The sequence below is a fragment of the Adiantum capillus-veneris genome, chromosome 9 (assembly GCF_014529385.1).
Source record: "Adiantum capillus-veneris isolate H3 chromosome 9, ASM1452938v2, whole genome shotgun sequence".
NCBI lineage: Eukaryota > Viridiplantae > Streptophyta > Polypodiopsida > Polypodiales > Pteridaceae > Adiantum > Adiantum capillus-veneris.
Window position 1 is genome coordinate 92,761,449 of NC_140939.1, and position 72,089 is coordinate 92,833,537.

The 72,089-nt window shown below is 39.5% G+C and overlaps 2 protein-coding genes across 2 annotated transcripts; one reads left to right on the top strand and one right to left on the bottom strand.

Annotated features, from left to right (window-relative positions):
• Positions 1-46,482: 46,482 nt before the first annotated feature.
• On the bottom strand, positions 46,483-48,222 carry LOC147450814 (uncharacterized). Its single transcript, XM_086519842.1, has 2 exons — positions 47,977-48,222; positions 46,483-47,377 (listed from the first exon to the last, which is right to left on the bottom strand). The coding sequence occupies exons 1-2, from the start codon at positions 48,170-48,172 to the stop codon at positions 46,935-46,937; spliced, it is 639 nt and encodes a 212-aa protein (XP_086375968.1). The 5' UTR covers positions 48,173-48,222; the 3' UTR covers positions 46,483-46,934.
• A 120-nt stretch (positions 48,223-48,342) lies between these two features.
• LOC147450815 (uncharacterized) lies at positions 48,343-52,611 on the top strand. Its single transcript, XM_086519844.1, has 3 exons — positions 48,343-48,667; positions 50,108-50,172; positions 52,075-52,611. Exons 1-3 carry the CDS (start codon positions 48,638-48,640, stop codon positions 52,364-52,366), a joined length of 387 nt encoding a protein of 128 aa, XP_086375970.1. The 5' UTR covers positions 48,343-48,637; the 3' UTR covers positions 52,367-52,611.
• Positions 52,612-72,089: the final 19,478 nt, after the last annotated feature.

Consider the following 72,089-nt stretch of genomic DNA (forward strand, 5'->3'; position numbering starts at 1 on the left):
ATAGATCTAACAAGTACAACCTAGAGAAATATCAAGAAACATTTTGTATCATCCCATGTACTTTTCACATTATTATATGATGATGACATTTGGTCGTTTGCCCACCCAACTTATGTAGTTTTTATCATTGTGGATGTAATTATAGACATTGATAATTAAGTCATGGACACAAGCTTCTAGATTGTAATTCTCACCTCTAATGTGAGTTTGTATCAATTGCTTGAAAGATCCATTTTAAAGTATGTAGTTATATCACGTGAGCTCATCAAAACGGTTTTTTAATTTCAAGAAAGTTACAAAATTACATTGATAGAAGGGGTTTTAAAAATTACTTTTGGAAAACAATTTTACGGACTTTGAAGTAGGAGGGGTCATTTAATTCATGAAAATATGTATGTGAAGAGGGCTTAGTTATATGCTGCTTGAATGCACATGGTATAGAGGGTTTTCTAATCATGGAGGCCTCAGGATCAGTTGTATGCCACTTTTGGCCATAGAAGAATTCCTTAAACTTTGACCCAAGTATAAAGGTCACTTTTGTAAAAAAAATTTAAATAAGATTTATTAATGAGAAAACAATATTTAGCATACGATACCTGTATCTATGTATTCACAACTCTATTTGCCTCTTACTCCTTTATTATTTGTTGCATTTCAATTCTGATTGCTTCTACACTTTGCTTGGTGTAGGCTCTTTAAATTCACGCAAGTATCTCATGCTATTTCATAAGTTTGTTGACAAGATTATAAGATAATTAATGCCATATCGTCTAGAGATTTAGATATCAGATTGACAAATCGTCATTTGCATAAGCTATCTCTCTTCATTCCAAAATTGTAAGGTCTCCAAACAATGGTTTTGACTATCAAAATTAGAGATAGATCGGTCCAATATCTTGATTTGTAACCTCATATTTTTTGGATGACCTAAAACCCTAGAGATGGCCATCCTAGTCCTCTTAGTTGTTCATGTGAATTTGTTTAAATTTGGACACTATTTGGCAATTGAATTGGTAGAGATTAACTAGAGGTCCAACACTAGCCATTGGTGATTTAGGAATCACTTGAGTGAGAGCTTAGATTGTTGTTTGCATTGATATTGTTTTCCAAGATGTGACACATCCTTGTTGCCTCCATGCCCTACTCATTGTCAAAATAATTTGTGTTCGACACATGTAAGCTACCAAAACAATACCAAGGTGATGGCTATAAGAAATCAAAGAGAGAGAATATGTAGGGCATAAGGAACACACTTTGGAGATGAATCTATAGATTGCACCCTTAAATAAATAAGTAAGTACATATTCTTGAAAAAAAAGGACTCTATATGTGCTCAATTGCGGCACACACTAGAGGTAAATAAAACATCCATAAGAATGTAGGATCGATGTTCTCCATAGCCGCAATAATTCAAAACCCAATTTAAAGATGCAACAAGACATCTAGAGAGAGAGAGAGAGAGAGAGAGAGCAAACCTAACCCAAAACACAAACTATCTTATGACCTTCTTTGTTCTTTGCCCCTGCTCACCATCAAGCACAAAAAACACCATCTTGTTGTCTTAGTCAGCTTTCTATCCCAAAACCAAGGAGAAAAATAGCCACCAAAAATAGATCTTCTTCCCTCTGACCACACACTAGAGAGATCTTTGAGACAAAAGCCTCCCTTTCTGCACCAAAGAGCTTCCAAAGCACATGAAAAGGCCCTCTTAATGTTGTTCTCTCCTCCTTCTCAACAACAAACAAGAGAGAGAGAGAGAGAGAGAGAGAGAGAGAGAGAGAGAGAGATAAATAAAACTTCTCTGTCATTCTTCTTCACCTTCCTCTTCTTCATTAAATAATCATGAGAGAGAAAAGGAGAGAGGTTTTTGAGAGATACCCCCCCTTCTCCCACTTCTTCTTCTTCTTCTTTGACACCACATACAAGAGCATGCCAGAGTTCCCTTTTCTATCGTTCTTCTTCACCTTCCTCTTCTTCATTGAATACTCATGAGAGAGAAAAGGAGAGAGGTCTTTGAGAGAAAACCCTCCCTTCTCCCCCTTCTTCTTCTTCTTTGACACCACATACGAGAGCATGCCACAGTGCCCTTTCCTTCAAGATCTTTTTTTTTTGGCATGCTAAAGGCCTTAGTACCCATATGGTGAAGGCCATTCAGACGGCAAGGGGCCTCAAAAGTCTTGAAGAGGAAAAAAACAATGTCCTTTTAAAAGCTATTTTCTTGAAGGCGCATTCACTTCTTTGGCATACTAAAAAAGACTATAAAGAACAAATGATTAAAAAGTGGATTCATAGGAGTTTGATCCCATGATGTCAAGTTTGTTTTTCCCCCAAAGTCACAATAATGAGTGGATGTATTGTCTTTTTCAAGAAAAAAAGTACATAGCAGCCTTAAGATCTGAGAGAGAGAGAGAGAGAGAGAGAGAGAGAGAGAGAGAGAGAGAGAGAGAGAGAGAGAGAGAGAGAGAGAGAGAGAGAGAGAGAGAGAGAGAGAGAGAGAGAGAGAGAGAGAGAGAGAGAGAAAACAACGGATTCTCCATGCCATGAGTCATATTGTGGGCAATCCAACTTCCATCAATGTGATGATGTCAACTTGTATTGCCACCATGAAGCCCCATGAAGCCAATTGGAGTGTGTAGGAATATTGATTTTCTTCAATTGAAGAGATAAGTAGTCATGCAGCCTATAGTGTGCAGCACTATGACCTACCATGAGTTTGTTGGGCAAGACAACTTCCATCAATTTAATGATGCTAGCTCATATTTCCATGAAGCCCATTGGATTGCATAGGACTTTTGATTTACTTCAACTCAAGACAGGTCGTCATGCAGCTTGTAGCGTGCAATGTGACCTGTGGGCAAGCAACATTGCCACTCAACATATGATTATGGGCATTAACTGGCCAGTAGCTGAGGTAGGATAACTTTCATGAAGAATTAGAAGAGGGAGAAGGCTGTTGAAAATAACTGCTTATTGTGACATAACATCATGTCCTGTTAGAGGGGTTGGAGGCTCTTCAACTTCCCTTTGTCTACTATTCACCTCGGCCAAAGGCCCGCCTCCAAATCCCACTTTGGATGGTGCTTCCTTGACCACGTGGCAGGCTTGAATCCTCTTCTCCATAATAGAGTAAATAGATGCCCATGCAACTTTTTCTTCCCCCAAAATTAGCATTCCTTTCGTTTTAAACAGAAGTTTGGCTCCTTATTATCCTCCCTTGTCATGCATGTTGGGTGACTCAATAGATGGCCCAAAGCCCCTTGCCCATTTAAGCAGTGCCCAAAGCCATTCCAAATCATGCCCAAAAATGTATATATTGTCAAGAGCTCTAATGTTTCTTGATGTTTTCAAAATGCCCAAAGCTCATTGCTCAAAGCTTGAATGGGTGCCTAAAAGCTGTTGTCAATGTCCAAAGGCCCAAAACTTATGTTCCATACAATGTTATAAGAAAAACCCTCATCCTAAGCATACACAAGTCCGTTTAAGTCAATCCCAAGTGGAAAGCTTAGCACTATTTCCATGCACAAAATCATCTCCATCACAATCCTTGGCCATGTTTAGCAAACGCATTGATTGCCACTTTGCATCAAATCTACCAAAATGCACTTTTGCTCTCTAATTCCTAGTTTTCCATCCGTGCCCGCATTTGCAACATGACACCGAGTCTACTACATCCCTTATATTGACATTTAATGCGAGGTTCTTGTTGATCTTATAATAATAAGATTTGAACTTGTTGGGAAACCATTAACATTTGAAATTGTTGATGGGGATTATATGGAACCCTAACAGGCATCATACAAACCTACAAGAGGATCCTTGATCTTGGTTGCACCATGTTAGTCAATATAACCCAGATGTTAGTCACTTGCTTGGAGACATTTCACAGTAGAGCAAGCCTGTGAACCTTAGATTTCCTTGCTCAAGGGCAGGAAGGGTTTATGCTACAATTTTTTTGGGAAACCAATATATTCAATTCTCTATGGGTTTAGGCGAGGATAATGTTCTTACCATCCTCCTACATGAAGACTTTTGAGAAGGCTTTTTATACAAGATTCCTCACATTACCGATAGGACTTATCAGGTCAATAGTGAAGACCATCAATGCTAGATTTGATGCATACTTGGCCATGAATTACAAAACCCCATCACCAAAGCATGTACCTTTGAAAGACGAGAAGCTAAGTATCAAATACCAGGAGGCTTTGGAGCAAGCCCGTAGCTCTGGCCACTACCTCGCCATTTGAGCACTTGTCAATGGACGACATGACCTAGGAGGAGGAATGTTAGCTACAACTTGACAAGCATAGCCTAGCAAAATATCACGAGGAATTTTGTAACATCCCATGTACATTTCACATTATTTTATGATGCCAACATTTAGTCGTTTGCCAACTTGATCTTTGTATTTTTTTTATCATTGCGGTTATTATTATGAGCCATTAATAATTTAGTCTAGGCTACAAGCTTCCATTAATAATTAAGTAAGGGATACAAGCTTCCATATTGTAATTCTCACATGTAATGTAAGTTTGTATCAATTGTAAGCCACTTTTGGCCACGCACCAAATTCTTAAACTTTGACCCAAGTATAAAGATCACTTTTGTAACCATTTTGAATAAATTTTATCACTGAGAAAATTGAGTATATGATGCACGTGTATGTGTATCTAAAAATCTATATGTTCCTTACTCCCTTGTCAGATGTTTCATTTTGATTCAAAATGCGTCTACACACGTTGACAAGTGAAGGCTTTCCAGATTCACGTAAGTCTCTCACACTATTTCTAATTTTTGTGATGAGCTCCTACAAGCTTTTTGATATTGTACCTTCAAACTGCGGTATCAAATTGATGAAGCATTAGTTGGATAGGATATCTCTGAGTTGTTAGGTGTCTCAAACAATGAGTTTGACATGTCAAAATTAGGGGTAGAGTCCAATATGGTGATTTGTGACCGCACGCTACTTGGATGGCTTGAGACCATAGGATTGCTCTCTTGCCAAGACTTGCTATATGGAGTCAATAGACCATGTAATCTTGGTAGAATAGTGAGATGGTTCATCATTCTATTGAAATTTGACTTTATTGGAGTAGTAAAGAAGGGTACCATGCATATTAGAGCCAATGACCTATTTTAAGCTACATTGTGTTAAGCACCAAAAGGGGTAGACGATCTACGAGATACTTGTCTTTCTCTATAGAGATTATACCAGGATGGTCTAAAGACATAGTGACTCTCATGACCATAACTCAATTTGATACAAAGATTCCTACTCCCTTAAGCTCTAAAATCATTGAGCAATTGGCAATATACAAGTTTCTTGGAGAAAGGTTGTATACAAAGAGTCCTGGTGGAATTATGAATTTATGAACAGAACCTAAGGAACATAGTTTCAATTTGAGCCAAGCTCACTAGACAATAACATATCTGCACTTTGCAAATACTTAGACCATTAAGAGGCTCAAATGGTTGGGTGCCTATTGGCTATCCATGAAAATAGATGTCCATAAATATGTCAAAAAATGTGAACAATATTGAGAGGTATATCCATTATCTTTTGCCACTCTATTCAAATTATGGTTGTTTCAAAATGGGGACAATAGTTAGTGGAATACTTTTGAGAAATATCTTTAGTGAAACAATGCGTAAGTGTAGAGAAAGAGCTATTGAGACATTTGGGGGGGGGGGGGGGGGGGGGGGGGGGGGGGGGGGGGGCTAGTCTTTGACATAGCGAGAGCAAACGAGAGAGATTTGGATCTTCTCTATCATAGCTTCGCCGTCAACTCCCCTCCCAAGTCCCATTCTAGAGCAGGTTTGCTCTAACGGCCATCCAGTGGCACCCTCAGCTTTTCTGATCTCGACACAGCAGGAGACAGACAACCAAGAGCGGCATCGGCTCTCCTCTAGCCCCCATCTATAGTGGTCTAGCTCCAACATATTCTCCACAGCATTTTGATTTTGACAGTACTCTCCATTTTCCCGCTTCAATGGCACCGACGCATAGTGGCTTTGGCGCACCATTCTGGAGTAGTCTTTCTCGTGAGTGCAGCTCTTGGACGATAATCTTGTTCACACACAATTTGTTGATTGTGCTTTGTGCTTTGTTTTTTATCAGCATGCTTTTCCAACCAATGAGGTAGTGTGCCAGTTTTCAGGAAGTTTTCTCATAGGTTGCACATTATTTGCACTACAGATTATGCAGCATAGGTATTGTGCACATGTATGATTGTGGGGCATTCCAGAGAGTGGTTTTAGCATGGTTTTCTGCAGCCTATGCTATGTATGCATTTGCGGATACAACTTAAGCTAGGTACAGCTCAAAGATAGCAGCAGGTTCACATGTTTACAACGTTTTTGGATAGGTACAAGACCATAGAGCCACTCATTCAAGAGTGAGCCACTTTGCCAGGTTTTTGAAAGTACATGTATACCATTTGTGGATCTGTCAACTGAGACACTGAGTGTATGTCTATTATGTATGCGGTATTGGTAAGATTTTCTGAGTTTTCACTTAGTTTCCTAGGGAAAACTCTGTCGGATTTTCCTCAGATTCTCTTCATGTTCTATGTGTATCTGCAGTTTTACTCTATGATTGTTTATTGGTCGAGTTTGACTCCCACTTTGATAGGTTTTGTCAAATTGGACACATTTCTTATTCTTGTATCCACTCTCGCAAGAGTGAGGATTGTGTATGCTCATGTGGCTATAGACTTTGCTAGTCACAAATTTCACAAGTTTTTTTTGCAGATTTTTACAGGCAGTTTCTCTTGTGGGATGCGTTTTGAGCTAGTTTACTCATTACTTGTGTATATGGTTATGAGCTTTATGCTCAATTGAGTTGTTTGTCCCAGATTGTATGTTTGAAGATATAGCAGATTGTGGAGTTGATTTGATGCATATGTGAGCATCGTTTTTGATGCAATTGATCATGGGTTTCATGATTGTGTAGTGGTTGAGTTATCTCCCACTTTGTTGCCAATTTGGCATGGTTTATGGTAGAGATTATACTCAAGGTTTTGTTCATTTTATAGGAGAGACACTGCCAATTTTTCTTGCCATAGTTTGGTTTCTTCACATCCACTTATGGTTGCAGACATGTGTGAAAGTTTAGAGTCTACAGTGATGACTTATGAGAGATGATAGTCATATACATAAAGCTCATAACCATATGCACAAGTAATGAGTAAACTAGCTCAAAACGCATCCCACAAGAGAAACTGCCTGTAAAAATCTGCAAAAAAACTTGTGAAATTTGTGACTAGCAAAGTCTATAGCCACACGAGCATACACAATCCTCACTCTTGCGAGAGTGGATACAAGAATAAGAAATGTGTCCAATTTGACAAAACCTATCAAAGTGGGAGTCAAACTCGACCAATAAACAATCATAGAGTAACACTGCAGATACACATAGAACATGAAGAGAATCTGAGGAAAATCCGACAGAGTTTTCCCTAGGAAACTAAGTGAAAACTCAGAAAATCTTACCAATACCGCATACATAATAGACATACACTCAGTGTCTCAGTTGACAGATCCACAAACAGTATACATGTACTTTCAAAAACCTGGCAAAGTGGCTCACTCTTGAATGAGTGGCTCTATGGTCTTGTACCTATCCAAAAATGTTGTAAACATGTGAACTTGCTGCTATCTTTGAGCTGTACCTAGCTTAAGTTGTATCCGCAAATGCATACATAGCATAGGCTGTAGAAAACCATGCTAAAACCACTCTCTGGAATGCCCCACAATCATACATGTGCACAATACCTGTGCCGCATAATCTGTAGTGCAAATAATGTGCAACCTATGAGAAAACTTCCTGAAAACTGGCACACTACCTCATTGGTTGGAAAAGCATGCTGATAAAAAACAAAGCACAAAGCACAATCAACCAACTGTGTGTGAACAAGATTATCGTCCAAGAGCTGCACTCACGAGAAAGACTACTCCAGAATGGTGCGCCAAAGCCACTATGCGTCGGTGCCATTGAAGCGGGAAAATGGAGAGTACTGTCAAAATCAAAATGCTGTGGAGAATATGTTGGAGCCAGACCACTATAGATGGGGGCTAGAGGAGAGCCGATGCCGCTCTTGGTCGTCTGTCTCCTACTGTGTCGAGATCAGAAAAGCTGAGGGTGCCACTGGATGGCCGTTAGAGCAAACCTGCTCTAGAATGGGACTTGGGAGGGGAGTTGACAGCGTATAAATTGTGTATATCGCATGCGTTCAAGGATTATTTGTAAAACTCCTTATTTGTGATTTTTTTAATAAATAAAATACACCCTTTTCCTATTCGATTTGTAAATTTTTTTCCCAATTCCATTTTATGGTACCCTTATGTATGTGAAAATGAAACCCCTTCGGCTGCACCACATGATAGTCACATAATTCTTAAGTGACCCCCCAGGATTGAGACCAAGGCTTCAAACTATGCTCTTATTGGAAAAGAGTTGTTTAAGTAAGGTAAAGATCAACAACTTTGCTTATGCACTAGTGAGAACGAAAATAATCCTATCTTAGAGAAAGCATACGTTGGATTAGTGGGAGGATATTTTTCTATCTTTGCCACAACTAGATTTATTATGATGGTTGGAATTTAGTGGCCTACTCTATTTTTTATGCAAAAGAGTTAAATCTTTTTGATACTTGCCAAAGGGAAAATGTTCCACAAAGACAAGATAGTATGCCATTCAAGTCTATTATAGGGGCTTGAGCATTTTTAAAGTGGAACATTGATTTTGTGGGACCCAATCAATTGGCAACATATAGGAGCAAGGCTTAATATATTATTATAGCCACATACTAGGCCACAAAGTGGGTTAAAGAAAAGATCACTAGAAAGATTGATGCACAAAAAAACAACCTAATTCTTGTATGAGTATGCATTTACCTAAGTTACATGATGATAGATTATTTACTTTTTAGACATGAAAAAATTCCATAAAATATGTTCAACCACATTATTCGAACGTATTATATTGTGACACATCACTTTTTTAGATATTTCATAAAAAGATAAAAGAAAGTAAAAAAAGTCCTAAATTTTTTATTAGTTAAGCATCTCTCACCTTCTCTAAATTGCAAGGTTAATCCAATTAGCAAAATGAATAGACCTTAAATTTAAAAAAAAATCATTAAACCAATTAAAAAAATTCATCAGGCTGCTTAAAGTCTCTCTCTCTCTCTCTCTCTCTCTCTCTCTCTCACACACACACACACACACACACACACACACACAATCATTTATTCAAGTTGTTTTGAAGTGATAGTGTTGCATAGTTTTGCAAATTGTAGTTATTTGTTTTTGTCCAATCCCTCGTCAATGGTGAGCTTGCGTCCTTTCCCTCTTCAAATTGAAGCACAATCTTAACAACATGGATAAAAAACATAGAGATCACAACCGAGGAGGGGAAAATTCACTAAGAAGAAGCATCTAGAGGAGACTTATGCTCAATATGTGGAGAGAAAGATGGAAGAAAATCTTTATAGTTCCTACATCATTCGTTTGTCATTTTGACGAGCAGATTGGTCCTGCATCAACTCATAAATGAAAGTTATGGAGTTGGATGAAGAAAAAACAACAAGAGAACGAGGAGATTATGAAACAAGAGTTTGCTTTTGCCCTAAAAACCCTAAAAACATGCTTTTTGAGGTTTTTTGCGTGTTGCAAAGACCTCTAAAAATCTATTCAATAGATGAGAATTTGGATATGCAACATAAGTCAAAGTTGATCCTCTCAACAAGCCCTACACATTGGCGTGATTGGATTTTTATTTTGATAACATTTGAAAATTAGGGTTTTCAACAGCAAAGTAGGATTTCTGCAAAATCTTAGCATGTGTACAATTAATGTTTTTGGAAGATCTTATTAATTGTGTGAAAAATAATAGATAATAAGAGCGAGGAAGATGCATCTCAAAGCATTTGGGAGCGACGGCGTCTTATGAATGAATCTTATAATTTTTTGATTGATGGTAAGAACTATGCATTTAGTTTTGTTTTTATGAAATTATTATGCATGCATGATGACATGGTATGGCTGATGGCATGCTTCCATCATACTATGGCAATGGAAAGCAATCTGATGCCACTTGTTATTAATGTGGTCAAAAAGGCCATAAGAATCTAGATTGCAAGCACTTTAAGAAAGAGCAAGAAAAGAAGAAGAATGTGAGTGACAACAAGAAAAAGAATGACAAGGTAGATGTATCTAATAGTTCTAAGAACAAGGAGAAGATCAATGTAACCTCCAATGTGATGATTGAGGAACTCACTGACATATATCATTTTTTGTGGGCCACTATGTCTCCTATGGATGCCCATGTTTATCATGCACAAGACATGTGGATCACCAAGGGTGATGTCATTGATGCTTTATTGTCTATGAGTGATGGCTTGTCACAGACCTAGATAGTGGACTCAAGTACCTCTTTTCATGTGACTCCATCTTGGGAGTGTTTTACCACTTTTGATGCAGGCAGTTATAGTAAGGTTTATTTTGGAAATAATCATGATTTCACGATTGATGGAATATGAACTATTCATTTGGTCCTTGATAATGGGCAAGAACTTGTTTTGCATGATGTCAGATATGTTTGTGGCATCAAGAAGAGTATGCTCTTTGTTGGACATCTTGATATGCATGGTTATAACACCATTTTTAGTGGTGGTACTCGGAAGCTCACAGAAGGTGCTATGAAATTTTTTGTTACCATATACATGTGGTAGTGATGTGTGGGAACACATTAGGACCGCTGGGGCATTTTTTTCCCTCTTTAGGAGGTTCTTTCCCCTGTGCATTTAATATACAGCCATCACTCTAGGGCTATCTATTTTTCCATTGCACACTAAGTAATACACTCTCTATTGTGTGCCTTGAGCTTCCTTCGTCTTCTCTAAGCTGTGTGCGTTCTCTGCAACCCTAATTCCAAAAATTGGTATCAAAGCAGGTTGCGTCCTCCTGGGCTCAGCCGCTAGAAGCTCCAGCACTCGCCTGCTCACTTTCTTCGATTTTTGTGAGCTTTGGTGAGCGTTCGCACGTCGACAAAAAATTCGGGTGAGCTCATAGAGCTCAGTCTGCTCATATTTTTGATTCGGGCTCATTACGGCCTCCATTTTCACTACAGGTAGTACTACACAGGCTATTTCATCATTTTGTGAAGAATTTTTGTGAGTGCCATTGTTTGCGGGTCGCCGCGACGGACGTTCATAGCATAGCCTTCAGGCATCAACATAAATATCAATACCAGGGAAGCGACTCGAATGAGGCATGGAAACTCACTAGGGTGTCAATCCTAATGAAGTGAACTCGAAGAGATGCAACTACTAACTCTACAAGCAAATCAAACGCACTAAAGCCAAGTAATCTACCTATGTCCTTCTACACAACTCTCAGTCATCACGCCTATTTACCATGCAAATCATATCGGATTCGCACCAAACCTGAAGGAAAGCTACAGGGGACTATCATGAGCATATCCTATCACAATCACAGCATTCTGAGGAGGTACATGGATAGCGGTTGTTCGTCCCAAAGTATGCAAAAACAGTAAACAGATCACCCTAAAGGGTCGTTTTTGGGTCCCTAAAGCCTCTCCAAGGGTCAAAACAACATAAAATACGCATATAAACACTCAAAATAGCGATTTAAAGCCTAAAGAGATGCATTTGAAACCTTCACCGAATCTTGAATGCTTACACTTGAATGAAAGAGCAGAGTAAGAGGAACACAATGCAAGAAACAAAACTGAATTTGGATTACCGTAGCCACAAAAGCGATGATTACAAGTTGGAGCAAAGAGGTAGCTCTCTGTGCGTAACACAGTAGTCACTTATCTTCAAAAAATAATCTCCCCTTCACACTAACCTTAGTGTATTATATACCTAGGGCTCTCTAAAGTGGCCGGCGGCCAACCTATCATGGACCTTTACATACATCACTAGAAAAAATACATCTTTGACTTAGACTTGACATAGACGATTGTCATTAGGCTTTTACAAGGTTTGATGTATTAAACATCAGAAAAATAATGTAACCACATCAAAACTTTGGCCGACTGACCCAACGGGTGCCTTGGCTAGGTGGGTACTTGTATGTTGTTATCAGCTCCAAACACTCCCCCCTTCCTAGCTCGTGTCGTCCCTTGACACGACCATTTGTAGTTTGGTCTTCTTGTTGATGATACTCCACCCTTCCTTGATTGAGTTATATCTGGCATGTTTTGCTTGGTCAAATGGGGTTCCCATTTGCCTTTGATTGATGAACATGTGTTCTTTGTGATTTGGATGTTGTGGACGAGGCATTTGTGCATGTTGTTGCACATCCTGCTTTACCTTTCCATTTGTGCACTTGGTCGATGATACCTGCTTCTTTGGATACTTTGCCTCTTGGTGCAGTTGACTTTTTATTGGAGCACGTATCTCAAAATGTTTGAGACTTTGACATGTGTGCATTGGCATCTCCAATTTGATTTTCTTTGCCACTTTGTCAATAGAGCTTTGTTGGTATCTTTGAAGATAAGAGCTGCTCTTATCGAAGCGTAGTTGAGAATAATGTGGCCCCACTTTATCTCTTTGAAGATCGTGTAACAAATTCTTTATTGGTTTCATTTAATGGAAGGAATATATACAATAGAATAGTGATGGGTGTTTCTAAATTAGGGTCTAGAACCTGATTGACCAAAGGAAAAAACCCAGTGGAAAAAAATGCCTTTGGTATATGCTCTTATTGGGGTTGAACACTTGGAAGTTGAGTACATGTTCATGCAAGGTGAGTACTTGGGAGAAATAAAGTAAGAGTGCGTAATGCAAGTGCCAATTATGGGACACTCTATATGCACACAAGAGTTCTTTCAAGAAAGTCATGCGGTGTGAAAAATGAGTTGTTGGGTGCTTCAAGGAACAAATGTAGCACATGTGATATCCGAGGACATCTCAATAGCTTCCACATTTCCAAGAAGGGTTTTTGATGTTGAAGGTTCTCCACTCATTACTCACTATGCATAGTGCGTGAGTGTCTTTTGGACTCTCCTCTTCACTTTACTAAACTTAAAATACTTAGACTTGGACTCTTATGCTCACCTATACCAGCATGAGCGACACAACATAAATATGCTCAACTCCACCTTGAGCAGTACCTAGAATAGCTAAGAATATTAGACCACAGAGAATATTACTTGAAGCTTTGGGACTAATGCCTTGCTCATGTAGTGGCTCAGCTGCCCGACTCTTGACTTTTATGCCATGTATTTTTAATGGAAACTTGGACTTACCTGTTCATGGCCTAAAACCCAACGCCATAAGTTCTTGATATTAAGGCCTCTATCATTGCTTTGGTCTTTGGATGCCACCATCTTTTCAAGTAAGTTGGCATACTTTGACTCCTCTAGCTTCTTTTGTTGCATGGGATGTTCCGTAAGGAGGCTGCATTGTTGTACCTTTACTTTTTCTTATTTGTGAGGAGCCTGGGTTTTCAACAGTGGTTTTGGGACCCACTTTGTTCTTGCTTCATGAGTTGCTCCCTTGACTTGATGGACACTAGGCTTTTGTATCCATACTTGGCTATTACCATTGTAAAAGCCTTGCTTTTGTAGTAGAAGAGGAGGGATCCATTTTGAGGTTGTTTCTCCCCTTGTTGTGCTTAGTCTCCATTGGCTCTTTGTTGTTGTTGATTGTCTTTGTGTGGGGTCCTTTGCGACTTGGTTGGTCTTAGTGGCTCTAGGTTGAGCAACTACTTTGGGTAACCATATTTGGGTGTTACCTTCATAGAATCCTTGTGCTTAAAGTAGCTTGACGGGAACCATTCTATTCTTTGTCTTCATTTGGCCTTGTTGGGTAGCTTGATAAATCTCTGACTTACCCATATTTGTTGTATTGTTTTCTTCTTTGAAGCTCTTTTCTTTTGCTTCTTCTTTCTCCTAGTTGAGTTGGTTGTCTTGCGTTGAATGCTCGGCTTGTTCTTCGTGGGGTTTCTTTGTAAGGGTGAGAAGTTCCATGCCGTTACCTTGGGCTTTTTGGCCCAAACATCATTTGAGGCCACCCACCTTGTCACCTTTTGTTGTTGAGATTGCTCTTGAGAGTGTACCCAAATTGAATCTTTGACTTTAATGTGTTCCTCGGATACCAACACCTACCTGACCTTTTTTTGCTTCTTTTGGAGGCTTTGTTGCGATGGAGATTTAGGTTGGAAAACCTTTTGTTTAGGGAACCATTGCATTGTTGAAGCTTTGGTTCTTGACGTAGAGGCTTTGCTCGAGCTTTGATGTGGGCTTGTCGAAGGTAAAACTGACTTGCGAGGATGATTTTCTTCAATGTTTAGTTTGGCCTTACCTTTCTCTGCTGCTGCAGACGGTTGTGTCTTTTTTGTCGATGTCTCTTGGACAATCTTTGTTTTTGTTGTTGTTGTTGCCCGAAGAAGATATTCTTCGAACTCTTTGTTAGGACTAGACTTTCTTTGATGTGATGTGAGTCAACTATGTTGAAGTTGTCTTTGAACTCCCCATGACTCAACTTGAGTATTGCCTCCGCTATGCCAAAACTTGGGATTGGTGTTTTGGCACTGGTGTATACTCTTTCCTCCACTTCTTTAATTGTCGGCTTTCCCATCATTATCCAAGTGCCATATGAAATTATATTCTTAGTAGCATAAGGATCGAACATGTAACCTTGAGCCCTGTTTTTCCGCATAAATTGAATTTGATCAATGTGGGATATTTTTCATCTTTGGCTTCTTCCTCTGATCTTGATTTTGTAGAACATCTGTTGATGTGGAGCTTTGCACATCTGATTCTTCTTGTACTTTCAACTCTGCATCATTGGGAGTTAGTTTCTTTGGAGTAGATGTTGACTCTTTAAGTATGTCAATGATGACATCTCCACCTGGTTGTATTGCTCTCCTAGTTTGTGTCTGTGAAGCATCTTCCTTGACATAGCTATTTGTCCCTCTATTTTCATTCTCACCATTCTCATTAGCATGTCTCATCACTTTCAACATAAAACATGAAACTAGGTCGTAGCCTTCTTCATCACAAAACTTGGTTGGAGTTACCTCATTTACAGAAACATCCAATGTTGCCAGTATTTGAGTCCATCCAAATGGCTCAAATAATTGCTCTGGAAAGGGTTCCACTATGTAAGCTTCATCGTCCATTGATCGTTCTAGGATGCAATCCTCCTTCACTAAGCTTCCACACTTCGAAGCACCACACATCCAAAGTTCTTGTTTGGTTTGTAGCCACGTAGGTATCTCTTTCCCATTGACTATAGTAGAGTCAATTTCTTCTAAAGGAGTTCTATTCACATCTCTATAGCTATGGTCTTTTATGCTTATTTTTGTGGTGATCCTTTTATGTCTCAAGTAGATATAGTCATAGCCCCAATCTTGAACCATCTTAAGTTGACGCATGAAAGGTCTTCCTAAAATGATATCAAAATTGTTCCCTTTTCCAAAATCTACTATTGCAAATGTATGTTCATATTCAATTCCACAAGAAGTCACAATAATTTGCTCTAGGATACAGGTTTTTGCGTGTATCCATTTGCAAGTTGCAGCTTCATTCTAGTTTTCCTAAGCGTTGGTCTACCCCATTTTTCCCAAATGTCTTTTGTGGCTATGGCTACTCTAGCCCCACTATCAAGTATAGCCAATGTTTTAACTCCTTTGTATTCCACAGGTAAGGTGGTGTTTCCTTCTTCTCCTTCGCAATATTCCCCCACCTTGTTTATTGGCACAGGTTTAGCGTTTGCACTTTCTTGTTGAGTTTTGTTTGATTGTTCATTTGAGGGTAGATCTTGAAGAGGTATCTCTAATCCCATCTTCCCCAAATTGTTTCCTACTTCATCCCATACATGTGGTCTAATCTTCAGCAGTTCAGATAGAGTAATGGTGCACTGTATTGGAGCTGACATCAACTCTTGCATACTCTTTGTATCCATCATCTTGGATATGGCTTTCCTCTGAGATGGCACCACTCTAGTCTCTGAGTCTGCCTCATGTTGTCCTATGTATGAGGGTAAGGTCTTCAAGGACTCTGGTTTGCTTTCAATTGAAACTTCCGTCCCTGCATCTCCATTTAGAGATTGAATGTCTCCCTGATAGACTTCATGCCCTGTATTGACCTCAGTTATGGGTGCAGATTGGAAAGTCGCACTTCCATATTTTTCACTTCGAATTGCTTCCCACAATTCATTTGGCCATGGCTCATCTATCTCTGGGATAGGTGCCATAAATTGTGATCTTGACCTTGCATCATTAGTGGTGTTGGCCACTACATGATCATCTAGTTGAATTTCTAGGTTGTTGGTTTCTTGTGTTGCAATCTTTGCTTGCACATTCTTTTGTGATTCTAGCTCAATGTTTCTTTGAGTTAATGATTCAACAACCTTTGCCTTAGGCATTTCAAATCCAACACTTTTTGGTTTTGTTTCTGGAGTTGGAATTGGTGCTTCAGGCTCCATCATTGCATGTGCAATTTTTACCAATTCCTTACACATTTTCAACCTCTCAGTCTCTACCTCAGCATGAGGATATTTCATCCCTCGTTGCTCTAGGGTTTGGTTGGGTTTCATTTTAGCCTCATATGCTTCCAGTGCAGTATCTAATGTCTCTAGGACTTTGTCTGCAAACACAGATCCTCCGGAAGACGCCTTCCTTGGTTTCTTATCGCTCACCACCGTTTTGTTTTCCCATTCTTGTTTTAACTGCTCCTTTGTCTCTTGTAATTCTGTTTGTAGTGCACTTTGATTTGTAATTGTTTTTGCTTTAATTCTGTCTCTTTTGGCTTTCCAAGATTTTCTCCCAGTCCTCACTAACACACTAGTTGTTTCCCCTTGTTTGGGTTGTTGATCTTTCTCCTCATTAGCTTGGTCCTCAACATTTTATTTTGCTTGGGCTCTAGTCACTACCTTCACATGAATTTTGGGTTCTGCCTTTGATCCACTTGGAGAAGGTAACACTCCCACAACATTCAATGTTGTTTTCCCCTGTTTGTTTGGGTGTTTTGGACAATTAGGAACAACGTGTGTAATGGCACATGCCAAACAATATCCAATGATCTCTACACAAGAACAATTCTTGGCCCAATGATTACCTCCACACTTGTAGCATGGTCCATCTTGTTGAGTCACTGGTGGCACAATTGATGGTTGTTCTTGCTTAGCCAGAATGGTCTCTGGTCTACGCTCTTGATTGGCTATGAACATCAGAGTCTCATAGGTTCTTGCCCTAGCCTAAGTTGTGATACCTCAGCTCTTTGTAAAGCCCTTGATACAACCCTATTTGGAAACAATGGATGATTTGGTAATGGCATTTGTTTTTCTATTTGATGTCCAAATAGTGTCGCCCTCGTGTAGGTTTGATTATAGTAGCACTCACTCATCTCATGATTGGTCCATTTTTGCTCAATGGCACACCATTTTATTTGTTGTGCTACTTGCACTGCTAGCTCATCTAGGTTGGTCATTAATTGAGACATAACCACTTGCCTTGTGTTGGTTTCACTAGATGCTAAAGGAGCATTATCCAGAGTGATCTTTGTATCACCAATTTCCTCGCCATAGGCTTTACAACTGTCAACTAGGTATAACGCTTCTCTCGTGACATCCTTTTAAGTGCAAATATTTCTTGAGAGTTTCATTTTTCAAACCCTCTATGAAGAGAATTGATAATCTTTCATCATGTGGTAACTCGCCTTCCGGACATCTCTCTATATATTGTTTGAAGTGTAGCGATGCTTCCTTCACTCTCTCATCTTCTTTTTGCTTGAATGCATAGATTTCGGACACTGTGTTATGCTTGATTCCCCTTTTAGAGAACTCCACAACAAATTCTTGCAATAGTTGTTCAACGTTTGAGAAGGCATTTTTGTCCAACTGTTGGAACCAATTCAATGCTATTCCTTCCAAGGTTAAGCCAAATCCCTCATACTGTGTATGAAAATAAAATACTTGTTCGGCTCTTAACACTTGTTTGAACAAGGATGCATGTACGTATGGATCCCTTAATCCATCATACTTCTTCTTGACACATTTGACCAATTGATATGGTCTCATTGGTTCTTGTTCAACCATGTATCTTAGCCTGTTGGGGTCTCTCACACAGCCATTCCTCATTCCTTCTTCTCTTCTTGGAGCAAATCCTGATGGAATCCCCTTTGAGACATGTTTTGGAAATGTTGATGGATTTGTAAGTCTAATTGGTGGTCTCTTGGTTCCATTCAATGAGATAGGAGCTACACTCCCATGAATAGCTATTTTGGATGTTTGAAGTCCATTTGATTCCATAGTTTCAATGTTAGCTTCTTGTAAATCAGTCTCAAAAAACCATGGTAAGCTTACACTCGGTTGAAAGTAGTAAGCAGAGATTGGAGTACCCATGTATGTATATCTTTCTAGATCAATTGGGTTGATAAGTTTTTATTCTCGTCCATACTTATCTACCATTAGAACTTGCACTCCCTGGTCATCTGTGTATGTGAAGGCATAGAGGTTCTTGTAGTCTGTCAACTCTTCGATGATGGAATTTAAACATCTATAGAAGTTGTTTTGATCCCCAATAGGTAAACTATAATGGCCATCATAAGTGTAATCCGTTAGAACTCTCGTGGCTTCATTGGTTTTGATGAACCTCACGTTGGGTTTGTTGATTAGAGGATGCTTCTCCTCTAAGTCTCCAGCAATTTCCACTTTTGCTCTTCCAAAATCTCGCATTTTAGTTGATTGGTTTGGCTTCCAGTGAGCTACATGATCACTTGGCAAATATCCATGAGCCATGCCTTGAGGTTTGGCTTGATATGATTGATAAGCCTCATGGTCTTGTCTCAACCCTCTTGTTATAGGTGTTGTAGTATTTCTGGTTGTTTGTGTAGGTGGCATAGCTCTGAGTTGAGTGGGAAACCCTAATGATAGATGAGTTGTCATGTTTAAGCCTCATTCAATACTCTCAAGATGGTCCTTGATAAGAACACCTTGGCTTAGTGCACACAATCCCTTTTTGCCCCTGGTCAAGTCTCTAAAAAGTCAGGAATTTGAGACTTTTTTGGTCTCTGGAAATTGGTTATGGGTACCCTAAAAGTTTGAAATTAGGAAACCTAGAAAAAATTAAAATCTCTAAAACCAAAACTTGCTATTGCCCGCAAGCTTTCTTCGTAGCTATACCTGACTCAATTTGGAGTTGTGTGTCAAAAGTTAAAGCAGTTTTAGTGAACTGCACTTGAAACAGTACTCAAAACAGCTTCAGGATCAGGACACAAAGAGATTTTGTTCTTGTATTTTGGCTTCCAGAGGGTATTTTTCACTCAAACTTGAGATTTGGGATGTACTCAAGTAGATCTACAAACTTATGAAGTCAAATACCCTCACTATGTAGAGGTACACAGATCGCGATCGTTGACCCCATGTCACAAATTTGGAAGATTTTTGCACAGTAGCTAGCCCTTGATGTCTTGATACCAAGTGTCTTTGTATTTTTGAATTTGGAGATGTTTTGACCAATGAAAACCTAAATCCATGTGGTTTTTCGGTTATTGGCCTAATTGTGTAACTGGGACTTTTGACCACTTTCTTTTGCTTTTTTGACCTTGCTCCTTTTGGAAAATATGGTGCACTAGATGTCAGCTACCTACTCATAAATTTTCAATCCAAAATGTCACTGGGGTACACCGATCGCGATCGTAGTTCCAGCTCCTTTTTGCATGAAATTTTAGGAGTTGATAGACATGGGTATGATTAGTCTATTCCCAAACCCATTTTGCATTTGGATCACAAAAACTTGAATTTTCTCAAAATTTTGGTTTGAAGGATCAGTGTTTGCCCTATTTGACAACTGTCTTTTAATTTTTTGACCCTAGTTCTTTTGAGAAAGTTGTTTGTCTAGTTATCAACTACCTACTCACCAAGTCTTAACTCAAAATGTCACTAGGGTACACCTTAAGACTACCTGCCAGACACTTTTGTATTTGGACTCAAAAAAGTCAAGAATTTACAGTTTCTTCGTCTGAAGTGCCTAATTTTCCAATTTTATCAGGTTTGATTGATTTTGATGTTTGGTTTGGGATTTGAGAGATACCTAGGCTTGTCCTATGCACAGGCTATCCCTCTGCATGGTTTCTTCCCAGTTTTGATGTGTTTTGGTCTACTGAAAGTCAATTTCTATGTCACTTTAGCAGTTTTTGACTTGGATCTGTATTCATTGGTTTTGACCAGTTTTTTGTGGTTTTTGACCCTAGGTCCTTTAGAATTTTATGTTTGTATACCCTTGAAGAGTCTACTCATCAAATCTGATACAAATCTGAGGTCTAGGTACACCGATCGCGATCGTAGTTCTGAGCCCAAATTCAACCAAATTTGGCATGCTTGTAGACACTGATGTTTTAAGGCTATCCCCCAAGTCTTTTTGCATTTGGATAAGAAAAAGTCAAGATTTTACAGTTTCTGGGTCTGTCAGGCTAGTTTTACCCAAGTGGCCTGATTTCCTTGATTTTTGATGTTTTTGGGTGTGGTTGCTTTATACAAACTTGTTTAGAATCTTATTAGGAAGGCACATGTCAAATCTTGTACAATTCTGACACTGAGGTACACCGATCGCGATCGTAGTACCAGAGCCAAATCTGATGAAATTTTACAGGCTCTCTCTGACAAGTATTTCCCAGTGTTTTGTGCTACCACTTTGTGATTTGAATCAATTTCAGCTCTGTTGGTCAGATTTTCTAATTTCAGAGTCTTATGGCCCTTTTGCCAAAGTTATGGTTTTCTGATGTTTTTGACTCTATCTTTTGCCCCAAATCTGACTGGAATGTGATTTACTTATCCTACTCCTAAGTACAGAAATGAAAGAACATAAGAAAATGAATCAAACAAAACAAACATGATAAAAAACGGATGATGGATCAGTACTCAATCAATACAAAGAAATTTGAAGAGAAAAAATGCTTAAAGCAACCTCACTCACAACTCCCTATACCTCTCAAGAGTAGATCTAGCCAGTCCACAAAGCCTAGACTCCACTAAGCACTAAACCCCTATCTAGATGCTTCACTGAAATGTAAATGGAATGGAAATTATCTTTTGGAACAATAAGAAAACTTTGAATACGCACTCGGTCACTCATCACCTAAGATTCATTCCCCGGCAACGACGCCAATGTTTGCGGGTCGCCGCGACGGACGTCCATAGCATAGCCTTCAGGCATCAACATAAATATCAATACCAGGGAAGAGACTCGGATGAGGCATGGAAACTCACTAGGGTGTCAATCCTAATGAAGTGAACTCGAAGAGATGCAACTACTTACTCTACAAGCAAATCAAATGCACTAAAGCCAAGTAATCTGCCTATGTCCTTCTACACAGCTCTACAGTCATCACGCCTGTTTACCATGCAAATCATATTGGATTCGCACGAAACTTGAAGGGAAGCTACAGGGGACTATCAAGAGCATATCCTATCACTGTCACACCATTCTGGGGAGGTACATGGATCGCGATCGTTCGTTCCAAAGTACGCAAAAACAGTAAACGGATGACTGTAAAGGGTCGTTTTTGGGTCCCTAAAGCCTCTCCTAGGGTCAAAACAACATAAAATACACATATAAATACTCAAAACAACGATTTAAGGCCTAAACGGATGCGTTTGAAACCTTCACCGAATCTTGAATGCTTACACTTGAATGAAAGAGTAGAGTAAGAGGAACACAATGCAAGAAACAAAACTGAATTTGGATTACCGTAGCCACAGAAGTGATGATTACAAGTTGGAGCAAAGAGGTAGCTCTCTGTGCGTACCGCAATAGTCACTTATCTTCAAAAAATAATCTCCCCTTCACACTAACCTTAGTGTATTATATACCTAGGGCTCTCTAAAGTGGCCGGCGGCCCAACCAACTTCTCATGGACCTTTACATACATCACTGGAAAAAAATACATCTTTGACTTAGACTTGACATAGACGATTGTCATTAGGCTTTTACAGGGTTTGATGTATTAAACATCGGAAAAATAATGTGACCACATCAAAACTTTGGCCGGCTGACCCAACGGGCGCCTTGGCTAGGTGGGCACTTGTATGTTGTTATCAGCTCCAAACAACCATTTTTTGCATAACAGGTGCCTTACAGTCTTCTACGGTTTGTGCTATATAGCACTTGTTGTTCCCGCTTCATTTCTCATCTTTTTGGACAATTTTCACATCAGGTGCAACATCAGATTGGATGGGGACAATTACCCTATGTCCGCTTACATGATGCAACATGTTCTTGTGTCAAAGGGTGTGTGAAATATTGTGCAGGGCATTGATGTACATCGTGGTTTTGAGGATGCAGGCGATGTTGAGGATGTGGCAAGTCTTGTTGCAAGGATTACTGCTATTAGAGTTGTTATGCGTACAACAGAACAATCTCGTTGGGATGTACATGATGCACAGGCTCATGCATTGATTGTGTTGTCTGTGAAGCGCACCATTGTTCCTCACATTCGTTCAACATCTGGTGCAACATTTACCATGGTTGACAACAAAACAAATGTCTTCAAGATGTTTGTTGTTGAGGACAGGTTGGATGGGGACAATTACCCTATGTGGGCTTATATGATGCAACACGTTCTTGTGTCAAAGGGCGTCTGGAATATTGTGCAGGGAATTGATGTACGTCCTGGTTCTGAGGATGTAGGCGATGTTGAGGATGTTGCAGGTCTTGCTGCAAGGATTGCTGCTATTAGAGTTGTTTTGCCTACGACAGAACCAGCTCGTTGGGATGTAAAGGATGCACAGGCTCATGCATTTATTGTGTTGTGTGTAAAGCGCACCATTGTTCCTCACATCCGTTCAGCAAAATCTACAAAACAGGCTTGGGATATTTTGGCTGGTCTTTATGCAAGTTGCAATGAGGCTAAAATTGCTTTGCTACGTAAAGAGCTGGAGTCAAAGATTATGCATGAGGAAGATGATATGGACACTTTCCTTGCTGGTGTCAAGGATATCAATGAGAAACTTATTTTTGCATGTGTAGTCATCTCAAGCAGTTCCCTTGTGCAGACTGTTCTTGATGCCTTACCAGGTTCTTACCAAACTTTTGCTAGTACTTGGAGACTTATGACCCAAGGAAATCCTGAAGTTGTCAAGTTTGATGCATTATGCACATTGTTGTTGCAAGAGTCACTTTCCACAAAAAATAGGACTAGACAATGTGCAGTTGAATAGGCTTTTGTTGCTTCTCAAAGAGAGGGTGATAATAGCAATGCAGCCACTTCTTATGGTTCTGCTGCGAGCAAGTGGCAAAACTTCTGTTCCCAATGCTTCTGCTGGCAGCACTTCGTATGTCAATTCTGGTGATAAGGGCAAAAAGAAGATGCATTGCCATTATTGTAAAGCAAATGATCACTTGATCAAGCAGTGTCCTAAGTTGAAGGCCAAAGAGGCTAAGAAAAAAGAGGGTGGTTCCACTGCAAATGCTGGTTCCACTACAAATGCAGCCATTGTTGAGTCTTTTGTGAAACAAGACTGTAATGCTGATGTTGATGCAGAATGGGCTTTTAGTGCAGAGTGCACTTACAATCCTATTGTCCATGATGCATGCATGTCAGTTGATGCAAATTCACATGTGTGGTATTTCGACAGTGGTGCTACAAAGCACATTACCTTACATGGTGAATTGTTCACTCTCTTGAGTCTGTCCCTCATGGGAATTCAGCCACTTGTGCCAACGATGCCTATTATCCGGTTCAGGGAGTTGGAAAGATTGTTCTTACTGCTGCAAATGGCAGTTCTTTCACACTTGTTGATGCGCTTTATGTACCTGAAAACAAGGAGAATCTTTTGTCTGTATCTGCACTTGCTAGACTTGGACTTGTAGTCAAATTTGTGGATGACAGATGTACATTTCATGATCTCAGTTTTGGTGATGAAATTGTTGCATCTCGGCTTTTGTGCCATGGGCTGTATAATCTCACTTTGTATGACAAGTGTGGACAAAATTTTGCAAATGCAGTTGCATATTCAAGGGCTATTTTAAATGCAAAACTTTTGCATGCACGTTTTGGTCATTTGAATTTTGCCAGTTTGCTGCGTTTGCAAAAATATGATATGGTTGCTTCTTTGCCATCCCTTGAAGCACCTGTCAAACATGTTTGTGAAGGCTGTATTTTGGGTAAGATGCAACGTTTAAAGTTTCCAAAGGATGGTTCAGTTAGGGCCACATACAGGTTGCAGCTTGTGCATAATGATGTTTGTGGGCCCATGCAAACTCCATCCTTGGGCAATTACCTTTACTTCGTGACTTTCATTGATGATTACTCCAGGAATGCATGGGTATTTCCGCTTAAAGCAAAGTCCAACGTTTTTATGTGCTTCAAACAATTTCTGGATATGGATGAAAATGTATCAAAATGTACTTTGGGCACCCTCCGTTCCGATCAAGGGGGGGAGTATATGTCTCATGAATTTAATGCACTTCTGGCTAGTCATGGGATAAAACACCAATGTAAAGTGCCTTACACACCTCAACAAAATGGTGTTGCTGAGAGGAAAAATAGGTCACTTACAAAAATGGCACGATGTATGGTCAAAAGACAAGCTTTGTCGCATTCTTTTTGGCTTGAGTCCATCATGTGTGCCGCTTATGTACTAAATAGGTGTCCTACGAAAGCTTTGCAATCTATTACTCCATATGAAGCATGGCATGATAGAAAGCCTTCTATTGAGCACATGCATGTTTTTGTCTATATGGCATATGCTTTGGTGCCACAGACACAACGCAAAAAATTGTATGATAAGACTGTCAAATGTTTTTTTGTTGGTTATAGTTGCTGAAAGCAAAGGTTACAAGTTGTATCATCCGCAAACAAAGTTTATTCTGGTTTCACTGGATGTAGTGTTTGTGGAAGATTCTGTTCAGCCCTTGTTGTCATGTACTAGAGACAATAATGTAAGCTCACAGGACATTTATGACACTTTGTTGCCTCTTTTCAGTGGTGGAAATAAGAATGTAAATTCCAATGAGGCAAATGTACAACCTATGGGGGTTTCAAAAAATGTTATAAATCAGCCTATTACTGATGCAGATGTACATGATGTACTTGATGAGGAACGGGTTGAAAATGAGCAGGCTAGAGGTATGCCAAAATGGCTGGTGCATACATTGTGTGACAGTAAATTGGATGCACCTTTGTCTAGTCGTACTCATTCAGGATCTCTCCATGGATCTTATGCATCAGATTGTTATGCTTTGGCTGTGTCTAGCTTACATGATGTTCAAGAACCTCTGTCTTTTGATGAAAAAAAAAATAGAAAATTGGATGGCTACCATGCAATCAGAACATGCTGCACTTATAGAAAATGACACATGGACTTTATGTGATTTTCCTCCTGGTAAAAAGGCCATTGGTACGAAGTGGGTTTACAAGTTGAAATGCAAGCCGGATGGTGAGATTGATCGCCATAAGGCTCGATTTGTTGCAAAGGGTTATACACAAAAAAAAGGCAAAGATTATGAAGAGACTTTTGCTCCCACTTGTCGTATGACTATTGTGCGTTTCCTATGTGCATTGGCAGCTCATTTTTGGTCGAGATGTACATAAATCAGACATTGTTACTGCTTTCTTGAATGGTGACATATTTGAGGAAGTTTATGTAACGCAGCCTCGCGGTCTTTTCATAAAAGGGCAAGAGAACAAAGTGTGCAAATGTAAGAAGGCTTTGTATGGGTTGAAGAAATCTCCTTGTGCTTGGTATGAGAAATCTGATACTCATTTAGTCAAACAAGGCTTTCATAACAATCCAACCGAAAGCAGATTGTATGTAAAGCGTGAGGGTGATGTACTTCTCATTGTGGTTATTTATGTAGATGATTTGCTGATCACTGGACCAAATGAGAGACATATTGATGAATTTAAGGCTGATTTGAATGCTACTTTCAAGATGAAATATGTGGGGATGTTGCATCATTACTTGGGCATACATTTTAAGCAGTGTGATGGTGGTATTGCCTTGTGTCAGAAAAGTTACATAGAGACATTGCTATGTAAGTTTGGACTTGAGGATTGCAAACCTATTGCCACTCCCATGGAAACATGTTTAAAATTGAGTCTTCCTGATTCTGGTGATCCTGTAGATGTCACTCTTTACTAAACTATTGTTGGATGCCTCATTTATGTATGCAACACGAGGCCTAATATTCAGTTTGTAGTCTCACAGGTCAGCAAATTTATGCATAGCCTAGGGTCTAAGAATTGGCAGGCTGTCAAGAGGATTTTTCACTACCTTAGTGGCACTTTACATCTTGGCTTGTTTTATCCCAAGGGGGGATCATTGCCGCTAGACTTACATGCTTTTTCGAACTCAGATTGGCCTGGTTGTTTTGACACGAGAGTGTCCACAAGTGGTTTTTGTTTCATGCTTGGAAGTTCATGTATATCATGGTTGAGCAAGAAGAAACCTACTGTAGCCACTTCTAGTTGTGAGGCTGAGTACATGGCAGTCTTCAAAGCTACGGTTGAGTGTGTATAGCTCAGATGCCTTATGGTTGATTTGGGTGTTGGATAGGACACTGCCAACACTATCTACACTGGTAGTCAAAGTGCATTGGAGGTTGAGAGGAACTTAGTTTTTCATACTCGCACAAATCACATTGAGGTGCATTACCAGTATGTCAGGGAGAGGTTCTCAGCAAGAGAGATTAGCTTGGCTTATGTGCCAACATTGGACAACCTTGCAGATCTTTTCACAAAGGCATTGTCTCGTGAGAAGCTCGAAGCTTTTGGAAAAGATTTGGGCTCACTCCCCTTTATGGATCAATCATGTCCTTAGGGCATGGCACTTCCCTTTAATCATGTGCCAGGATCTCATTCACGGCATCATCCCAAGGGGGATTTGTTACCATATACATGTGGTAGTGATGTGTGTGAACACATTAGGACCGCCGGGGCATTTTTTCCCTCTTTAGGAGGTTTTTTCCCCCGTGCATTGTATATATGCCCATCACTTTATGGCTATCTATTTTTCCATTTCACACTAAGTAATACACTCTATTGTGTGCCTTAAGCTTCCTTCATTTTCTCCAAGCTGTGTGCGTTTCTCTGCAACCCTAATTCCAACAATTTTTAAGGGCACAAAGAAGGGGACACTTTATTCTTGCATTGCAAAGCCTTGCCATGCAAGTTAGTTGCTATAGCAAAGATTGACTCTCACTTGGAGCTTTGGCACAAAAGATTAGGCTATAAGAGCCAAAAAGGACTTGATGTTCTTTTCTCTTGTGTTGATACTAAGGGATTGAAACTTGATTTTTGTGATGAATGTCAATATGGAAAGCAAGTGAAAAATTCTTTTTACTTTAGAGTCTCTTGCAAATTTGATCGTCTTGATCTTGTACATTCTTATGTATGTAGCATGCATGTAAAGAGAATGGGTGATGCTGCGTATTTTGTTTCCTTTGTTGATAATAAAAGTGACATGTTTGCTTCTTTGAAAACTTTTCATGCATTTGTGACTACCCAAACATGTAGAAAGCTAAAATGCTTGCTTACAAACAATGGGGATAATTTCACATCTGATGAACTTATTAAGTTGTGTCAAGAAAATGGTATCAAGGGAGATAGCATCCCCTTAGAGTCCCTTGTCTAATGGTGTGGCTCGAGATATAACAGGACATTGAGTGAGAGGGCTAGATGCATGTTGTCCATCTCTAATCTCCCTCAAGGTTTTTGGGAAGAGGCACGTAAAATTTCAATTATTATTTGCAATCGTTCATCCCACATTGCGTTGAAATCTGGTATCCCAGAAGAGGTTTGGTCTAGCAAACGCGCTTCATATGAACACTTATGCATTTTTGCTTGTGAGGCATTTGTGCATGTAAGGCCTGAGTTGAGGAGCAAGCTTGATGCCAAGTCCATGAAAGGAAGCTTCATGGGATATGGAAATGAAGGAGAAATGGGCAATAGAGTATGGCTATCTACTCTTCAAAGGGTTACACGCAGGCGAGATGTTGTATTTCATGAGGCAAAGCTGCTTAAAAGCAATGTGTGTTGACTCTAAAAATATAAAATTTCAACATGTATAGCCACCTGTTGGTTCTAAAATTGAGGTTCAAAATGCTCCACAAAGGCTCAAAACTCTTAGTGAGCCAAGGGTTATTGAGCCAGAAGATGTTGGTCAGTCATCGCATGCACGTGAAGGCGATTTTCAGAGGTGATTTGTAGCCAAGAGAATATGCTGAAAATAGGGCTGAAAATGGTACAACCCATAAAGGATGATGATTTCATCCCTCCTCATCTAGTACCTATGCCAGATAATGTAGATAATAGGGTGTGGAGTTCTAGCAGGGTGAGGACACTAATTCAAATATTTGACCCCTCTTTGCAATACACAAATAAAGGAGATACTCTTACATATAAACAGGCCATGTCATGTGATTCTAAGTGCAAGTGGGAGTTGGCTATGCACGAAGAAATCAAGGCTCTACATGTCAATGATACTTGGGATTTGATTAAGTTACCCGAGGGTAGGAAATCCATTCCTAACAAGTGTTTGTACAACATCAAAATTGTCAATGCCAAACCCAAGTACAAAGCAAGGCTTGTTGCCAAAGGATATGCACAGAAGGAAGGCATTGATTTTTGTGAGGTTATTTCTCCCTATTGTGAAAATGACTACCCTTCATGTTCTTTTTGCTCTCATTGCTATCGTGGATTTGGAGATGGATCAAATGGATGTAAAGACAACATTCTTGCATGATGATCTTGAAGAAAAGCTATACATGATGCAATCAAAAGGTTCTGTCATACCTGGAATGGAAGACCTTGTATGCATGCTGGAAACAAGTTTGTATAGGCTTAAACAAGCTTCTAGGCAATGGTACAAGAAGTTTGACACTTTCATGCTGAAACATGGATTGAAACACAACCATGCAGATCATTGTTTATACATCAAAAGAGATGCTTCTAGTCAGGAAGAATAAAATTACTCTTGACACTCTTAAAAGAAAGCTGAATTCAACTTTTGCAATGAAAGATTTGGGTTTAGGTGAACATATTTTGGGCATTCTCATAACGAGAGATAGGCAACAAAAGGTGTTGTATTTATATCAAGAAAAGTACATTGAAAAAGTACTTGATAGGTTTAATATGGCTGATGCTAAGACTTTGAACGTGCTATTGCAGCCACATGTAATGTTAGTCTCTGCTAAGATTTAAGAACAATTCCTGTATAGGTGTCCTCATGAAATCCTTGCTAGAATGGTCTTTCAAATTTACTCGGGTAATTGCTCCTACTTGTTTCAAGTAGAGATAATCATTCTCCCAATCTTGGATCAATTGTATTTCTCTCATGAATGGTCTTCCCAATATGATTTCATACGGTTCAGTTTCTTTTTGAAATCTACAATGGTAAAAGTGTGTTGCTAGTCATTTCCACAAGAGTTAACTATCACATTTTCTAGTAATCCCATTGTTTTCTCAATGTGTCCATCTTCTAGTTGTAGTTTCATTATTGTTTGCTTGGTTGCTAGTTTTTTTGAGGCTTCCTAGATGGCTCTTGTTGCCATGGCTATGCTTGCTCCACTATCCAAAACACCATGGTTATTATGTCATTGTATTGTGCTGAAAGGGTAGTGTTTTCCCTAGTTCCCCTCACAATAGTCTCCTACTTTCTTCATGGGCACAAAGTTGACAAGTTTAGTCCGTGAGTGCAAGTGACTACCCAAAAACTAATGATGCAACCAATTCTATGAGGGGAGTACCTTATGCTTCAACTTGTGGCTCTCTCATGTACTATGTTATGGTTGCCACTAGAGCTGGCATTGCTTATTTAGTGGAAGCAGTGAACAGGTTTATGTCTAATCCTGGCAGAGCACATTGGGATGTTGTAAAGTCCATAATGAGATACTTGAAAGGGACCCATTAGGAAGGGTAGGGGGTGTAGAAGGGCCTCTTTATTTTCCATGAGCTTATGGAGGTGATTAACATTTTGAGGAATAGGTATATGCCATGTGTGCAAGAATGGTGGGTGTGTAAGAGATGTGTAAGAATGGTCAAAGGATGCACTTTTTCCCCCAAAAAGGAGGTGGACAGTTTTATGATTTTTGGCCTTCCATAACTTCCACATATGATCTCCGATTTGAGCGGAGATCATAGATCTATAATTTGCGCATTGAGCTCTTTCCATAGATATGCTACATGATATGGTTTTACCCGCTAGATTTTAAATTCCATTTTGCAGGGAAACTTTAAATTCATATAAACTAGCCATTTTGCCTGTTTGAATTCAAAAGCTATCCTTTGATTATTTTCTTAATACAAAAGGTTTGAGTTTCTTAAACTTCCAAATAAAGAGGTTCTTCTAGACCCCATTCTCTTCCTAACGCAAAATCAAATGCCTGTGTTATGGAAAGGATCCATTAAAAATGTAGGGATATTGTGATATCGAACATGGCAGGCGATGTTGCTACTCACAAGTCAACTAGTGGGTACACCCTGGCAGTAGGTGGTGCTACTCTAGACTTCAGAGGATAGTTTCACTCTCTACAACTGAGGATGAATATATCTCGACCACTGAGGCTTACAAAGAAGCTTTATGGTTAGCCCGCCTGGTCAATGAGCTTGGATTGCCTGCTGATGACACTCATGTGCTTGGATGTGATAGCCAGAGTGCAGTCTGTTTGGCTAAAAATGCCATAATATTTCATGCACGTATCAAACCCATTGATGTACGGTACCATTTCATCAAACAAATTTTTGATGATGGTTTGGTCTCATCTTTCAACATTAGCACGCATGAAAGCCCAACAGATGCTCTTACCAAAATATTTCTAAGGCACAACAATTGAGGATGAATATATCTTGATCACACTGAGGAGATATATGGTTAGCCCTCCTGATCAATGAGCTTGGATTTTTTGATGACACTCCTGTGCTTGGATTTGATAGTAGCCAGAGCGCAGTCTGTTTGGCTAAAAAATCCATATTTCATGCGTGTATCAAACCCATTGATGTGCGGTACCATTTCATCAGAAAAATTCTTGATGATGGCTTGGTTTCATCTATCAACATTAGCATGCATGAAAGCCTACAAATGCTCTTACCAAAACATTTCTAAGGCACAACATGAGCATTGCCTATAGATGGTGGGAGTTACATATCTTAAAGGAATCTCTTTGTGCCTTTAAGTGGGAGATTATTGGGGTTAAATGCCCAGAGGTCACTTCGGATCTCCTTCTGACCGTTTCTAGTGTGTGCTCTGCTCAAGAGATTCACAAATATATTTTTAGCCCACCATTTTGGGCATGTACAAACATTATACTTCATTTATGGCCTTTGGGCCACTTGGACTGTTTTTAAAGGTTTTGCACTGTCAAAGTGGCCAAATGGCACATTTTAATAAAAGAGTCCCAAAAACCTCATCTCACGAGTTTTTGGACTTCTAAAAACTTATGTAGACTCTTCTCCTGCAACTAGAAATGCCTCTCACCATCTCTCTGCACGCACACTACCGTCCAAGCTCACCCAGCTTGGGTTCGCGAACCTCCTCTTTCAAAGAAGTTTCCCTTTAATGAGATCCAATTTCATATGTCTATGCATTGGAATGGTGTACACTTTGTAACATACCTTTCTCATATTGACTGGGAGTATGATGATTATGATTATGATATAGATGATCTTGAGTGTGCAATAATCGGCATCCAAGCATGATTCAATGCCCTTTTATAGACATACGGTTTATGATACTGGCCAAATGATAAGAGTCATTAGGAGAGTTATGGAGGTCTTTTAGAGGGCCATATAGAAGAGAGAGAAAAAATGAACCCCAATGAGTAGCAACGCATGTAACATAGAAAATACATGAAATGATAAAATTTGTATAAAATCGATAGAATCTCATCTTCAAAGGAAGGTAACTTCTTCGTCTTATGGAAGTGGCCTCTTCTTCAATATGTGAACTTGCTGCCAACAAACGCTATAGCCATCATGTATTGAGAGATAGTGACTTTTCTATATTTCTTCCTCCATTAAAATCTCTCAAAACTTTGTTTCCATCCATTAGAAGGTCTGCTTTCTTGTTGCTCTCAAAACCATGGCTACTTCTTCTTCTCGTCAAAAAAACTCCAAGGGTTTCTTTACTCTCTCCCCAACTAATCTTACCATGAGTTTTCAAAGAAGGCCATGCACTAGGATAAGCCCTATTTTCATTTCAAACTCCTTCATTGTAGATAATCAATTGGGTTGCATTTATACGTCATATAATAATTTTTATATGTATTGTACAAGATTATACGCGAATATCCAATATTATACATGAATAGCCCGTATTATTTTTTTCGATCGAAAAAATTTCTTTCGATCGAAAGATCTTTAGATCAAAAGATCTTTTGATCTAAATATTTTTAAATCAAAAAGATAAATCACTATAAATGCTATGCGTGTATGCTATGCGTGTTAGTAGAGGCAACAAGATAAATAAAAAAGAAAGTGTATTCTATGCGTGTTAGTAGAGCCAACAAGATAATTTGCTTGCCAATTTTAGGCATGTTCATGTTGTGATGCAAGAAATCCGAGCCCTCTTGCAATGTTACAAGCACTGTGGATTTTTGATGTGTTAAGCAAAAGACATGGAGGTGCAAAGCACTCCTCATTTCCAAGTCTTCAAGAACCAATTCCGTTACTCACTATTACCCAAGCCCCCCACTGGTACTGGGTGCGACTTAGACCTTAACTTTTTTAAAGAATAAATATATATATATATATATATATATATATATATATATATATATATATATATATATATATATATATATTAAATGGATATATTAATAAAGAGTTAAAAATAGATAGCTAGATAGATAAATAATGAGTTTGAAAGTATAAATATTAACAAAGAAATAAAAACTATCAAAAAAATAATTAAGAAATAAAGATAATAATAATCAATTGAAAAACAAGATAGGCAGAGACACATATGGATGGACAAAAAGATTGATAGATATATAGGTAGGTAGACAGGTAGATGGATGGATGGAAGGATAGAGAGATAGAGGGATAGGTACGTAGATGGATGGAAGAATAGAGATATAGATGGATAGACAGATATGTAGATAGGTAGGTAGATAAATAAATAGATAGACATATAGATAGGTAGACAACTGATAGATATATGGATAGATAAATAGATATAGAGTAAGATAGATTTATAGACAAATAAATAAATATATTAATAAATAGATAAATAGACACACAGATAGATAAATTAAAGATAGTGTAATAGATACACAAGAAAATTTAATAATAAAAAGAGATAGATAAAAGATAGGCGGACATATAAATAGCTTGATAGATAGATCTAATTTTTCCCAGGATACCAAACTAGACTTAACGCTTTCTTATTTTTATCTTATTTTTTTGCATTACTAAACAATTGTTACTTTTTTATTTAAGTTTCAACTTTTATGTTTAATTTTAACTATATAGAATATTATTTAAAATTTCATTTTTTAAATTTTTATTCGTAATTTTTTTTGTTAGTATTTATATTTTCTTAGTCATCTCTTGTTTACTTGAGAGATGCTATGTGATCACACAACATTGCTCTTATATAGAGAGTTTTTAGATCTAAAGATCTTTCGATCAAAAAAATCTTTGATCGAAGAAACAAAGAAATAATACGATTGCCCGTTTTTACTGATGTGGCACAGTATAATACGCCCGTATAATATGGGATATCTATATATGACATATTATACGTATTCCGAATAGCGTATAATGCAACTTAGATCATCAATGGAAAGTGTACAAGATAAGCAAGGTTCATGGGTTCTCATGCAACCTATAAGGAGAAAAAGGTCCTATTTAATAAATCTTCATTGTTTCACATGGAAAGCAAGATTGTTAGATTTTAAAATGGAAGTTGGTAAGAAGATTGTGAAAGAGGTTTATTTCAACACCTTTTCACTCACTCTGATGTGATTGCTCATGGCTAGTAATGTTTCAATGGGTCATCACCCACGATGCAATTGTAACAGATTCTTACGATTAGCTCTTCCATTTTAAGATTCTTATCCTTCATTTTTTTCTCTTATGTTTACAAAATTTTCAATGGTTCATCACCCACGATGCAATTGTAGGTGGATTCTTACAATTAGCTCTTTTATTTTAAGATGCTTATCCTTCAGTTTGTTCTCTTATATCTACAAATGTTTATTCTTCCTTGTATGAGGAATGTGAACCCATGGAGTGCATTATAGACCTCATCTTTGTAACCCATGCTCACATAATATCTTACAATATGTAGGAAGAACTAGAAAGATATTTGCATATGAAGGCGTAGAACATTTCTACAAACTCAACCAAAGGAAACAAAAAGTAACATTGGTAAAGGTTCCTCTACCAACCATATGGAATTCCATAGACTAGTCAGTTTTTGACACAACATTTAGTTTTTGTGCGGAATAGTATATTTGACACTCCTACCATGTACATGTCTCTAAAACTATGTTACTCTACAAATCTAGAATTCCATAGACTAATCAGTTTCTGACACAACATTGAGTTTTTGTGCGGAGTAGTATATTTGACACTCCTAACATGTACATGTCTCTAAAACTATGTTACTCTACAAATCTCTTAATTTTTCCTTTTGTGAAAATATCTCGATCGAGGCTGGTGTATGAAAGATGTGGAAGGCATATGCTGCGAGCTTGCAATTGACACTCTGGCTGTCAAGTATATGATTGCCACTCAATCACTTATCATGTTCTTTTAGTACAAGCGTTCGACTATGTGCCTATTGATCAAGATTGAGTAAGTTTGGAGAACAATGTTTTCATAGATGTGGAAGTGGTGACTAAAGACCTCAACCTTGTGATAGTGGTAAGAATAGGGGAGCACTCCAACCTGCTTCAACTTTGCCATGACATAGCGGAGGAGATGATGGACAATGACACCTCCGAATTTTATTTCTTTTTGGGCACAATAATGCACAAAGGGAGAAGCAAATTCTCTATAGAGATCTTTGTGGTCAAGTTCAAATTGTTTCAATGTAATGCATCTTGGAAGTCTTCCACAAAATTATATTTTGGATAGATACAGATGTTTGTTTCATATAGTGATAACTATTTGACTCTCTCTCTCTCTCTCTCTTTCTATATATATATATATATATATATATATAAACAAATAATTGGCACTAGCTTGATAGGTACAAAGAATCATTTGGATGTGTAGAGTTAGCATAACGTAGTGTATTTGAAAGAACACATTTAGAGGTAGACAAGGGGCTTAAATACAATTGCTATAAATATGGGATCAAAATATTCTCTAGGTAGAAATCATGAAGATATCCTTTAAATGAGGATGGGGAGAGGGTTGTGCCAAATGGATTAAGCAAACATTTGTGCAATGTGTCATCTATCAATAAAGTGTTATGAGCATTAAAAGGCACATGGATTTGAAAAAAAGATTTGTAGTACATATGTACGTTGGATTTTTTGGGGTAGTAGCGGCCCTCGATGACAACACACTATTTTTGGCTACATATAAAATTGAATTCTGATCTCCAAATTTTGACTTCGGTAGAAACGATCCCCATCAGTGGCTCAAGGTTTTGGGGCTGCATTGATGACCAAATGTCAACCTTGAACCATGGAAGACGAAAACGAAAAAAATCCTTGTGGCTTGGATTTCCCTCCACATGGTGAATATCGTCTTTTTACTTTTTTTCCTTTTGTTCATCTTGCATTGGCTTTTTATGGTTACAGTCTCTTGATTCTGCTAGCTTAGGTACCTCACCGTTCATTGTCATCTCCACCACATGATTATCTATATGAAGCTGTCTTCTACATCTAACATTTGACATATTCTAGGGGTATTCCTCCAATGCATTCTGCAACATTATAAGAAATTTAGGTAAATCCTTCAATGTATACAACCACAAAGTTATAATAATAAATTGTAAAATGCCCACCTTTGACATAAATGGCTTTACTGCAAAGAGACTCTAACCCATTTACATCTCCATCCACATGAGTTTGCATCAGTTTGATTTGACTCTTTGATAGATAGCCTCCCATGTGCATGCAATAATCTCTTCATGCAGGTGCAAACAAATAAAATGGTCGGTCGGCTACTACAATTACTTTCTACAGCTCTAGATAATTTCAATTTCTAGACATTTACAACCTTAGTTCCAAATGAGACTCTTGAATTGAACTGAGAGTCCAAACCATTGGCTTGTCAAGATCAATGCATACCAACCTCCAATGATTGTTGTTTGAGCATGGAACAACAATCGTTGTTACTTGGAGCATTGGGAAATGAGAAAAGCACCTCTCAGATGTACCACGAGGGGTATTTCTCATTCTTAATATAGTTGTCTTCTCTATATAAGTCCTTCCTTGAATAATTGGAGGTATAGTTGCTCCGGTGTTGTGATGAAATGCTCTCTCTCTCTCTCTCTCTCTCTCTCTCTCTCTCTCTCTCTCTCTCTCTCTCTCTCTCTCTCTCTCTGTGTTTTGTTTTGTTTAGATATATTGACCAGTAACTATAACAAACACCTCTTTCTTTTGACAAATGGATGCTCCCTCTCTGCACCCACCAAATGTGGTTTGTCAAGTTTGGTGGAGATGTGACCAAAGATAATTGGACACGTACAATGTGTTAAGTGATCGCTAGTTATTATTAGTAAGTTTACACGTGTAATACTTTAATTTGGTAGTGGACCGTCCACGACACCAATGACCAAATAGATTATGTGTGTGTGTGTGTGTGTGTGTGTGTGTGTGTGTGTGTGTGTGTGTGTGTGTGTGTGTGTGTGTGTGTGTGTGTGTGAGAGAGAGAGAGAGAGAGAGAGAGAGAGAGAGAGAGAGAGCTCAATGTTTCTACATCAAAGACAGAGGTACAAGGAAAACTTTCTTGGTTGTTCTGGAAGAACCAATACAGATCTCTCACAGGGAAAGAAAGAGAAAAATGGGTTCAAAGCCATGCTTAGCCTAAGAAAAGATCTTTGTTTTATGCAAGATTTGCCAAAATATTCCTTCTTGCCAAAATACCTTTGCCGGACGGCGGGCAAAAAGCAATCAAAAAACGGCCGGCTGGTGGCCAATAAGTTAATGGCCAGTGGTTTAGTTCTACTTGGACATACAATTTTTTTCCGCTTGTATTTCAATGTTTGTCTTTCTTGTGCACTATGGATTTTACGTTCTCTGTCACGCACATACATTAATAGGAAGAGTTGGGCTTTCACACCACCAATGGATTCTTGAGATGTCAAACTCAACATGTACGACTCTTGGATGACTATCACTGACAGTCATCATCACTGGCACACCTTGGTGGATACACATATCTTCGCCAGTGATACTATAGCTGGACTACACCGAGATGGTCTACCTACCAGAGTGATGTTTTTGTAGACCTCTTATCTTGAGTTTGTGAAGAAGAAGAAGTATTTTCTTTTGCCTCCATCTTTGTGTGTGTGTGTGTGTGTGTGTGTGTGTGTGTGTGTGTGTGTGTGTGTGTGCACGCTTGCAAGAGCTCAAGATCTCTCCTTCTCTATCTCTTGACATGGTACCAGAGCTTGATTGTGTTTGAGAAGCTTGGAGCAGCAAGCAGGAGCAACCTAGGAAGCGGCTTAGGTATTTCCGGGAGCCGTAGTAAAAAATCTACAATTCAGGTGATTCCACTTGGAGACTGTGCGTCTCAGGTTTCTAATCAATTCTTGGGACTTAGATTGTGGAGCCAAATTTCCATTCTGGGCGCGTTTCAACCCCTGTTTTGGAGTTAGAGTGCGTTCACATGCAAAAACGCTAAGGTTTGAGATTCTACAGATCTACATATAGGTGGTGTAGAAATCTTTGGTTTGGTTGCAATGTGCACAAACAATGTTGAGTACAATGAAACAGATGTATGTATGCAGATTGTGGTTACAGGTGGTAACCGACTACTTTTAGCAGGCTGCTCGAAGACTATGTGAAGGGTTGGAAACATGTCGTCCAACAATGATGTGCTTAACCAAGTTGTCACTAAAAAGCTGGATAAGAACAATTTCCATGCTTGGAGGTTCATAATGACCAATTTCCTTATGGGCAAAGGTTATTGGGACTACATTGATGGAGAGCATGAGGTAGCACCACTACTACCAGAGGAAGGCTACGCAAATTGATACATTTCAAGATTGGAATTAACTGGCTTTCTGTCAATGTACACGACACTATATTGGGAATATACAGGATACTCAATCTGAGACACTTTTCTGTCATTGGATGTGACCAACACAAAGGCAAGGAAGCTGCAGTTGAAGACCGAGCTGAATACTATGTAGAAGAAAATCCTGCCCATCAATAACTATTCGCTGAAGATAAAGAACATATGTGGGTCACTTGCATCGATTGTTGTTACAGCCAATGATGATGATAAAGTAGAATTCTGTCTGCAAGGTTTGGGTCTTGAGTACAAACAGTGTAAAGCATGCATCCATCTTCAAGAGAACATTCCCTCGTTTACAGATTTAGTGTCCTTATTGATTGTGGAAGAGAAGGAACTTGAGAAAGACTCCTCTACGCAGGGTGGAAATAATTTTGAACAGGTCCTTTTCAACAACAGCGAAAGAGGAAGAGGACATGGTACAGGTCGTGGACGAGGCCGAGGAAGAGGAAACCACCAAGCACAATTGCAAAACAACAATCATGGTTAGAACACATATGGTAGTCAAGGAAACTTTCGAGGTAGGGGGAGTCCAAGAGGTCATGGAAATGCGCAACGCAATAATGCAGGTCAACACGAAAATGCAGTATGTTGGGGTTGTGGAAGACATGGTCACTTTGAACATGATTTTACAGACAAGAGGCAACAAAACAATTATACAACCACTAGTAGGAATGCAAATGAACCCAAGAGGCTATTCGTGATGCAACATATGTTGAATATTATGTCTACAAATGTGGAAAAATCAAGTGATAGTGTTTGGTATGAGGATTCTAGTGCATTGAATCACATGACCAGCCATGGTGATTGGTTTAAGGAAATGCAGGCTTTACAAAGTCCTGGTTATGTAGAAACTTGGGATGATACCACACATCCTATTATGCAAACAGGAAATGTGTCATTGTCTATGACGAATGATAAAGTGAAGTACGTGGCTAATGTGCTACATGTACCCAACATTACAAAGAACCTAGTTTCTATTGAAACAATGGTTGAGTAGGGTTTACAAGCCGGGTTTAACTTGGATGGTCTCTTTGTCGAAGAGCATAAGACAAGGAAAGAAAGTGGGCAGAATGTTTACTTTGGATGTAAATGAGCGCGAGGTGAATGCTGCCATGTTTGCATAAGGTGCAGGTGTTGTTCCAGAGAGGCTGAAAATGATGCAGACTAACGAGATGGTTATAGGTTTACCTATATTTCGAGTTGTTGAAATTCAGAAAGTATGTGAAGCTTGTCAATTTGGAAAGCAGGCAAAAGCATCCTTTTCTCATGATAAGCATGCACATTGCAAAAGTGACTAGAGCATTGATGAATGAGAAGAACATGTCTCATTGTTATTGAGCTGCAGCTTTTGCTACAGGTATCTACATTATGAACATGATCCCTGCTCCTGCAATACATGATATGACACCTGAAGAAAAGTTCAATGGTGAAAACCACATGTATCAGATTTTAAAGTGTTCAGATGTATTGCTTATGTGCATGTGCCGAATGAGCTAAGAAGTACGCTTGATCCAAAGGCAAAAAAATGTGTGTTTGTTGGCTATTCCTTTGAGCAGAAAGGGTACAAGTGTTACAATCCTGTCATGGGTAAAGTGAGGGTGAGCAAGGACATCGTTTTTGATGAAATGGAAAGTTGGTATGTTGATGTAAAAGATTATTTGAGGGTTGATGTAAAAGAGAGATGTGGCTGCAGAAAACACAGGTGCACAGTCACAAGTTTTGAGTGGGCTGCAAGGGTCCTCTAGACAAGTCATGGTGAGAATCCATGGAGGCAGGTTACTTGAAAGAATGAGTCCTAAGAACTCTTTGAATATATCAAGTAAAGGAAAAGAAAAAGTTGATGATGCCTCTTTGAGTGTTGGTTATGATGATTGCGATATAACAATGGTTCTGAGCGAAGTTTAGATGAGGAATTTGGCATACCCTCTGTGAAGACTCCGAGTGCAAGAAGAATGCAAACAGGGAATAGGACACCTAGAAATGATCCTGGACCACGCACGTCAGAAAGAGCAAGAAATCATGTGCAAAGATTGACTTATGACAATTATGTGGCTTGTCATTGTGCATTTATGGCGAAGATTACAAAGGAAGTAGAACCCACATGTTTTGAGGATGCTGTCAAGGATAAAAAATGATGGCAAGATATGGATGAAGAGATGGCTGCACTTGATGCAAATGGAACATGGGAATTAATGCCATTACCAAAGGATAAGAAAGCAATTAGATGTAAGTGGGTTTACAAAATAAAGTATAATGATGATGACAGTGTGAGTAGGTACAAGGCTAGCCTTGTGGCTAAAGATTATGCACAGACTTATGGTATTGATTATGAGGAGACATTCAACCCTATAGCTAAGATGACTGTCATTTGTGTGTTTATTGCAGTGGCTGCTGCATTAAAATGGGTGTTGAAACAAATGGATGTAAAGAATGTATTTTTGAATGGAGACTCGGAGGAAATTATGTATATTAGGTCCAAGAGGTTATCACCTAAGAAGCTAAAGAAGTCATTGTGTGGGCTGAAGCAAGCACCTAAATCTTAGTATGAGAGAATTGTGACATTCCTCATTTCATTGGGCTTTGAGATGTCTGATGCAGACCATTCATCGTATGTGTGGAAGAATGAGGCAGGAATTGTGGTAATATGTATCTACGTGGATGCTTTGATTGTTGGAGGTGATAATGTGGCTGAAATAGAGGGCGTAGAGGTTCTACTTATGCAAGAATTTAACACGAAAGACTTGGGAGACTTGCGGTATTTCTTGGGCATTGAAATTATTCGCATGAAAAAAGGTGTATGATTGTCACAAGGCAATATGCTTTGGATATGTTGAAAAAGTATGGTATGGCTGATTGTAAGCCAATTGCAATGCCCTTAGATAAGAATTTGAAGTTGGGAAATGATGCAGATCAAGTGCTTGATAATGCTACCATGTACACGAAGATTGTGGGTAGCTTATTTCACTTGACTATCTCACGTCCAGACTTGAGCTACACAGTTGGATTGGTAAGTCAATTTATGCAGTCTCCTACGAAACCACACTTGGATGCATTGACATGCACTTTGCGCTATGTGAGTCCTACTTTGGAATATGCACTCTTTTATAGGGCTGATTTGGAGTTGCAACTCTAAGGCTACAGAGATGCGGATTGGGCTTGTAGTAAATACGCTCACAGGTCTACCAACGGATTCATGTTCTCATTTGGAAGTGCTTCTATCACATGGAGCAACGAGAAGAAACCTACGATTGCTCTTTCAAGTCCAAAGGCAGAGTACAGGGGTGCTGCGGTGGAAGCATGTGAGGTAGCATGGCTAGAATTGCTACTTCACGACTTTGGAGTACATGTACAGAGGCCAGTTTTCATTTATTGTGACAATGTTAGCAGCATACAGTTGGCACAAAACCCAATGTTTCATGTCAAGATGAAGCACATTGAGGTGCACTACCACTTCATCAAAGAGAGGGTCTTTGCATGTGACATTGACCTAGAGTACGTGGTGACGGATGAGGAAGTTGAAGATATCTTCACGAAGGCTCTTGGAGCGGTGAAGCTACAACAATTTCGAGTGATGCTTGGCATACGAGAGATGGCGTTGAGCTTGAGGGGGAGTGTTGAGATGTCAAGCTCAACATGTACCTGGATGACTATCACCAACAGTCATCATCTCATCACTGTTGCGCCTTGGTGGATACGCATATCTTTGTCAGTGATACTACAGCTGGACTACACCGAACTGGTCTACCTACCGGAGTGATGGCACACTTGCCTACTTACCTCACTCGGTAGCAGTTCATACTAGACCTAGTTTCCCTTTTATGTTGTAATTTCCCTTATGTTTTTGTAAACCTCTTATCTTGAGTTTGTGAAGAAGAAGAAGTACAATCTTTTGCCTCCATTTTGTGTGTGTGTGTGTGTGTCTGTGTGTGCACGCGCGCGCTCTTGCAAGAGCTCAAGCTCTCTCCTTCTCTATCTCTTGACATGGATAGCTTTTTGGGATCATCCTAGATATTCTTAGACCTCTTTACATTCTGCTATATTTTTGGGATCATCCTAGATATTCTTAGACCTCTTAGTCCTCCATGAAAACCAATCTTTGGAACATTATTTTTAACACTAGACTGGTAGCAGGACATTTTTTATGTCCTTGGACACTTTTGTGTCCTGTCAAGTGACCATTTTGCTTGAATTATTTGAAGAGCATAAAAATGAACTTGTAGGTGATATATATCCACAAAGTTGTCTTATGAGTTGAAAAAAACTTGACATTTATTTTGGAATATCGATCTCACCATTAAACTTGCTCTTGCACAACATTTTTGAACCCAACTGTGTAAAAAAACGAGTTTTGTTTTTGGTTTTTTTTCAAATTTTTGCATCTATACCACTCTAAACTTCATGTTTGTGAAGTTTAGATTGCTAGAGGATAAACCTTCGTAGTTCTCAACATGTTTTGACACTTCTAGGGAGAACTAAATGTTAAAATTGAAACTTATGACCAAATTACAAGAATTGCCTAATTCTATTTTTTGGCCAAAATTAGCACTTTTATGATTTTTTTGGTGGCTTTCTTGATATCCAAATGCAATTTTGATTGTGTAAGTATCGTTTATAACATAAAGCTAATCTTCCTTGAGTTTTGGGAGACCTAATATGCTATATAGCATAGTATATGATGATGGTTGAGAGATCCACTTAGTAAGAGATCCATTATTCTTTTGACACGCTCCATGGCCCCTTTTGGATCCAAAGGCTCAAAGGGAACTAAGAAAACATGTTTCACTTAGTAAGAGATCCATTATTCTTTTGACACTCTCCATGGCCCCTTTTGGACCCAAGGCCCAAAGGGAACTAAGAAAACATGTATGTAGTATCTGTATTGAGCGTGACTATAGAAACCTTGATGATAGATCTGCAAAATGGCAAAAATGCAACTTTTTTGTACCTATTTTTTTTGCTCCAAAAAATAATAGTGAGGAAAAAGTAACCATATGTTTTGACCTCCAACCCATTGAAGTTAACGGGAAATTTTATTTCATGTCCTAACAAAAATCCCCACTCTTATTTATATTTCATGTCCTACAAAAATCCCACCTCTTACATGCAATATTCTCATGTTCCACTTAGTAAGAGATCCATTATTCTTTTGACACGCTCCATGGACCCTTTTGGACCCAAAGGCCCAAAGGGAACTAAGAAAACATGTATGTAGTATATGTATTGAGCGTGACTATAGAAACTTTGATGATAGACCTACAGAATGGCAAAAATGCAACTTTTTTGTACCTTTTTTTTTCTCCAAAAAATAATAGTGAGGAAAAAGCCATATGTTTTGATCTCCAACCCATTGAAGTTAACGGGGAATTTTATTTCATGTCCTACAAATATCCCCACTCTTATTTATATGCAATCAACCGTAAGAAATGGCTATTTTGGGAAAAATACATTGGTCCATCAACTTTGGAGGCTTGTTGTGACCAAGACATGAGAAATTTACAATTTTTTTATTTTTGCCATATGTAATAGTCTTTGAACTATAAGCTCATGAAAGGATTTTTCAAAATGAGTGGATCTACTATGGTTTTAGATTTTTTTTCCAAAACCCTGAAGGACACTTTTATGCCCTATTAGGTTACCAGACTAGTGTTAACGATGAAATCCCTTTGCTTTGCAAGATCATGTAAGGCACAAAACAGATGTAGAGAAACATTAATTTTTCTATTATTCTACAAAGTGCATACATTGTTCATATGTACACCCTAGATAGTAGGATATGCAAAACATGCAGAAGTTAGAATTGTGACGATGCCTATTCGGAGCTCTCCTCCAATACGGTTTGTTCAGTCTATGAACCCCTCGATCTTTAGGTCTGCAGTCATATGCCGGAGAAGTTATAAGCCTTTGTGTAGGACAAGGTAAAGGCAATGGAGGAAAAAACTTTCAAGATTTGCACGCGACAATGCGCAAGATGGAATGGGAAAAAATGAGCTCAGAGAGCAAAGCCTAGTTTTCAAAAACGCAAAAGATTGAGACATTTAACATTGAATTCCTGGCCTTTGAAAACTGAAGCGCTATCATTATTGGACTACTATTTGGGTTTTTTATAAACATACCATGTAATGGAAGAGAGATTCACCATGTAGAAAAGAAGAAAATAAAATTTTCATTCTCTCTTTATGCTAACAAAGCATTTTTCACATGGCTCAAATTTGACTCCAAACTTTTCCTAAGGAATTGTATATCTAGCACGTGGGGGCTTGATTCTCTCATACAATTCGGAGTGTGTAGCAAAAGGAGAGAGGAAAGAGACAATGGAGAGAGAGAGAGAGAGAGAGAGAGAGAGAGAGAGAGAGAGAGAGAGAGAGAGAGAGAGGGGCGAAAGGCTAGCGAGCACAAGAACTCCAAGTGGAAAACTCTACACATGATACAAGACAAAGGACAAAGAGCCCCTTATGCCATATATATAATGAGCTAGGGTAAGATCGGGAAAATCTCTGTGTCAAAATACCACAACAAAAACTCAAACCCTCATCCTAAAAATGAAAAATGGTCAAAAAAAGTCCGTAGATTGCGAGTACCACGATCCAACTTATCCTATCCACTATGAAGTCTAGGTGTTGTTTGCCCAATCATATCTCTCATCTCCTTCGATAATGTTATCTATCTAAAAGAGGCATTGGATCGTCATTGATCCGTATGCATCTTTGGTGGCACATTGAGTCCACAATGTCTGCACATACTTAGGAGCCACCACTTTGAAGCCAAAGGTTTCCAATCTAGGGCACCCACATCAATTGTAGAGATGAACATTCATGTAGAGCTTTCATCATCCGATAATGTAGATGAAGCCCCAAAAGGAGGCTTTATCTTTGAGGGGTTACTTGACAGCATAGTTTTTTCCATACTTTGGCAAACATATGGAAAATAGACATATGATATCACATTCCATGCTCCATCTGCAAGTACTTTGAAAAATCATTTTTTTAAGGCCCAACTTGGGATGCTTTTGGCCTTTGGGAAGATAGTATGGGCTTATTAGAGCTTCTAGTTAGAGTGGTCTTATTTTGGCTTGGATAGTCAAGGAGTTGATACTAGATAAGGAAAGCTTGTGTGTGAATACAATCTATTGTTGGTTTTGCTTTATCATGCGTATCATATGAAGTCTTCCATTGGTTTTGCTCATGAGTTTAGGTCAATATAGAATGGTTAAAGTAGGACATATGACTTTTTGTCTTAAGTAGGCTACGGTCACATATGGCTGATGCAAGGCTGGCCAATCATACTTTTTTCATACTTCCATACCTCTATGCATATGGGTTTGGAAAAAACAATGCTTGCCATTTCCAAAGACATCATAGAGTGGACTTGCCATGGTTCATGGGCAATCCAAAGGACATACTCATCTTCATCATTCATTTGGCACTGCTCTCGCCAATCTCGCCACGGATGGGCAGCATAAGCTTGCCAGTAACCTTCATGGACATCGGCGTCTGCATATTTATCTGTTAACTCTATGAGCATCCATTGGATTTGCGTTTTCGTTCACCACATCCGAGTTGGGGTAGCAAAGGTTATTACTTTCTGGTAACCAAGAAGGCATCGTTGATCCACATTGCACTCCATTGGTTTCGAGTAGATGCATTACGACCATCATCAATGTCACTTGGACATTTTCACATCACCTAGCAAAGCCTCTATCTCTCAAAGGTAGCAGCGGAGGACATCATCTAGGAGGCTTATGGTGGCTAAGGGCACAACAGTGGTAGCTACAGCAGACACGTGCGGTGTAAAAGTGCATGGCACTGACCCTTCTCAGTTAGCAGCAGGCGAGTTGCAAAGGGTAGAATGAATGGCATCGTTTACAATGACAACAATGGCTCTATATCATGTATGTTTACAATTCACAGAGCTCTAGTTATTGATTTTCTCAATTAAGAGCCATATTGTAACTTGCAGAAAGGACCAGCAGGCTATGGCAAGCTGGCCTTTTTTTGGTCTGGCTCTAGAACTCTGATCTATTTTCAGTCCCAACACTTGCCTCCTACTGCACACTATTAATTCTAAAGTAAATTCGTTTGAAGGCTCGTAAAATCATTTTCAAAAGCAGGCAAAAGGGGATATTCACGGCCAAAAACACAATGTCAATGATATACCCTTTTGTTCAGCCTTAATACCAAGGCCCTTCTTTCGGTCCAAAGAAAAACAATACTTGAAAAATAACTCTGCATCAAATTCAACAGGATCTTCTGATCAAGGGCTTAGAAGCCACCAAACATTTTAAAATGGAGGGTTCCCAAAACGCTCTTAAGAAATTCCTCCAAAAACTGCGGTATCTCCATTCAATTATAACATGCTTAAGCAAGAAAGGAACATGTCTGTTATACCCAACTCCAGACATTTTCAGATGTAAAAGAATATTCAATTAGCTCCTGTTTATGGAGTCGGATCTTTAAACAGACAAAACTTTTTCTTGTGTACAAGGAGGCTGTACTCTAAAAACCAAGAGTTATGATTTCTTGGGATCAAAAAACAGAGTATGCAAAGAATTTATCTTTGGGAGTATGGTGCATTTGTAGAACTAAAGAAGCTGCTAGAAGGCTAATACAATAAAATTACACTGGTAACTTGCTTGATGAGGTTAGCACAACATAAAGGAATAAAAATATGTGTTCTTTGAAGTGTCTCTCCAAATTGGGGTCAACAAGCTTGATAAGCTGGCATATAGCTCACATCAGAAAGACCGACTAAGTTCAACAAACGAATGTTACCTATGTTTGGGACCATGCAGGGGGGGTGGAGGCGAAATGAATGTAGCTCCTGCATAGTCACACATGCCAAAGGAGCATTCCTCCTGGTACGCACAAACGTTACCGCAAGCCCCACAATTTTGACTGTCCATATTAAGATCGACACAATCGCCATTGCAGCAACTTAGCCCATAACCACATGCTCTCCCACACTCACCACAATGATAGGGGTCCTCCTTTAAGTCCTTGCACATTTTGCCCCAACAACATGTGCTCCATGCGCTATCAGTACCCTTCTCCAACAAGGCCCCACACACACTTTCATTGTGGGTACATGATAGCACCGCTTCTGATCTCCTCCCATATCTACCATACATGGACCTTACAAAGTTAGAATGTCTAGCCATTTCATACTTTCCAGTCTTGTAAGCATCTCCATCTTGCATTGAAATGAGTAGCACTAGAAGCACAACACCATCGAGGATTACAAGATTAGCTGAGTTTAAGAGTTTAAAAGGAGATAACTGCATTCTTGACGACAATGAGGAAGCAAGAGAGTACAAAACTTGATAAACAGTTTACTGCCTATGTCTGCAGAGAAATAGGAAGATGCATGAATATGAGGTACTATGGAGAAAGGCAATGTGGGTTGCTAGTGAAGAGCCTCTGGACATCTTCATTCCCCTTGGAAGAGATGAGGAGTAATAGCTTGCCAACAAACTAGAGAATGCAGTTACGAGTGAGCTAACTCTCACAGAGAGGCATTAGGTCAGATGTATGCATGCAGAACAGACCATTAAAATTTGTCTGTAAGACATATAAATCTATCAAAAGCCTTGAAACCAACATCCTTTCCAAGAACAGACATCCTTTTCACAAATTGAAGAAGGAAAAAATAGCAGAAAAGGACCCGAAATGAATAATGGAGGAGATTAACCAAGACATTAAGATGGGCGCCTCTGTATGATCAATCAGACCACTTTTTCTATAGAAATAGAACATGGGCGACTAGGAAAACAGGAAATGAAGGTCGTGCAAAAATGGGTTCAAGTTAATTACCTGAAAGGTGAAAGGGATCATGGGCTAGGATCATTCGGTGGCGGTTGGGGAAAGGCCATGTGTCATGTGCGTGTGGTGAAGCGTCAAGGATATGGAAAGCCCTCCTCCTCCTCCTCCTCCTCCTCGTCCTCCTCCTCCTTCTTCTTCTCCCCTGCATGTGCTCATGAGCGAGAGAGCGGTAACTACTCTCACACATTCAAGTCGATCACGACTGACTAAAGCCGGGAGCGTTCGCTCGCTTCGATAACTGAGAAAGGCAATTCTCTTTTGCGGGTTGGTAGCTTTACATCTAAGCCTAAGGTTTGAGACTTTGAGCGAACAGAATTTCTAGTACCGCTAATACTTCCACTAACATAATATGGCGCTTGTGAGACCTTTGTCACGTGCCGATAGGTGCGAGCTGAAGGCTTGAGACAAAAAAAAAAGAGCTGGCAAGAAAGAGCACACGCTCGCTATAATGGCGGCTCTGTCAGGCTTTCAAGTGCACGGCGGCTCTGCGAGGCTTTCAAATACACACTTGGTGGCAGCTCTGCTTGGTGATGGCCGAAATTCAAAAGCCTTGCAGCAGTAGGACCCCGCCCTCAGACCCGCTTCGTGAAGTAGAGAGAGAGAGAGAGAGAGGAGAAGAAGAAGAAGAAGAAGAAGAAGACAGAGATCGACAATGCAGAGAGCACGTCGGCAGGGCAACAAGGTATTCTCTTCAATGGCTTACATCCTCCTTGCCTATTCTTCTCACCTCACCATGCTTGGTCAATCCATCACGACGCTTGACAGCCATGCATAGGGCAACCCAACCCTCGCTTGGCTCTCCCTACCTGAGGTGCACCTTGGGTACTATGAACTAGAGGAGGCGATCCTCCTCGCTCTCTCTCGTGGATTACACTACGTCTGTTGGCCCTACAAGACACTTGCCCATAAAAATGCCTTTGAAATCATTCTAAGTTGGCCTTCATCATCGTCAAGCCCTGCAACTTATCTCTAAGCGGAGCCTCTGCAGGAAACAAGCCTCTCCAGCTAGCGAAATCCCGAGCACAACTAAGAGAGAGAGAGAGAGGTTGTGGGTATGCTTCATATCATAGGCAACATGGGCACACACACACAGAGAGAGAGAGAGAGAGAGAGAGAGAGAGAGTCGCACCACATGGGCTACAGGCAATGGTGGCCAGGGTGGGCACGTCTGAGGGCGGATGGTGCAAGTGCTGCTACTACTGTGGCAGATGGTGCGGGTGTTGCTGCTGTGGCGGTGGTGGATGTTGCTTTTGTCCTCTCCTCGTGCTGCCTGTAGGAGCTCCCACCCCTCCTACACCTCCCAATGTGTACACCTCAGTACTGCCCCGATCATCATATGCGCACCTCCCCCCCCTCTGCTTCTATGCTTCTCTGCCCCGCCCCCCCCCCCCCCCCTTGCCATGAACTCAAGACACTGCATCGTTCCCACGAACTCAAGACACTGCAGCGTTCCCGCGAACTCAAGACATCTGTCAGGCACTGCAGCTCAAGGGGAGGAGTCTCTCCCATCCGTTGCATGCATGAGCTCCATAACACCACTCCTCTCTCTGTCTGTCAGGATTTGCAGCGCAAGTGGAAGACTCTCTCTCTCTCTCTCTCTCTCTCTCTCTCTCTCTCTCTCTCTCTCTCTCTCTCTCTCTCTCTCTCTCTCTCTCTCTCTCTCTCTCTCTCTCTCTCTCTCTCTCTCTCTCCCCGTTGCATGCATGAGCTCCATAACACCACTCCTCTCTCTGTCTGTCAGGTACTACAGCGCAAGGGGAGGACTCTCTCTCTCTCTCTCTCTCTCTCTCTCTCTCTCTCTCTCTCTCTCTCTCTCTCTCTCTCTCTCTCTCTCTCTCTCTCTCTCCCTCCCTCCCCCGTTGCATGCATGAGCTCCATAACACCACTCCTCTCTCTGTCTATTAGGCACTACAACGCAAGGGGAGGACTCTCTCTCTGTCATTAGAGATATTTTTCTTCTTGATCTCTCTCTCTCTCTCTCTCTCTCTCTCTCTCTCTCTCTCTCTCTCTCTCTCTCTCTCTCTCTCTCTCTGTTGCATGCATGAGCTCCATAACGCACAAGCACATGAAATATGAAATGTAACTTCGCTTAACATTCTATACTCTTATTGTTGGCAACAAGTGTGCAAGCCAAGGCAAGTGGAGTGGAGGCGTGTGTGAAGCATCTCAACCAAGTAACTCAACCAGGTAATTTTTTGACTCGGTTTAATTATTTGATAGAGACAGAGAGAGATAAAGAAATGACAACGATTAATTATTTGAGAGAGAGAGAGAGAGAGAGAGAGAGAGAGAGAGAGAGAGAGAGACAAACACACATAGAGACAAAGAGATGAAAATGAACTGAATTTTAAGGGTACTATACACATACACACACACATACTACACACACACACACACACACACACACAGAGAAGAAAAAGACCAAAGAGAATAAAAAAATTTGGGGGGGAGAGAGAAAGAGAGAGCTGACATGATGAAATTTAAGAGAGTTAAATGTAATGTTATGGTGATGTGCTCAAAAGAGTACATCCATGTGATCATAGACATGATTAAATTTAAGAGAGTTAAATGCGAATGAGATAAGATAAAAAATAGGGGCGAGAGAGAGTCCTAGGAGTCCACAAGGTTATAACCATGTATGGCCACTGAGAAAAAAAACCAGAGAGAGAGAGAGAGAGAGAGAGAGAGAGAGAGAAATTAAAAGAAAATGTTATATGAACTTTCCAAAAATTAGGGCTAAACTGCCTATGAGAGCAGACTTTATAAGTGCACTTAGGGTGTTCAAGTCCTCGCACAACTCCATCTAAAACTTATACATATATATTATCCAAAAATATTCTAGCCTTATAATAACAAGTGCTCCATGTGGTTGTACGATCCACTTTGCATGGTATAGTCTCATATATGTGAAACATCTACTAACATAATATGGCCTAGAGAGGGTTTCCAAAGATCTAGGTTTGATGTAAATGCTTAGAGCAATCCCAATACCAAAGAGGAATTGAACATCTAATATATGGGCCTTGAACTCAATATTTTTATCAAGAGGATACTTGAATATCCAAGGTAGCAATACAATCTACCACAATTCAATGCCTTGAACTAAAGTGACGGGAGCAATTCAAGAAACCCAAGAGGGGATTTTTGTCTTCTCCCTAATAAGGAAGAGGTTTTGAGCGTCTTGTCTTGAATGATCTATCTAATGATAGGGCTCCAAATCCAGCTATGCTATTCAAGTGACAATTAACATAACCAATCTGCCACACATGCACACTCACTTGGACATGAGAATATATGGTTATCATTCTCATATGAATAGTTTCAAAAGACCCAAGGATGTAAGTGCCATGACGCTAGCATTTATTCTATTAGTCATGAAGAACTCTAACGAGTTATGAAATGAAGGCATGATACTCAAGAGGCATTTGAATAATCAACATCTTATTCTTAACAATAAGATACCATCCTCGGGTGTTCTATACATCATGCCATTTGGGGTTGAACTTAAAAGCCTAAAACAATCCAACAAATCTAAAAGTTGTATAGGTTTGATAATTTTTACCTCATGAAGAGGGTTCCAAGCTCACGAGGAGATGATGTTAGCATCATAGATATAAGAGCTTATCTATTTTATGAGTCTTGAACTCAACATGTAATTCTAAAGTGTTTTGATTGTGGAATATGTCCAAAAGGGACAAGGCCTAGGCTGTTTTTCATATGATGCAAAGTGAGAGCATCTCTCCAGATGCAATTACATATGCATTACAGTTCAAAATAAGCCACAGTTTGATCACCAAAAGGTGACCACATGGATAGAGAAACGCATACGACCAAGATAGATTTCAAAAAGGGTTAGATAGAGATAATAACATGTGTGATTGAAAGATCCAATGTTGCTTTTGAACCCTACAAATTTTAAATACAAAGTGAGAGAGAGAGAGAGAGAGAGAGAGAGAGAGAGAGAGAGAGAGCGCTAGAAATTTGTAATGCTTTCAACACTTATCTAAAGAGACATATTGTAAAGTCAAATCTTGTGGACGAAGTCCTATAACAACTACACTTACATTGTCTCTTATTTTTTTCCATTAGGAACTTTATGGGACCTAGGGTATCTGCTGAATGTTTTGGTCATGGATTGGAAGCAATGGAGATAGTATTGCATCATATAATGATTCACTACTCTCCGGAAAAGAAAGTTGACTTCTTTCAAAGCATTGTTCGAGGTTTCTTTCTGGGTGTTACTATAAAAGAAGCATGGAGAACCTACGATCGCACTTCCATGAATCGAGATGGGCTACCCTTTCACCAGGTGTTTGTCAAAATCCACAATGATCCCAATCAATGGTTTCACAACCTACGCCTTTTTTGCAAATTCGAGTAAAGTCAGGATACTTAGATGCCCTCTACATTGATTCTGAGTTAGGTTGTTGTTCTATCTCTGAAGCTTATAGAAAAATTAATGCTTTAAAGAGCATTGTAGGACCTGATAAGATAGAGAATCATAAGGAGCCTGCTTTCAAGCGTCCCAATGCTAAACGCTCTTTTTCCATTTTCAAATGTAGATGGGGTTGATCATGTATTGAGCAGAATTTTTATCTACTAACAAAAATGATTGATGAGCATTTTGGTTTGTTTTCCACTTCTCATGCTAACATCTAGGTAGAGATAATGTATTTTTTTCTTTCTAAAAAATAAAGCACTTAAAAAGTGAAAATTTTAGGAGGGTTATTTTTTAATTTACAAGCATTCAAACCTTTCTCTTTGGTTGTCACATTTCTATTTGCAACCAATGTAGTTTTTTGTGTACAGTAAAATGGAGATTAGTCATGCCATTCCTCTCGCTATTGCAACCAATGGCTTGCTTTCATCTCGAATAGCTGCAAGTGCATCAGCTAATGAAGAGGAGATAATGTCATCTCTTCCTATTCGCAATGTGCGTGCGACAAAGAGAGCAGCTCGAAATGTCGAGAGGAATAGTGCATCAGCTAATGAAGAGGAGATAATATCATCTCTTCCTATTCGCAATGTGCGTGCGGAAAAGAGAACAGCTTGAAATGTCGGGAAGGATTCTACAAAGAAGATTATTGAAACCCTCCTACACATCAAAGCCTCCTGCAATAGGATGGAGACAATGCCAACAACCAATGCCTCGAATGTGGTTGAAACTTTAAGCTCTGCTTTGGAGATTGAAAGTGGAAAAATATGGAAATTGCAAGAAGAGACAAAAGTAACAAACTTGTAGAGATTAGAGAGTGAGACATACTTGAGAGAGAAACTTTCTCGGGTTGAGGATTCTCATGAAAAGATGATATTGGCAAATATTGAGAATCTTCGAAAAGAGGTTTCAAGGAGTCAACGCGAATCAAAAGGACGAATTCAAGACAATACTCTACGACACATCGTACCAAGATTGAGAAGTACCGTGAACAAGCTGGGTGCTTGAACAAAGGTTCAAGGTTCAAGACTTTTAGATATCAGAGCTACCTCAAATAAATTAAGTGCTTTGGCTAGATTAGTTCGACCAAAGCAACGTCAAGTTTCTCAACGACCTAATCCTACTAATGAAAGAAATATATAATTCTATGTTGTAGCTGTATCAAACTGTACTTTTTTTTTGAGTCACTGTCAATGTGTCACTTGTATTCCTTTTAGAGGAGATAATTTGATGTTCCAGTTTATATTGTTTTTTTATTATGCATAAGAACGTCCTTTTACTAATTGATCAAAACTATAGCAAGTACCTTATATGAGATCTATTTGCACGTGATTTCATAGATGGTATCTGGACCACGTATATTATCACCTGGTCATGCATGGAGTAGCCGACTATGTGTGCATCCCAAAAGGCAAGAGTGCAATAGCACGAGAGAGAACAAGGCATTCACTACAAAGTACTATTGAAACTTTATTGGAGTGCAATGAAAAACACTACTTGCATGATGTACATGAAGGAAACTCTGAAGCCATGGATGTTGGGACGACAATGAACATAGCATTGCAATGTAATCAAGAGACTGTGGAGCCTATTCTTAATCTTGAAGAGGGAAGCTATTCTAAAGTAGAAAAGCATTGTTTCTCCATCCGCTTTGAATACCCAACTTCTCTCCTTTTACATCACAAGTCTATGGCACCTATTCTATCCAAAAAGTGTGTGTTGCACAACTTAGGGAGCTTAAATTTTGTTTGCTCCAAATGTGGAGCAAAGGCGTGGAAGGATGAAGGAAAGACTATCCAAAACATTTGTGGGTAAATATTGTTGCTCTGATGAAAGAGTTTTATTACTTCTTTTGAATGAGCCACCAAATGAATTAAAAAAATTTAATGAGCTCAATCACAACAAGAAGCAAATAGTTCTTACTAAAAAACATTCGGAGATATAATAATGCATTGGCATTTGTGTCTCTTGGTGCCCATATCGATTAGACTATTAATTATGGTGGGAGAGGTGTATACACTTTTAAGGTACATGGCTTTGTTTATCATAGCATTGGTTCTTTAGCGCCAAATGCTGACGGACAGAATGAAGTTCCACGCTTTGCACAATTATATTTTTTCAATACCGAACATGAGTTGAGCAACAGATTGCATCATGTTTCTAATTTAGATCATAGTATTCTAGAGTGTTTACAATTGATGATGCATAGAGTAAATCCCTATGCAAATGCTCTACGATTTGTTGTTTCTTTGTTCGGAGATGCTATTGTACCCAATATGAGGATGGTTATTGTAGAGCATTGTTGTGATGGTTGGCAATATCTTGCTCCAAGGGGTTCTGAAGTTGCTGCAATTATTTTAGGACAAGGGGATGATAGAAATATTGGCTATTGCGATATTGTACTAAATTTTTGACACGGGTGATTGAGAAGAATCTCCAGCAGCATGCATTGAGCTTAGATGTCCTTATTGTATGTTTTATTATTTCCAAGTGGAGAGGATGGGTGGCATCTTTGTTTACAGAATAGCGATAGAAAAAAGTTGAGTCAAAAGCAATATTATGTCTTTTGCTTACAAATAAGAGATGATACAGTGAAGTGTCTTCTTCCAAGGGGTAGGCTACTACCCAATATGTCATGGGTGCTTATAGTACCATAGAGGAGTCACGGATATTGTGGATGCAAAAATAACCAAAGAACACTTTGCGCTGAAGTGTACTAAGGATTGGTTGACATGGTTGAGGCTAGAGATGACTTAAAGAGTGCTGAAGGTCGAAATGTTGGCCGTAGAATCGTTTTGCCTTCGTCTTTTGTTGGAGGTCCAAGATAAATATGCCAACTATTCTAAGATGCAATGGCAATTCTTCGTAGTAGGGGTAAACCGGATCTCTTCATCACATTCACATGTAATCCACGATGGAAGGAAATAGATGATGCATTACTACCTGGACAAAGTGTTGTCGATCGTCTTGATGTGACTATATGTGTGTTTTATCAAAAATTCTAAGATATGATGCATTTACTTATCAAGCAAGCCGTATTTGGGGAGGTGATTGGACATGTATGAGTGATTGAGTTTCAAAAGAGAGGTCTTCCTTATGCTCATATATTGTTGATACTTGCTTCGAATATAAGCCCATAGATACATTCCACTATGACAAGTTGGTTTGTGCAGAGCTCCCCGACAAGAATGTGTTTCTAGAATTATTTGATGTAGTGAGCCGTTGTAATGTTCATGGGCCATGTGGTCCTTTGAACCCAAGTTCTGCATGTATGGTTGATGGAAAGTATAGATTCAAGTTTCCACAAACATTTTCTATGTCTACAAATGTAAATGAAAGTGGATATCCTGTGTATATGAGATGAGATGATGGAAGGTTTCTTCCGCCTAAAATTACAATGTAGATAATCATTGGGTTGTTTCTTACAGCCCCCTCTTATCACTAAGATACAAAGCCCATATTAATGTGGAGATCTGCTCAACTGTCACTACTGTTAAATATCTTTATAAGTATGTCTACAAGGGACATGATCGAGCCATTGTTGTTCTTCAATATGTTGAAGGAGCTACTGATAAGATCAAGAGTTATCTCAATGCACGTTATGTTTTTGCATCTGAGGCTATGTGGAGAATATTTGGCTTTGACATGCATAGTGAAAGACCAGCTATTCAACGATTGCAGGTACACCTTCCATTGCAGAATATGGTTACATTTCAAGATGGTGATGATATATCAGATTTTCTAGATAATGAGAAAAAAAAAACTACCTTGACAGAATGGTTTATTGCAAATCAAAATTATCCAAAAGCAAATAGCCTCACTTATACTGACTTTCCAAGTGATTGGGTATGGAATAAAAGTCAAAACGCATGGTCTCCACGACAACATGGTGTTTCTATTGGAAGAATGTATAATATTGTCCCTACTGCTAGTGAGGTTTATTACCTGCCAATGCTACTCAATATTTGTAAGGGATGTAAATCTTTTGAAGACTTGAGGATGTATGATGGTCACATTTTTGATACATACAAGGAGGTATGTATAGCCAGAGGATTATTTCAAGATGATGAAGAATGGTCACGTTGCCTCCAAGAGGCATCTTCTTTTCAAAATGGAATGCAGTTGAGACAACTCTTTGCAATCATATTAGTCTTTTGTGAGCCACTTCATCCGGCTGCTCTTTGGGACAGAATTTGTACGAATTTTGTGAGGACTATGTTATGTCCTAAGGATGCATGATATTGAAGCTTACCAAAAATATGTCTATACTTGATTGTGGTTCAAATTCGCTTCAACAAAGTTTTTCGCGTTGGGTGCTTGATATTGGCAATGGGAATATGGATGATGGAGGAGACTTAGATAGAGTCAAAATATTTTCACAAATGATGCTTCCAAGAAATAGTTTGGCAGATCTTCTAAGATTTATATATGGAGATTTGTGTCACGTGCAAGATCATGCAAGTTTTTTCAGAGATCGAGCAATACTTGCTCCGCGGAATAAAGAGGTGGATTTAATCAATGACTATGCATTGCAAAGAATGCATGGAGTTTGCAAAGAGTATCTGAGTGCAGGAGTCAATTTGTATGTCAAAGGAAAACACACATTTGTACACAATTGAATATCTGAATAGCCCTACTCTTGGTGGTGGTTTTCCACCTCATGCTTTAGTCTTGAAAGAAAATGCTCCTATCATGTTGCTGTAAAATTTGGATACAGGTCGTGGATTATGTAACAAAACCAAATTGATATGCAAGCAATTTCAAGATAAGGTAATTGAGGCAGAGATAGTTACATGATCGAATATTAGAGTGAGAGTTTTTATTCCAAGGATTGACTTGCACTGAGATTGACACATTCAATTGTGCGGCCTTTGATGAATGGCAACTTGAGTAGAAAGAAAAAGTGAAAGATAAAATTACATGTCTACGTGGCAATGTAAACGAGGCTGCTTGGTGGAGGAGTGTAATGGATGCATACCATGTAATGATGCCCATTATGTTCGCATCCGTAATCTTGATCAAAGGGCGCCAAACTTGGGCAAAGTGTGGAGGACATGGTGGTCAGTCCAACAGAGTCTTGAAAATCTCGAAGAGCTCAAAGAGTCTGTAGTAGAGAAGGAGTGGCGATTACCATTCTCTGGCAAAATTTTTGGCAAGTATTAGAAGCATTGTCAGTTTCAATCAGGCTTGCTTTTGAGATGACTATCAACAAAGCACAAGGAAAAATATTGGGAATTTTTGGTCTGTATGTTGCAATGTCACATGTGCGAAGTGCAGCTGCTATGATGATTGTTGTCAATACTGAAAACACTCAAGAGGAGTGTTACTACACTCCAAACATTGTATTCAAGGAAGTATTACAACTAGCAAACTCATAACAATAAGTTCAAATTGATGTTGTGGCTCTCGCTTAAAGTCAGACACAACTCGATATTAAATTTTATTGATATCTCTTAGATCAAAGTATTGGCCACAAATGGATCCTCGACATAGTGCATCCTATGTAGTGGGTCACACCACTGACTCATTCGAGGTATTTGTCTTCTTTTTTCAATTAGAGTATTAACTTGACCTATTATTTTCTTGAGAAGATTGGCTTATACATTGACTTACTTTGTTGAAGATCAACTGCAATGGAGGGGAAGAGTTTCTGCTATGTTTTTGGTGATCTTATTTGATAGAACTCATATTATATTGGAAGAGTTTTTATGTGTTATTTTGGTAGTTTTAAGTTTTTCTTGCTCTACATAATTCATGGATGCCTTTGTAGAGATCACTGCCATCGAGGATTTATCATTGTAGGTGTTTATGAAATGCTATACTTAGATAGAGATATGTCTATGGAAGTTCTTGGATGCTACCATGTTGTCTTTTCTTTGTACCACGAGCATCGTCGAATTCAAGTTAATATTTGGTTTGTGAGTGATGAAAGGTAGGCCAGTCAATGGACAACAGGTGGGAGTTGCTGGAGACCTCACTACACCATATCGATTGAGGATATTTACTCAAGTTGAAACACCCCCCCCCCCCCCCCCAAATCTTGCAAAATGTATACAACATAGGTCCTTGGACTTATACAATCCCTAATGTGGTCTCTCAAAGGCTACACTTTGAATAAATTTTTTGTATTGTCTCTACTACATTCAAAATATTCAAAGCATCTTTGTGAAGTTCAAAGTCTTTTGAATTGGTTTCATTCCTCTCTCTCTCTCTCTCTCTCAATATTTTAAATCCTTCTTTTAAACAAAAGAAAGATGGACACGATTCTCTACGTTATGATCGTGTAAATCTTCTTTATTCTATTTCATCTCTCTTCCTATTAAAATTCTAAATCTCTATTTTTGGAGTAGATAAAGAATGGCACGATACGTCATGGTTTTGCACACCCTCAATGATGTATCTTCTTATATTAGAGGTATGTAAAATATTATCTTAGATACTTACTTTTACCACCATGATTGATAAACTTATGGTTTTTATTTTGTGTATTTATACGTGTAATATTTTTTTCTAGATCCTCCATGGTGGAGGGGTCCTGCACATGCTAAGGATATTGGTCATATTATCGATGATTTTAAGATGCTTTGGTGCATATAGCTTGAACTTGAATGCATATGACGCTAATTAAATTGTTACTTTTTATGCCTGAATGGCTGGTTGTTATCTTCATTGCAGGCTTCAATATTATTGCTGACATTCTGTCTTGGAATTATATGAAGCATGATATTTTAGAATTGTTGTAGGTTATTATCACATAGAGTTTGATAGATGATGTGCGAGTAACTGTACAAGAGTTAGGTACGCAACGGCCTCTCAATTGCAACTTTTCATATGGTCCCTATGGAGTGAATGAATGGATGTTTAGAATCTATTCTTTGGGTGACTCACCTCGATGCCTCGTCGTAGTGTTCGAATTGTTGGACCTTCGATCTTGAGAGTTTCAAGTAGAGTGTGTTGTAGGCTCAACTTCTCTAGATGATCGAACACTCTGATCCATTGTCTATGCATTGTAAGAGCCATATTTTTACTTAATGTTGGCTTATTGAAGTGGGTTTTTATCTACTACATAGGTTTGTGTGTGTGTGTGTGTGTGTGTGTGTGTGAGAGAGAGAGAGAGAGAGAGAGAGAGAGAGAGAGAGAGTGCTACATCCGAAGGCGTGGAGTTCCCGCACAGTGTCAGGCAAGTCCCTTGCTTCGACAGTGCGGCAAGGAGCGCACACATCCTTAACATCCCAACGAGCTTGTTCTGTCATAGGCAAAACAACTTTAACAGCTACAATTCTTGCAGCAAGACCTGCAACATCCTCAACATCGCCTACATCCTCAGAACCAGGATGTACATCAATGCCATGCACAATGTTCCAGACACCCTTTGACACAAGAACATGTTGCATCATATAAGCCCACATAGGGTAGTTGTCCCCATCCAACCTGTCCTCGGAGCAAACATCTTGAACACATCTGTGTTGTTGTCGTCAGCCATGGTAAATGCTGCACTTGATGTGAAACTGCCCGAAAATAGGAGAAACGGAGCGGGAACAACCTGTGCTATATAGCACAAACCATAGAAAACTATAAGGCACCTGTTATGCAGAAAACGGCACTGACAGAAATTCTGCACAAAATGACGAAATAGCCTGTGCAGTACTGCCTGTAGTGGAGACGGAGGCCGAAATGAGCCCAAATCAAAATTCTGAGCAGACCAAGCTCTTCGAGCTTGCCCGAAATATTTGTCGACCTGCGAACGCTTGCCAAAGATCACTGAAATCGGAGAAAGTGAGCAGGCGTATGCTGGAGCAGATGGCGACTAAGCCCGAGAGGACATGACCTGCTCTGATACCAATTGTTGGAATTAGGGTTGCAGAGAAACACACACATCTTGGAGAAGACGAAGGAAGCTCAAGGCACACAATAGAGAGTGTGTTACTTAGTGTGCAATGGAAAGATAGATAGCCCTAGAGTGATGGGCGTATATACAATGCACGGGGGAAAAAACCTCCTAAAGAGGGAAAAAATGCCCCGGCGGTCCTAGTGTGTTCACACACATCACTACCACATGTATATGGTAACAAGCTGACCAAAGGTGATGTTAGCCTTTTGATTTTGAACATCGCTTACCAAGTCATATTCGGGGTAGCCGCACCCCTAGCTGAAAGTCTACTTGCTTGATTTTGCGACGCCTCCTCTTCTTGCTAGTTTTCGGCTGCTCCTTGCCTTCGTACACTTTCTCTTTACCTTTACGGGCCCTCGTCTCCCGCTCAGGTTCTGATCCTTTCTCTTTTGTTGGCCAAAACTTCAACATCCTGCTTATCCACTCCGATGATATTCACCCTAGGGACTTCACCACCATCCTGAGGAGCTAGCTGCACCTGATTCTTGACTACTTGCTCCCTCGGGCCATTGAGCTGTGCTTGGCCTCTACCTCTACCAAACAGTGGATAAATACCGCCTCTTTCTCTTAGGGGATGAGGGAAATCCAGTGCGTAGTGTCCTTCTTCACCGCAATTGTAACACCGGCCAGGCAGTGGCCTTGCCCTGCCCCTTGCTCCTATGGGTTGACCTCTATCCATCACGCTTAGCTGCAATTCCTGCATTTGCTCAGACAAATCCTGCACGGTTTGCACCCAATTTTGTGGCACAATGGCTACACCTCGATTTTCCTGGTTTTCATCATGAACAACATCACTCGGACCCTGAGGTTGGACCACCGCTTCATAACCCGACACGCCTTGTTCAATCTTCTTTTTGATTTTCCTGCTTTTTGCCTTTGCGATGGCCACTGCACCATTATAGTTTTCTGGGCTCTCAAAATCCACTTTCTTCCTCACTTTAGGATGCAGGCATCCATAAATTTATCCAGTTTGAAGTAGTCGCCATTGGCCAATTGCATGGCACCCACTAACTCTGCCCAGCACACTTCAAAACAATCCAAGAACAAACTGAACTCTTTACTTACATCCTGCTTGAGCACCTTCAGTTTGGCATCCATCTCCACTGGGGACGCCTCTTTGCGGAAATCATGTAGGAAACGCACCCGCAGAGCCGGCCAAGCATGCCTCGGCTCACCTTCTAAAGCTTCATACCATATCTTTGCCTTCCCGTGCATCACCAAAGGAAATGTCTACATCTTGCTGTCCTCGTTCGGCATGCGCAACGACAACATATACAGCTCAAAGTCTGCAACCCACTCATCAGTCCTTTCTTCGCCTGTAAAAATTGGCCCATAGCTTCGGGACGCCATGTCGACCAACACCAAAAACTGCTTTTCTTCACTCGATCGGGAGCAGTCAGTGTGCTTCTCCGTGGGGGCACCAGAAGATGGAGAGGGGGAATGGAGAACACACCCGACACACAAACAACTTCCCCTATATAGCCCAGCGTATTCACAGCACCCCTGTCCTCTCAAAAACACCTTCAAAATAAGCAACGCACACTAGCAGGGCCTCACCTGTACTTCGCCCAACGCACATAGGCTTTGCCCAATCCTCAGACAGCTACCACACCGATCTTGCCCGCTTCTCGCACTTCCACAATTCAACACCTCTCTCTCTTTCTCTCTCACACACACAGGGGGCCCAGGGGACACACACGCTCACACACACCGGCACCACACACCCTGGAGACGAGCAAAGAAGAAAGGGGGGAAGGGGGAAGAGACGATGCCAAAAAAAAAAAGCAATGACAGCTTTCCTTCAATGAAAAACACCCTGTACAAGATCCGCACTGTTTGCTCTAGGCCACGCCAGCAATTCGTACTGAGGGACATACACATCCCTTGAAGCTCGACTCTGTCGGCACACAACTCGACAAAAAATCCACTGTTGGCTTCACTTCGACAGAAGCTGCTTCTCTCGGCACCCTCCGCTGGCCTCTTCTCTTTCAAAGCACTCGCCCTTACGAGTTGCTTCAGGAATCATGCATCCGAGCCTCGACCACCGAACACGAGCGCACAAAAAAAAAACCTCCTCTTTTTCTCCTCCTTCCACTCCTCCTCCTTGCCCTTTCTCTTTCCGAGCCCAAAAAAACTCCAGTCGAAAAAACAAAAAACGTCGAAAAGACTCTTCCTCTCTTTTTTTCTTTGTTCTTTTTCCAAGGCAAAACAACTCCAAATAATCACTTTCTTTTCTTAGGCACCTCTTTCAAGCTTCCTTTTGTTTTTTTCTTTTTGTCCTCCAAGTTTTCTTCTTAGCCTTGAGGGTCCCCTTTTATATTTTGAACTTACAATAAAAAAACCTCAATTACCAAGCCTCCCTTTCACATGCCATCGATGCACAAAAAATACACATTCATCAGGTTTCAGCTCTCGACCTTGCCAAACCGGAATTTCATCTCATCGAAGCCATATCCTAAGAACCCCACCACCTTTCAGCCGCCTCGTATCCTTGAACGACGACCCATCACTCTCGAAAAAATCCGACTCGCCTTTTTCCTCAGTTGTCCGCGCGCTTGGCTAGGACATATCCCGATGTCCACAACTCTGATCACAGCGAGCCATAAACCTCGGTTGACTTTTCATATTGCATGCAACCTTCTAGAACTCTGGCGAGGATAAGAGACCTCCACATGGCACTTCCACCAAGACGGTCAAACCATGTCAAAACTGCCCCCCGACAAACGTTCATCGGCCCATAACTTACCCGTTTGGGCTCCGAATGGCGAACCGAAAAGACCGACATGATCGACAGCTCAAGCTTTACACACGTATCCACTGATCCCAGTTTTTGCCACCTGTCTGTACCTGCTCTGCCCGTCGGGACCTGCGAAGCCTTCCATCTTCGGATTGGCATATCTTTCACACTGAAGCCCCGTTTGACGAGCCGTCTGGACGAGATTCTAGAGCATCTTGAACACCACATTTTGGGGCACATTCCATGCATCTCGAACATTTTTGACTTGCAGTCCAATCAGCCCACTTCGAAGGCCCCCTGGCCTAAAAAAACACTTTAAGCATGCATTTCCGTTGCCACTGTCCTGCTGAGGTCTCCCACACTGGCTTTAGCCCTCTACCATGCACCTGTTAGCACCCTTTGTACTGCATAGCACACTTTATAGCTCGGACCAACTTTGGCTGCACCAATGTGAAAAAAAACACTTTTTATGCACGCACATGATCTTAATCGCATCATGTGCATAAATGAGCGTGTTGAACATGATGAAATAATCATGGGACAACTTCGTATGTACTCGGTTGATCCATACATGCACTCATATGCGAAAAACAATCACTCAGAGGGTGACTACTTAGAAAAACGAGAGAGAGAGAGAGAGAGAGAGAGAGAGAGAGAGAGAGAGAGAGAGAGAGAGAGAGAGATGATGACTATGGAGATTAGAGCTTCTCATCGTGCTTTAGAATCGATTAGGGGCTATCGAAAGGCTTCTTGATTTTTCGCAAGAAGCGGTGATGAGAGATACATAGAGGTATCCGCCACCAAAGCTTCTGGAGAGTGCGTACACCGTAAAACGAAAGAGAAGATAATAAGCAAGTAGAGAGAGAGTATCCATTTTCTTCTTCTTCTTCCCAAGAGAGAAGATCTTATGGGAAAGGTAGTGAAGAGCTTGCACCACTCCGTATAATAGATACATATAGTCTTGCGGTAGTAGATGCAATAGACGACACTGAAAACTGAGCCCTATAGGTGAAATTATAGGCTCTGCAGCTGGCTGGAGTGTACTCCAAGCAGATAAGTAGCGCTAGTTTCTTGCCTGGAATAGCCCCTAGCTTTTGGGAGAAAGCTCTAGTCTTTCCTTAAAACAAGCCTCTGCTTTTGGTGGTCAACTTCTCCACTTACCATTCAATTTTTACAACAAAATTGACCATCCAAGCAGTATCTCGCTAATTAATGAAAATCGGTAGCTAGACTATGCCACATCATAATGTCCCGACATAATTATGACTTTCCCGTACTACCCCGACGTATTTACGATATCGCTTTTTATAAAAATATTTCCCGTAAAAACCCGTTTCGTCCCGTTTTTGCTACCAATGATCATTTTTAAAAATCCGATGGAGACTAAAATTAATATTTTTATGTTAAGGTCATCATAAAAAGCACATTGCTTTTCAAAAACGCCGAAAAGCATGAAAAGCTAAAAATAGCGTAAAAAACAAAAAAGGAAAATTTTTCTAAAATTGAACCACGGATTCCCCTCATCCACTGGAATAAGAAAGCAAATTCACTTTTCACTGAAAATCACTAAAAATCATGAAAAGCTATAAATAGCATGAAAAACACTCAAAAAGCATATTTTTACAGAATTGATCCATAGCTTTCAGGGAACACGTAGATTCAAGATTCGGCCTTGCTTTTCCCAAAAAAGCATAAAAAGCATAAAAAGCATGAAAAAGCTAAAAATAGCGTATATTTTAAAAACTGAACCGAACGTCTCTCTAACCTACTACAACATGGAAAGGACCTTGCTTTTCACTTTAGAACCTTCAATACTGTCAATCAAGCATCTTCAGTCAAAATTTGGCGAAATAGATATTAAAAGCTATTTTTTTAAATTTTTAAAAGAAACCCAAAAATTGGGGATCTTACATCCTTTCACACTTGAAAAATTCAAAGTGTCCTCACCTTGACATGAAGTTTGGATAATTCGAAGTGTCCTCACCTCAACATGAAGTCTCATTACATCATCACGTTCCCAAGTGGCATCTTCCTGATGATACGTTGACCATATAACAAGGTGTTCAATAATAATGGCTCGATTACATAGAGGCTTGGTTCTGTTCTGAAGTATTGCTTCGAGATATACATCAAAATTTCCGTCAGTAGATGTAGTTAATAGAGACTCATCAAGAATATGTTGTGGATCAGGTACATACTTCTTGAGTAAGCTGTAAGCTTGAGCATTAATCCGCTCTGTAATTACAAAAGGTCCACAATATCTGGCACTTAGCTTCTTACACTTACCCATTGATAAAGAACTACCTTTGGCTTTCACCCTCAAAAATACCATATCACCTTCTTCAAAAAGTCTGGCAGATCGTTTTGGATCAGCATAACTCCTTTGTCTATCTTGAGCAGTCTTAATATCCTGTCGTATAAGATTGGTTTGTGTTTACATTTCATCCAACATTTTTTTGGATGTGTGAACTCGCATGAGAGGGTCTGTCCATTTGAGTAGAGTAAGACACTCTTCCCCATACAATGCTTGAAAAGGAGACATTCCAATTGAGCGTTGGAACGAGGAATTATACCCAAATTCAACGAAATACAAGTATCTAGTCCATTTACTCTACTCATGCATACAATAAGCTCTCAACATATCTTCAATGATTTGATTTATTCTTTCTGTCTGTCCATGAGTTTGAGGATGATAAGCAATAGTAAAGGCTAACTGGGTTCCTGTAGCTAAGAATAAGGCTTTCCAAAAATTTGAGGTGAATTTCGTATCACGATCAAAAATTATTCATTGAGGTAAACCATGATACATGAAAATATCTTGCATGAAGACTTGAGCTATATCCTTAGCCGTGAATATTGTCTTGACTAAAAATAAATAGGTCATTTTTTAAAGCATATCAAAAACTACAAAAATAGAGTCATATCCCAGAGATGTAGGAAGCCCTGTAATAAAATCCATGGATATGCATGCCCACTTCATTTGTGGAGCATCGATAGGTTGAAGCTTACCGGGGTATCAAATTCGTTCAACTTTAATACGTTGTCATGTTAAACATCTTGTAACATAGTTCAACACATCACGCTTTAGTCCTGGCCAAAAGAAAATCTTTCTTACATTAGAGTAAGTATTAATGTATCTTGGATGTCCTACTATAAGTATATCATGAGCTTCCTATTATATTTGAAGTTTGATTCCACCTTGATTTGGAATACAAAGACGATTATCAAAGTAAAGGTCATCACCTTCAACATAAAAGCCTTTGATTTTCCTTTCTTGCTTCTCTGTGCGATTATTTAAGTTCATCAAGTACTGGATTTTTATATAATATGGGTCATTAGTCATACCTCCTCGAATAAGATCAATTAAAAAAGTATTAGAGGTTGTGATAGCCGCTACAGTACTCTTCCTGCGCTTAAGGCATCGGCCACAAGACTTTCCTTCCCATGTTTATATTCGATTCCAAAATCATATTCACATAACAACTCCATCCATCTTCATTGCCGCATATTAAGGTCGGGTTGGGTATAGATCCACTTCAAGCTTTTATGGTCGGTATGTAGTTCAAACCTCCTTCCAAGAAGATAATGTCACCATACTTTAAGAGCATGCACAACAGCCAATAATTCCAAGTCATGTGAGGATAATTCAACTCATGTATATGTAACTTACGAGATTCATAAGCTACCGGTTTTTTCTTCTTGAGACAAAACGCCTTCAATTGCTTGTCCACTTGCATTAGTGAGCACAATGAATGTCTTTGAGAAGTCTGGAAGCTGTAGTATGGGAGCATTCATCAAAGCTTCTTTGAGTTTCTCAAATTAGATTGAGCACGTTCATTCCAAGCAAACACTTTAGCCTTCTTAAGCGTATTAGTCAATGGAGATGCAATCTTAGCATAACCCTTAATAAATGTACGATACCATCCTGTCAAACCAAGAAAGTCACGTACTTATCGTACTGATTTTGGTGTAGGCCAAGCTATGACAGCTTCGATCTTACTTGGATTAGTCAAAACACCATCCTTGGATACAATAAATCCCAAATATTCCACCTTGTCAATGAAGAAGGTGCATTTGCTACGTTTGGCATAAAGTTGATTTGATGGAGAAGTTCAAGTACTCACTGCATATGATGTTCATGTTCTTCTTTGTCCTTGAGTAATCTAGGATTTCTTCAAAGAGGACAAAAACAAAATCATCAAGATGTCCTCAAAATATGTCGATCATAAGACGATTAAAATTTGTAGGAGCATTAGTAAGTCCAAAAGGCATAACTGTAAATTCATAATGTCCAAAACAAGTATTAAATCTTGTCTTTGGTATGTCCTCCTCCTTGATTTGGATTTGGTAATACCCTGACTTAAGATCAATCTTTGTGAAGATAGAAAGATCCATATAATCGGTCAAGCAGTTCATCAATCCTTGGTATTGCATACTTATTCTTGACTATTACCTGGTTCAATCCATGATAATCAATACAAAGACATAGGGTACCATCTTTCTTTCGATTAAAGAGAACAAGAGTACTCCATGGAGAAATGTTGGGTCGAATGAAGCCTTGTTCAAGGAGTTGAGTTAATTGCTCCTTGAGTTCTGTGGATTCAAGTACTGACATTTTGTAAGGCCTACGAGCAATTGGTTGAGCTCCTGGAGTAAGCTCTATTGCATGATCAACATCACGCTTGGGTGGTAACTGTGAAAGTTCTTCAAGAAATACATCATCAAATTTTGTTATCCATTCGGGTTCAGGTGAATCTATCTTCTTCTCTTTAGGATTAAGCTTTACTATGTAAATTCTTCATTTTTCCTATGACTCTTCATAAGTTTTGTAAAGTTTACTAGTTTGAGCTTAGGCTTTCCCCGTTTCCCAGTAACTATGACTCTAGAGTTTTGATCATTTTGAAAAGTCAATTAAGAGTCCTTACAATGTATGTGAGCATCATTGGTTTTAAGCCAATCCATTCCTAGGATTCCATCGTAGATCCTATGGGTAAGACTCTGAAGTTGGCAGAAGTATTATGACCATCCAAAACAAAGTTCAAGTTACCCACCACTGAAGTAGAAGATCTAACCTTTCTACCCGTAGCTAATTCTAATGTAAGGTCTGTATCAGGGTGTTCAGGTAAAATGAGGTTTCTAATGCACTTAGGAGATATGAAATAATGTGTAGTCCCTGATTCTCAATCAATAAGGTAAAATGGTTACCTTGATACTCTGTTGGGGTTTGAATAACTGAAAATTTTCATTCATTTCCTAATATTCAATTGCAACATGAAACATACACGTTTTCCTGACTTCCCTCACCTCTCGTCCCTTGAGCTTTGTTATCTTGAGGTCTTCCTTTGATTTCCTCCTCCTCCGGGACGAGGTTGACGATTAACATTCCCATTGTTGTTATTGTTGGCAATCGGTCCATTTCAAACAAAAGATGGATTGCCTAGTCTAAATTTCCCCTGGTTTTGAGGTTGTCTCTGGTTTTGGTTAAAATTTTTCTGATTGAAGTTCCTCTGAACTGCCGATGGTGTGGATATAAAGTTTCCAAAATTCCAATTCGGATTGAAGTTTCTATGTTCATAATTGTCCACTAATCCTGTGAAGCTTGAATTGTTAAATGGCTAATCCTTGGATTGATGACCAGGATCAAGACAAGTACAACACAAATGATCTTGTCTGGATTTCATACGTAATAAGCTCTCTCTTCTTTGCTGTGGATTTCCATATCTTTGTTCCTCCTCGAGAGGTCTTTTGATTTCCTAAACATGGACAGGTTCTGGTTTTCTCTTTTTGATAGTAGATAATTCTATTTCAATGGGTTTGCCTGCATCAAGGACATTTACAAAATTGATAAGATGAAGACTCTGGAGTCTAGTCTTCATAGGATTATGTAACCTTGATATGAATCGAGCTACCTTGACTTCTTGAGTCATCCGTGCTGGAACATACTTGACAAGGGTTAAGAAATGTTGATAGTATGATTCCAAATCTCTGGTTCTTTGAGTACAGTCAAGAAACTCATTCATATGGTCTGAATGATAGAACTTGTTTTGATAGTTTTTCTTAATCTGGGTCTTAAGATAATCCCAAGTTGCAACATTAGGATCAACATTGTTTTTTTTACAGTGATCTTTCCACAAATTCTTGATTGTTTTCTCTAGTTTGAACTTAGCGAGATGAAAGCTTTGTTTACCACTAACGAATGGGCTAAGTCAAAGTAGTCATCCATGCGTTCAATCCAATCTTCAAGAACTTTTCCTACATCTTTGCCTTCCCCGCTAAAATTCCCAGGTTGAGACTTGCGAAGCCTATCATCGATGTGTCTATCAATGATGGTGTGTTGAGGAACAATAGGTGAATTTGCGTTAGCAGCAACCGTATCTTCTCTAGGAGGCATGGTAACTTACTACACCATATCAACTAAGGTCACACTTAGCAAAATATTCTATTCCATTAGAAATCCTCAAATCAAACAGATTAGACGCTTAAAGATAAGATGAGAAGAAAATGGGAGAAAGAATAATGAATAAATTAACCCAATTTCTATATCACAAAACTTTGGGTTTTCGAAAGTCTACAAGGTGTCTCGAAAGTTTTCAATAAATCCTAGTGCCTCTAACATAATGCACTCGGTAATATCCATTGTGACATCCTTCCACCAATGGAGTATAGTTGTCAAATTCCTTGAGTATGTCTGATGGTTGACTCTAATAATCCTTTATGATCTTTGGCTAGAACATCTCTTCGTCAACATGTGAGTCATACCATTCTTGAGTAAGAGATTTGTTTGTTACTGGTACCCCCATTTTGGTGTGAATAATCTCCTTCCTGTACCCGAAGTAGTCATCGAAGAAAGCAGATTATTTTGAAACAAATCCAATGTGTCCATCCCACTGAGCTGTGTATATTTGCACAATCTGCTAGGCACTGAGGTCTGCTGTAGCCATTGTATAAAACTTTTACATTGCAAGGATTGTAGATTATTGACTTTTCAAATAAGTCAAATAATAACTCCCAAGGTACTGGGATAAAGGAATGCCGGTCTTTGTTTTCGCATTGTCGGTCCCATACATTAAACATAACAATGTCAAAGCATCCTGTAGCCATTACTAAAGGAAGTATGTTTCTGGCCATCCATGTTTCTTTTGTCTGTCTTAGGGTAAGTTCATAAGCATTTATGTACAATATTTGATTGGTAACAACAATCTCCGTTCCCAACTTGGATTGTATCCACTCGATACTCCCAACAGGCGAGGGTTTATGCAGGGGTGATCTAAACTCGTGGTTTCGTGCAGCATAATGATACCGTTGCATAGTGAAGGTTGTATTTGAGAATAGGTCCATAGACTCTATTAAACCAATCTTGGGGTACATAATAGAATTAGTTGCCTCCATTTGACTTCTTCCATACTCTGATTATGACCTTCTCATAAAAGCCGTATCTTTGGTTTAACATAAGGGCCTTCTTACTAAGTATGAGTTCACGACTCGGTATGTCCAAAAGAGAGTATAAGTTAAGGTAAACATATCCTTGCACTTTAACATCGCCTTCTTGGATCTTTTCCTTTACCAAAAAATGTGGGTTGGTCATAAACCTATCAGGCACTTGTGTTCGATGTTCAGACTGAGCTTCAATATATAACTCTCATGCTGTACATAAGTATTACGTACGAAGTAGTCTCTAGTCCCCTTTCAAACTCAAATTACTTCAATTTCACAATGGAAACCGAATCCAACCGCATAACTAGACAATATTCTTTGTGCAAAATCACTTAGGAGTTCATCAAGACAATTAAGAAGATCCATCTAAAACAAGACAATAAGAGAGAAAGTACACATGTGAACCAAAACTAAGTCTATGCTTCTTTTATTCATCAAAATGTGATCTTTATGAATTCATTACAATATTATGGGTGTCTTGGTGCTACACTACAACACTGCGCGCTTTTTGACGTGCAACATTTCGACGCAGCGTACCTTTCCACGTGCATTTTGGCAGGCATATCTCTCGTCGATAGGTACGTGGCAATACACGTGGCAATGTCTATGGAAAAACGCGTATTTCCACGCGTATATTGACAAAAAACAATTGGCAAAAAAAACCTCACCCGCGTGCAGATGTCATTTTTGCCTGCAAGCGCGCGCACAGATCTAGCCCCTTCTTGGAAACCTGCAGTGTAGGTATTGTTCTCTCCCCCCCCCCCCCCCCATCTCCCTCTCTCTCTCTCTCTATCTCTCTCAAGCTACATTGTTATGTGTGTATGTGTAGGAAAGAGCGAGAGCGAGAGAGAGAGAGAGAGAGAGAGAGAGAGAGAGAGAGAGAGAGAGAGAGAGAGAGGTGTATGTGTGTGTAGGAAAGAGAGAGAGAGAGAGGTGTGTGTGTGTGTAGGAAAGAGAGAGAGAGAGAGAGAGAGAGAGAGAGAGATAGGGAAATAGAGAGAGAGAGAGAGAGAGAGAGAGAGAGAAATAGAGAGATAGAGAGTGAAATATATATATATATATATATATATGGAGAGAGAGAGAGAGAGAGAGAGAGAGAGAGAGAGAGAGAGAGAGAGAGAGAGAGAGAGAAATAGAGAGAGAGAGAGATAGGGAAGTAGAGAGACGGAGAGAAATAGAGAGATAGAGAGAGAGAAAGTGAGAGAGAGGGAAATAGAGAAATAGAGAGAGAAAGATCTTCTTTTTGAATATTTCATTTAATTTCTTGAAATGAATTTTATTTGAGGCTCAATATGAGGAAACTTTCAAGTATATGTTCCTTTTACCTCAAAAAAGTCTCTTTCACGGGCCCAAAAGATTTTGAATTTTTTCATAGTCTTCTTTTCCCTCCGTTTTTCACCCCTGTTTGTCTCACTTTCCCTTCCCTCCTCTTCTTGTTGTCCTCTGTTCACCTTCATCTACTTTGCATCTTATTATCCTCTAGCAATGGATTCCACCCAATCCAAATGCCCTAGCACATCCATTGAATCCATCACAACTTATGCCACATTAGATGAGCACAATCAATGGATTCCAATAGCTATATCCAAAGGTAGTTGGATTATAAT

Bases quoted from the DNA above. Each gene is read 5' to 3' on its own strand.
- LOC147450815 (XM_086519844.1), top strand. From the start codon at position 48,638: ATGCAGAGAGCACGTCGGCAGGGCAACAAG. The intron at 48,668-50,107 runs GTATTCTCTTCA...GTTGGCAACAAG, and splicing joins CACGTCGGCAGGGCAACAAG to TGTGCAAGCCAAGGCAAGTG. The intron at 50,173-52,074 runs GTAATTTTTTGA...TTTTTCCATTAG, and splicing joins CAACCAAGTAACTCAACCAG to GAACTTTATGGGACCTAGGG.
- LOC147450814 (XM_086519842.1), bottom strand. From the start codon at position 48,172: ATGTGTGAGAGTAGTTACCGCTCTCTCGCTCATGAGCACATGCAGGGG. The intron at 47,378-47,976 runs GTAATTAACTTG...TTGTGCTTCTAG, and splicing joins TGATCCCTTTCACCTTTCAG to TGCTACTCATTTCAATGCAA.